This window comes from Oncorhynchus clarkii, chromosome 4 (assembly GCF_045791955.1).
Source record: "Oncorhynchus clarkii lewisi isolate Uvic-CL-2024 chromosome 4, UVic_Ocla_1.0, whole genome shotgun sequence".
In the NCBI taxonomy this organism is placed as follows: domain Eukaryota; kingdom Metazoa; phylum Chordata; class Actinopteri; order Salmoniformes; family Salmonidae; genus Oncorhynchus; species Oncorhynchus clarkii.
The window spans coordinates 43918115-43973799 of record NC_092150.1 but is presented as its reverse complement, the minus strand read 5'-3'; the positions used below and the strand labels follow the sequence as shown (position 1 = coordinate 43973799).

Here is a 55685-nt window from a genome sequence, read left to right as displayed (position 1 = left end):
TGGCAAAATGGCTTAAGGACAACAAAGTCAAGGTATTGGAGTGGCCATCAGAAAGCCCTGACCTCAATCCTATAGAAAAGTTGTGGGCAGAACTGAAAAAGTGCATGTGATCAAGGAGGCCTATACAAACCTGACTCAGTTACACCAGCTCTGTCAGGAGGAATGGGCCAAAATTCACCCAACCTATTGTGGGAAGCTTGTGGAAGTCTACCCAAAACATTTGACCCAAGTTAAACAATTTAAAGGCAATGCAACCAAATACTGAGTGAATGTAAACTTCTGTCCCACTGGGAATGTGATGAAAGAACAAAAAGCTGAAATAATTCTCTCTACTATTATTCTGACACTTAAAATAAAGTGATGATCTTAACTGACCTAAAACAGGGAATTTTTACTAGGGTTAAATGTCATGAATTGCGAAATACTGAGTTTAAATGTATTTTGCCAAGGTGTATGTGAACTGCCGACTTCAACAGTATATACACACACAAAATATCCACTACCATTATATTACCGCGCCACACACCCTAGCCAACTAGGTCTATCCAGAACCATATATTTATAAAGTACAAGTATTTAAATACATGGCTTTGCATCTACCATTCGAACATGTTTAATGCAAATCGGGTCTGGGTTGGAGATACCTGCATTGTTGTGTGTTTGTATAATATAGTGGAATCAACATCCTCATAATGTCATGGATAACCCAACCCAACACGACAAAGACTCCTCAGTAACCCCATGCCGTGACACAGCGGTGGGAAGCTAGCCATGTCCCTCCATTAAGACGTAGCCAGAATAAAGTTATAAGACGACTTTTTAAATGTATCTTATTGAACCTTTTATTGAATTAGGCAAGTCGGTTAAGAACAAATTCTTAACTTAACCCACAGGCCTACTAAAATAAGGCCAATGCAGGTGTGGTCCACTCACTCTGTCAAACTTTTATGACGGCTTTTTTTCTTCGTGTTTTTAAATAGCTAAAATGATTTTCAATGAAATGAGATACATATTTGATAGATTTAATTGATGCCAAGTGTTCTGTTGGACATGTCTTTTACGGTGCATAATATGAAATGATAATATAACTTGTAAAAACTGCTCTCATGTTTTAAACATATTGAATAATACATTTGATTACGTTAAAAGTATTATCTTCATTTAAATAAATCAAATATTTTCTATATAGCAAAAGGCCATCAAGTTAGGTAGGTAGGAAATTGTTGAATTTAAAAATATATGTATTTAACTAAATGAAATACACCTCATAGAAAGCCAGTTATAACAAGTCTTCTGAGAGGCTCAAACATCCTTAGACTGCACCATCAGTACTCTGAAAGACAAACACAGGACAAAACTTTCAAATCAACTCTTACTCAAATACAAACATATTTATACAGTGTATTAGTGTGACAATCATGGATGAGCTAATTGTTGCTAAGCTCACTGGAGTTCATGGTCAGACAACACATGGCCCGAGAGGTCAGTGACACAGGTGGGTGAAAATGTCAATAGGGGGCTAGCCTTATTGAGCGTTAGATGTGGGCAGGTCCAGTCCAGCTCTGGGCTTTATAATACAATTAGTTAAAAGGTATGTTCCACTAGAGCAAAAGTATTTGTGACCCCAATTTGGCATATGGACTAGATGTTTATTTAAGATTGTGGTGTTTCAAGACGAGGGTTGGTCGTCCTACCCCACAGCGGCCACAGCAGTCTCCACAGATGGCACCGATGAGTCCGTTGATGACCTGGATGGCACAGAGTACAGCCTGCAGCAGGCCCATCACCAGCAGCATGGAAAACAAGGTCAGGTGCCAGGTCACAATGCCCTCAGGTGCTGTACAGTCCTTCCACAGGGTGTGGTTATTCAGGTAGTCACTGGTGAAAATGGTGAAGCAAAAAGTAAAATACATTGCAGTGTGCAAATTTTATCTGAGTGACAGAGGTTTTAGCCTGCAATATCAGTTCTGTTATACTCACAGACAAAATGTTGACAGTTTTGGAAACTTTAGAGTGTTTTATATCCTAATCTGTCAATTATATATATATTCTAGCATCTGGCCCTGAGAAATAGGCCGTTTACTTTGGGAACGTTATTTTTCCAAACATAAAAATAGTGCCCCCTAGCTTCAAGAGGTTGTTTGAGTGGTAAAACCGTTCTTACCCGTCAACAAAGGGGTTGGTCCATAACTCTGTTGTACCATTGGTATAGAGGCACATTGGTCCATTATGAATGGCAACAGCAGACACAATGATGGAGTAGCCAGCCCCCAGAACCCCCACCGCAGCAAAGATGATCGAGGTGAACATCTGAGGAAAATAAAGATCGATCGAAAAAGATCGATCGAAAGGTCGAGGTTCAATTCAATCAATCTGGGTATTGAATCCAGGCCATCCAAGTGACTCAAATAGACTTCGCTAGCCCCTCCTACTTTTAACTTGGTGGACTAACACTAGTGTTCAGGGCCCGTGTCCATACAGCGTCTGAGTAAGGATCAGTTTGGCTTTCAGACCATAATTGATAAGATTATATGGGCAGGTCTGGGCTCCTGGTCAGGTCAGGATGGACTTTAGGTCTTACTTATTCTGTGAGCATATCAGCTTGATATATCAGCAACAGTTTGAAATAATTATTTCCTTGAGCCAACCAATGCAACAATGGACAATCAATCAATTGATCCTTTTGCCCCAAAATCTGTTGAAAGCAATGGCACCGTCCTAAACAATGCTGCAGTATGGTACCAGTATGAGATCAATAATACTATTGGTCGGGTGGTAAGAGAGCGCTGTAGCTAACTGCCTGCTCTTTGTTTCCCTTCAGTCGGTGAACTCCGTACATTGGGTGTTCGCGCGGTAACTCCCTCTAATGAAGAACATTAGAATCACGCCTGACAAGGCCAATGAACACCGTGCCTCACCGGAAGCCACGCCTTCCACAAGCGATAAACCACGAAACGCAGATTAATTACTTGGAAGGTGTATATGGCAGCTAATTCAGCGTTTCATGTGAAAATTGATGATGCCACTCCTGGGGGCGCTCTTCCCCTGGCAGTGCGGTTTTAAAAGGTGTGCACTGTCTCAGGCCGGTTTCTAAACCTATTGCGGCTATATGGGATTTGGCTTGGGTTTTGGATGTGCTGTTTGATGCCCCATTTGAATCGGTGGAGTCTGTGGATCTGGCCTCAGCTACGGGTGGTGGAGATCTCCACCCGTTATCTGTTCACCCCTCCTGTATAATGTGCTCCTTTGGCAACTCTAAAGTCACAGTGTGACCTTCGCCTCCAAGGTCATGACTATGTCCTACAGGTCTCTAGCTTTTGAGTTTTTCCCTCTGTTTCTCTTCTAAAGAGCAGAGCGGTACATGCCCTGTGTCCGGTAAGAGCATTAAGCATACTATAAGCATTAAGCATACTTGAGCGGACCAGTTTGTGTGACCAATTTTTTTTATTCTGTTTTTTTAATCCGGCTCGTGGTAGAGCGCTTTCTAAACAGTGTCTCTCCCAGTGGATTGTGGAAGCTGTTTCTCCAGCATATGACAGCGAAAGGCAGGAAATACCTAACGGTGTATGTGCCCAATCCGCCAGGGGTCTGGCGGCATCTAGCCAAAGGTCAACAGATGGCAATATTGAGTCTTACTTTTACCGTCCAAAGTGAATGTATGCAGCCGACTGTACACTCCTATCCACCGTGCACAGGTTCATACATAAAACATTCTCCATTCAGGCTGCAAAGGAGTCAATTTCCTCCTTAAATCAATTTAATAGCCAGAAGGTGGGAAAATATCCATACTTTCTTTGTGAAACACAATTTTCCACCACCATACTTGAGTGCCTAATGCTAGTCCCGGATGTTGCTTATCGCATTCAGCCAATCAGGTTCCAGCAGTCTTTTTTTTTCACCGCTGGTCTGATAGTTTCAAAATAAAAGTTGTGCTTACTGAACAAGCAGTTGTTGGCATGAACTTGTTTAGAAAACCTTTCACAACTTTTAATAAGAAAAATGTAACATTTCTGAAGTGAAATTATGTTGATTTATTAAAGGATATTTTCATAAACGTGTGCAATATGAAGTGTAATTAATAGTCAATTAAAGAATGAATATCAATAAAACATTGGATCTGAATGCCCCCACTAATTAGCCCATTTATCTCACTCTACGCCTGAGGACACCCTTGCCTGATGATTCCTGGCTGTGCCTGTCCCCAATCCACCTGGTTGGGCTGCTGACTACCTGGTGTGACCTGAACTGATCCCGAACTGCCATGTCTCTTACCATCACACCCACATACCCTGACTTCCTAAAGCATGAAAAGCCACCTGACCTTAGTCTTGAAGTGTTTGCACCCTCTATTCATTATAGGTTTTATGCTGGATATCTGTAAAACACAGACAATTGCTGATATAAAAAGAGCTTTACGAAAGAAATGTGATTTATTGATTGAAGTGTGCTTCTATTTCATGATACATAATCAGATAAGATTGACTTACACAATTTGTTAAGAGATCCTTTCAATATGTGAGCATACAGTGGACAATAAGCTGGAGTGTGCACCATTTTGAAGGGGTCTTGGTGAGGATATTGTGATGATGATGACTGGGCGATATGGTATATTATCTGAAAGGATTTCTTTAACACATCTTGTAAGCCAATCTCATGTATCACAAAGGCAGGTTTTCTGTCGGGTTGGAACTCGGTGTGGTCTGCCGTCGCCCTTTTCATTTGGTGTCCGCTGGGGTCTGCTTAGGGTGTGATTTTCTATCCCCATAGCTGTTTAGTACTGAGTTGACCTACTGAAAGGGAATGTACAGTTATGACTATAGCTACTGTTCCATGAAGGAGGGAAATGAGGTACAAGAGCACAATTGAAAGAATGAATCCTCTGATTTATCACCTGTGGAAGACCGGGCTTACGGTGAGGCACGGTGTTGATTGGCCTTGTCAGGCGTGATCTAATGCTCTTCAGTAGAGGGCGGTAGTGTGCAAACTCCCCATTGCCTTCTTCAGGGAACAGTAATTATAGTCATAACTGTACGCTTCTCTTATCTGCTGGCCACCAGTATAATGAGGGCTTTGTCTATAGGAGTCCTGTGAATTGCCAGTGTACTGCTTTGGATGCCCCATGCTTTAACTAAATAAATATGTTAAGATGCATGTTTTTTTTCTCTCCATGTAACGTCACTCACCGCAAATCTGTTTCCACAACTCTCGTTGCCACAGCAACCGCAGCAGTCATTGTTTTTGAGTCCTAGGAAGACCAGTGCTGGGAGGGTCATCTGTTCAGAAAGATATACAGCACACAATCATTAGGATCAGACCGCAACAATATACGCACAACCATTCGGAAACACAACTCTTGATTAAGATCTGGACAGAAAGACATCATACAACCATTTAGATAAGACCAGGAAGACTGCTCTCCATTTTGTAAATGCTCACTATAGCACAGACAATCATATTGGCTTGTACCCGAATAGTAGGGAGGCTACGGTGTCTGTCATCGGCAACAGGAAGGACAACGGCAGGTTGGCTTAAAGAAGCAAAAACAGCATGGCACTGTCTTTTTTGAACACTGGGAACATTTCATCACATTCTAACAATACTGGAATAACACAAGCATGTTGCTCAAGCCCACCTCAGTCTTTTCATTTTAATCGTTTCAAATTGTACCTCATATACTATTATGCAGTTATAATAGATTATAAATGATTTACATCTGACCCACTCCCAGCCTCTCAACCAAAATCCACAGTCTAGTTCGCAGTAGGAAACAAAGCTTTTCAAAAGGACCGTTCATCTCACTAAAGCTGTCTTGTAGGCAGAGACGGGCTCCTAAGCACACCGCATAGGCTATAGCCACAACTGTATATGTCTTCCTGACTGTTCAACTGTTTTCTGAAAGGCTCAAGACAATATTGGTACATTTCTATGTTTCTCCACATGTTGAATAGAGATATTCAAGTAAAACCATTGAAATTAGAAATGTGTACATTAGAGAGTTATTAGAAGTTATTAAAAGCCCCACGTCAAAGCCCTTTTCCATCCCTTCCATAACAGTTGACTTACCAGAACCCCAGATCCCATGATGCCCCCAAAGTACCACACCTCTTTAGTGATATGGTCATTGTCGTCAGCGACCAGCCCCCCAGGGAAGAAGAGCAGGATGTTACTAAGCACACACAAGATGGCCAGGGGGATCAGGGTGATGCCCAGGGACTTGGCAAAGCTACCCGAGCACATGGTTCACCTTATCAGCCAAAACAGTCACACAGGGCCAAAAGGGGTTCTCTAAAGTCCAAAGGGCTCCCACACAAACTCGTACACACCTAAACTGTACGTCCTCCGTAAAAGGTTCCTATCTAGGATTGTACCTGTCCAGACCCACCAAACGTTTTCAATCCCTCAGATTGGGGAGGGGTGTATATATAGACTGCTGGTTGGATGATGTCATGATGTAACTGCCTTAAATTGAATTTACAGTGGTTGTGCTATGGCAACCATCTGGTCCGGTTAATGTTCTACTATAGCATTTGCCTGCCTGGCCCCAGCCCTGACAGAGAGATAGAGGGAGGGTTATTGAACACACTGTCAGCCTATTGGGGTCCATACATGGTTATGAATGGGAGTATGTTTCAGGCTATACTTTTTCCTGATACTTTATGGTATTTTACTCGGCCAATGTTACAGTGAAACACCCATGAAGCCTCATAATTTTACATTACATGATTTAAATAATGCATCACACATTCCAAGCATTCCAATACAATCTGATTATCATTCAAGAATAACCTTTTTCCTTTACATAGTTTTATTCACATTTAGGCTTATGAAGCCTCATAATTTTACATTACATGATTTAAATAATGCATCACACATTCCAAGCATTCCAATACAATCTGATTATCATTCAAGAATAACCTTTTTCCTTTACATAGTTTTATTCACATTTAGGCTTATATGCATAATATTTAGTCTGAAAACAACAATGCCACCAGCATATTGTGCACTATTAGATTTATGACGTATAGGCTACAAGGTAAATGTACACTGAGTGTACAAAACATTAGGAACACCTTGACAAAATTGATTTGCACCCCATTTTGCCCTCAGAACATCCTTAATTCGTCGGGACATTGACTCTACAAGGTGTCGAAAGCGTTCCACAGGGATGCTGGTCCATATTGACATCAAGTTCGCTGGATGTCCTACATACGGGTAACTGTTGAGCATGAAAAAGCCAGCCGCTTTGCAGTTCTTGACGCACTCAAACCGGTGTGCCTGGCACCTACTACCATACCCCATTCAAAGGCACTTAAATATTTTGTCTTGGCCATTCACCCTCTGAATGGCACACACACCATCCATGTCTCAATTGTCTCAAGGATAAAAATCCTTCTTTAAACTGTCTCATCCCCTTCATCAACACTGATTGAAGTGAATTTAACAGGTGACATCAATAAGGGATCCTAGCTTTCACCTGGATTCACTTGGTCAGCCTATGTCATGGAAAGAGCAGTTGTTCCTAATGTTTTGTGCACTCAGTGTAGAATATAACACAACTAGACAATCAATGTAGGGCCAATACCCCAAATACTCCATTAGGCTGACAGTGTGTTCAATAACCCCCCCCCCTCTAGCTCTCTGATTGCCTTCGGAAAGTATTCAGACCCCTAGAGTTTTTCCACATTTTGTTACGTTACAGCCTTATTTTAAAATGGATTAAATTAAAATTAAAACTCAGCAATCTACACACACTACCCCCATAATTGTCACGTTCTGACCTTAGTTCCTTCGTTTTGTCTTTGTTTTAGTATGTTTTAGTATGGTCAGGGCGTGAGTTGGGGTGGGCAGTCTATGTTCTTTTTTTCTATGATTTTGGATTTCTGTGTTTGGCCTGGTATGGTTCTCAATCAGAGGCAGCTGTCAATCGTTGTCCCTGATTGAGAACCGTACTAAGGTAGCTTGTTTTCATCCTTGAGTTGTGGGTGATTATTTTCTGTTGAGTGTTTGTATACTGCACCAGACAGAACTGTTTCGGTTTCATTCGTTCAGTTTGTTGTTTTTAATTTCAGTGTTCAGGTTGATTCATTAAATATTAACACACAATATCTTCCACAAACAACGGCCGTTACAATAATGACAAAGTGAAAACAGGTTTTTAGAAATGTTTACAAATGTATTACAAATAAAAACTGAAATACTTCAATTACATACAGTTGAAGTCAGAAGTTTACATACACTTAGTCCTTAAAACTCGTTTTTCAACCACTCCACAAATTTCTTGTTAGCAAACTATAGTTTTGGCTAGTCAGGACATCTACTTTGCATGACACAAGTCATTTTTCCAACAATTGTTTACAGACTGATTATTTCACTGTATCACAATTCCAGTGGGTCAGAAGTTTACATACACTAAGTTGACTGTGCCTTTAAACAGCTTGGAAAATTCCATAAAATTATGTCATGGCTGAAGAAGCTTCTGATAGGCCAATTGACATCATTTGAGTCACTTGGAGGTGTACCTGTGGATGTACAGTGGGGAGAACAAGTATTTGATACACTGCCGATTTTGCAAGTTTACCCACTTACAAAAAATGTAGAGGTCTGTAATTTTTATCATAGGTGCACTTCAACTGTGAGAGATGGAATCTAAAACAAAAATCCAGAAAATCACATTATATGATTTTTAAGTAATTCATTTGCATTTTATTGCATGACATAAGTATTTGATACCCTACCAACCAGTAAGAATTCCGGCTCTCACAGACCTGTTTTTCTTTAAGAAGCCGTCCTGTTCTCCACTCATTACCTGTATTAACTGCACCTGTTTGAACTCGTTACCTGTATAAAAGACACCTGTCGACACACTCAATCAAACAGACTCCAACCTCTCCACAATGGCCAAGACCAGAGAGCTGTGTAAGGATATCAGGGATAACATTGTAGACCTGCACAAGGTTGGGATGGGCTACAGGACAATAGGCAAGCAGCTTGGTGAGAAGGCAACAACTGTTGGCGCAATTATTAGAAAATGGAAGAAGTTCAAGATGACGGTCAATCACCCTCGGTCTGGGGCTCCATGCAAGATCTCACCTTGTGAGGCATCAATGATCATGAGGAAGGTGAGAGATCAGCCCAGAACTACACGGCAGGACCTGCACCCATGGATTAAAATCCTGCAGCGCATGCAAGGTCCCCCTGCTCAAGCCAGCGCATGTCCAGGCCCGTCTGAAGTTTGCCAATGACCATCTGGATGATCCAGAGGAGGAAAAGGGGAGAAGGTCATGTGGTCTGATGAGACAAAAATAGAGCTTTTTGGTCTAAACTCCACTCGCCGTATTTGGAGGAAGAGGAAGGATGAGTACAACCCCAAGAACACCATCCCAATCGTGAAGCATGGAGGTGGAAACATCATTCTTTGGGGATGCTTTTCTGCAAAGGGGACAGGACGACTGCACCGTATTAAGGGGAGGATGCATGCGGCCATGTATCGCGATATCTTGGCCAACAACCTCCTTCCCTCAGTAAGAGCATTGAAGATGGGTCGTGGCTGGGTCTTCCACCCTGACAACGACCCGAAACACACAGCCAAGGCAACTAAGGAGTGGCTCCGTAAGAAGCATCTCAAGGTCCTGCAGTGGCCTAGCCAGTCTCCAGACCTGAACCCAATAGAAAATCTTTGGAGGGAGCTGAAAGTCCGTATTGCCCAGTGACAGCCCCGGAACCTGAAGGATCTGGAGAAAATCTGTATGGAGGAGTGGGCCAAAATCCCTGCTGCAGTGTGTGCAAACCTGGTCAAGAACTACAGGAAATGTATGATCTCTGTAATTGCAAACAACATTTCTGTACCAAGTATTAAGTTCTGCTTTTCTGATGTATCAAATACTTGTGTCATGCAATAAAATGCAAATGAATTACTTAAAAATCATACAATGTGATTTTCTGGATTTTTGTTTTAGATTCCGTCTCTCACAGTTGAAGTGCACCTATGATAAAAATTACAGACCTCTAAATGCTTTGTATGTAGGAAAACCTGCCAAATCGGCAGTGTATCAAATACTTGTTCTCCCCACTGTATTTCAAGGCCTACCGTCAAACTCAGTGCCTCTATGCTTGACATCATAGGAAAATCAGAAGAAATCAGCCAAGACCTCAGAAAAAAAGTATAGACCTCCACAAGTCTGGTTCATCCGTGGGAGCAATATCCAAACGTCTGAAGGTACCACGTTCATCTGTACAAACAATAGTACGCAAGTATAAACACCATGGGACCATGCAGCCGTCATACCGCTCAGGAAGATTAACATTCTTTGGTGCGAAAAGTGCTAATCAATCTCGGAAAAACAGCAAAGGATCTTGTGAAGATGCTGGAGGAAACAGGTACAAAAGTATCTATATCCACAGTAAAATGAGTCCTATATCGACATAACCTGAAAGGCCGCTCAGCAAGGAAGAAGCCACTGCTCCAAAACCGCCATAAAAAAGCCAGACCCCGGTTTGCAACTGCACATGGGGACAAATATCATACTTTTTGGAGAATTGGTCTGATGAAACAAAAATAGAACCGGTTGGCCATTATGTTTGGAGGAAAAAGGGGGAGGCTTGCAAGCCGTAGAACATCATCCCAACCGTGAAGCACGGGGGTGGCAACATCATGTTGTGTGGGTGCTTTGCTGCAGGAGGGACTGGTGCACTTCACAAAATAGATGGCGTCATGAGGAATGAAAATTATGTGGATATATTGATGCAGCATCTCAAGACATCAGTCAGGAAGTTAAAGCTTGGTCGCAAATGGGTCTTCCAAATGGGCAAAGACCCCAAACAAACTTCCAAAGTTGTGGCAAAATGGCTTAAGGACAACAATTGGATTGGCCAATCACAAAGCCCTGACCTCAACCCTATAGAAAATGTGTGGGCAGAACTGAAAAAGCGTGTGTGAGCAAGGAGGCCTACAAACCTGACTCAGAAACACCAGCTTTGTCAGGAGGAATAAGCCAAAATTCACCCAATTTATTGTGGGAAGCCTGTGGAAGGCTTCCTGAAACATTTGACCCACGTTAAACAATTTAAAGGCAACACTACCAAATACCAATTGAGTGCATGTAAACTTCTGGCCCACTGGGAATGTGATGAAAGAAATAAAAGCTGAAATAAATAATTATCTCTACTATTATTCTGACATGTCACATTCTTAAAATAAAGTGGTGATCCTAACTGACCTAAGACAGGGAATTTGTACTAGGATTAAATGTCAGGACTGTGAAAAACTGAGTTTAAATGTATTTGGCTACGGTGTATGTTCACTTTCGACTTCACTGTCAGTATTCAGATCCTTTGCTATGAGACTCGAAGTTGAGCTCAGGTGCATGCTGTTTCCACTGATCATCCTTGAGATGTTTATACAACTTGATTGGAGTCCAGCTGTGGTATTTTCAATTGATTGTACATTATTTGGAAAGGCTACAGCTGTCTATATAAGGTCCCACAGTTGACAGTGCATGTCAGAGCAAAAACCGTAGAGCTCCGAGACAGGATTGTGTCGAAGCACAGATCTGGGAAAAGGTACCAAAAAATGTCTGCAGCATTGAAGGTCCTCAAAAACACATTGGCCTCCATCATTCTTAAATGGAAGAAGTTTGAAACGACCAAGACTCTTCCTAGAGCTGGAAGCCTGGCCAAACTGAGCAATCGGGGGAGAATTGCCTTGGTTAGGGAGGTGATCAAGAACCCAATGGTCACTCTGGCAGAGCACCAGAGTTCCTCTGTGGAGATGGGAGAAGCTTCCAGAAGGACAACCATCTCTGCAGCACTCCACCAATCAGGCATTTATGGTAGAGTAGGCAGAAGGAAGCCACTCTTCAGTAAAAGGCAGCCCGCTTGGAGTTTGCCAAAGGTAAATAAAGACTCTCAGACCATGATAAACAAGATTCTCTGGTCTGATGAAACCAAGATTGAACTCTTTGGCCTGAATGCCAAGAGTTACGTCTGGAGGAAACCTTGCACCATCCCTACGGTGAAGCATGGTGTAATGTAATTGCTGTCAAAGGTGCTTCAACAAAGTACTGAGGAATCTGAGTGGTCTGAATGACATATTTCAGTTTTTCATTAATAATACATTAGACAATACTTAATTAATTTTAGAATAAAGCTGTAACGTAAGAAAATGTGAGAAAAGTCAAGGGGTCTGAATACTTTCCGAATACACCGTTTTTTTTCATTAGTTCTTTTTTTTTTTACCCCTTTTTCTACCAAGTATCCAACTGGTAGATGCAGTTTTGTCTCATCACTGCAACTCCCGTACGGACTCGGGAGAAGCGAAGGTCAAGAGCCGTGCGTCCTCCAAAACACAACCCGCACTGCTTCTTGATACAATGCACACTTAACCTGGAAGCCAGCTGCACCAATGTGTCAGAGGAAACACTGTACACCTGGTGACAGTGTCAGCATGCACTGCGCCCGGAACGCCACAGGAGTTGCTAGTGCACAATGGGACAAGGACATCCCTGCCGGGCAAACCCTCCCCTAACCCGGACGACGCTGGGCCAATCGTGCGCCGCCCCATGGGTCTCCCGGTAGCGGCCGGCTGTGACAGGGTTTGAACCCAGAATCTCTAGTGGCTGTGCCACTGCGACGCAGTGCTTTAGACCACTGCGTCACTCGGGAGGCCAAATGCACCGTATTTATCAGGGTCATATAAAATGTTCCCTCTTTTTTTAGGCCCAGGGCAAATTTCAGGTCTGCTGAGCGCAAACATGAAAGTTTACTGTGAACACTGAGGATGTACGCGCATTAAGTTAAAGTTTCAGACAGTGGTCAGGCAGGCTACTGTGGCTATTTGATCATAATGTAGGCCAACCAGTGTCCTACTATAAAAAACAATGCATAAAATGTATCCCATAACATTTTAACATGGAAACAGCTGTTCTGTCATTCAGCCTACAGTAGCAGCCAATGTGTGGTGTTCAACATAGGCCTTCATTCCATGATACTTTTTACTGGCTTAAGCAGGAGGACACGTCTGGCACTGCAGGATTTGAGTCCCTGGCGGCGTAGTGTGTTACTGATGGTAGGCTTTGTTACGTTGGTCCCAGCTCTCTGCAGGTCATTCACTAGGCCCCCCGTGTGGTTCTGGGATTTTTGCTCACCGTTCTTGTGATCATTTTGACCCCACAGGGTGAGATCTTGCGTGGAGCCCCAGATCGAGGGAGATTATCAGTGGTCTTGTATGTCTTCCATTTCCTAATAATTGCTCCCACAGTTGATTTCTTCAAACCAAGCTGCTTACCTATTGCAGATTCAGTCTTCCCAGCCTGGTGCAGGTCTACAATTTAGTTTCTGGTGTCCTTTGACAGCTCTTTGGTCTTGGCCATAGTGGAGTTTGGAGTGTGACTGTTTGAGGTTGTGGGCAGGTGTCTTTTATACTGATAACAAGTTCAAACAGGTGCCATTAATACAGGTAATGAGTGGAGGACAGAGGAGACTCTTAAAGAAGAAGTTACAGGTCTGTGAGAGCCAGAAATCTTGCTTGTTTGTAGGTGACCAAATACTTATTTCCCACCATAATTTGCAAATAAATTCATTACAAATCCTACAATGTGATTTTCAGAATTTTTTTCTTCTCATTTTGTCTGTCATAGTTGAAGTGTATCTATGATGAAAATTACAGGCCTCTCTCATCTTTTTAAGTGGAGAACTTGCATAATTGGCGATGCTGTACAGAGCTCAATTTGGCCTCTGCATGCCTCTGGAACTTCCGCAATTGCTTCACACCATCCATATGGCCCCTCCGAACACATATTCAGATCAAGCATACATTGTCTTTAAGTCTTGCATAGTTCCTTTTGTTTCCATATGTTGAAAGTGGCTAATATTGCGTTGATTCGATCAAAATTCCTACAGTAAAGGGAAAGGTTGATCGTGTTAACTAATAAGGGGGAAAACTGTAGAAAGTTGAGTGAAGTTCAATCTAGTGCTTCTCTGCACAGGCTGACATTTTTCTGCACAGCAGTCCTGGGGGAGCTGTGCACCAGCACATGCACACAGTTTGGAACATTTGTCATATGCAGTATGTTGGTGAGTAGACATTCACTTTGGTCTTATTTGTTTTGTTGATAAACTAACATTCATCTTGTGTAGGTTAAGTTTACTACAACCTACTGCCATTTGACATCACATAATGAAAAGAAAAAACGTAATGCATTGCATTGCTCATTGGTGTGGTATGTAATCTCTCCACCATTCCTGGTTCAATCGACCCCCGATTAATCGAGCAGAAAGCAAAGTGACACAAAATTGTGTGTAATCACATCAAATTATTCATTTGACATTTAGATTCGAATAATTGTCGAGTGACGGTATGCCACAGGGAAACGTTATTGAGCAAGTTATTTTTGCCGTCCAAATACAGCGCCTCTCAACAGAAATGCATGAACTTTGCACAGTGCGTTTCATGTGAGGAAACGTAGGCGGAAAAAGTTTTGCGTGATAAAAGAGCGATAGCCTAGGCTACGGACGCACATGCACGCAGTTTAGAGAGAACATTGGTCGTATACAGTATATTGGTGAGTAGACGTTCACGTTGGTCTTCTTTGTTTTGTTGATAAACTAACATGAATATTGTGTTGTGTAGGCCTAGTCTACTACAATGTACTGCCACTTGACACCACACAAAAATAAAAACGTAATTTTAATGCAATGCATTGCTCATGGTTGTTATCTGTAATCCATCCACCATTCCTGGATCAATCGACCACCGATTAATCGATCAGGAAGCAAAGTGACACAATGTAGCAAAATAGTGTGGAACAATATCAGATTATTCATATGACATTTAGATTATAATAATTGTCGAGTGAATGTCACAGTGAAACGTTATTGAGCAAGTTATTTTCGCCGTCCAAATAGAGTGACTCTTAACAGAAATGACTGAACTGTGCACAGTGCGTTTCACGTGAGGAAATATTGAAGGAAATAGTTTTTTCTGTGATAAAGGAGAAGTAGCCTAGGCTATGCAGCCCGAGCTCCCCTTCACCTCGCGCCGGTCAGCTGTTGTTTGTCTACATGGCTGTGTGGCATCAAGTCAACCCTTGGCATCAAACATTGGTCTGGGTGAGTGGCTCTGGTCCAATGCTTTAGTGCGCCTTTGATGAAGGCCTATGTGAAAAATAGTATCTTAATTTGCACGTTGTTTCATGTTTGTAGGCGATATCACTTTTCATCACTTTATGCTTTAAATGACTCTCCAATCCGAGTCCAGACCCTGGCTGGACCTGACATATTCAGATACCATCTTGACTTGCTCCCCTCACAGACATCTTGAAGAGAGGAGGGAATGCTGCTGATGCTGCTGTGGCTGTGGCAGCCGCCCTGGCCGTGACAGAACCCTGCAGCTGTGGGATCGGTGGGGACAGCTTCTGTCTGTTCTATGACGCAAGCACAGGCCAGGTGCGCGGCCTGAACGGCAGGTGAGGGAGTGGCACTGCACTGCCAAGACCCAGTAGCTCATGTTTTGTTATATTTCATTGTCGTTTTTAACCACACACTTTTCATGAAATCGGTATTATGAATACTATGCAGCATAAATGGAGACCCATTCTGACCTTTAAAAGCAGTAGATAAATTCCTTTGCATGTTTTATGTGTTATGACTAACCTTCCCTGATTTACACCCCCCCCCCCCCCCCCCTCGTTGGTTTAGTAAACATACATCAAAAATACTCCAACAATCAGTGAATAATGCCTTTCCCTCTGTTTCTTTATGAGTGTGTTATTACCAAGTAATGTGTCTTTGGTTGTTGTGTGTGTGTGTGTGTGTGTGCAGTTCCAGTTGACTCTAGAATAACCAGTGTTATTCATCTTGGCGTTGTGTTTTTTCTAGCCACTATTGTGTTATACTTTCTATTTAACCCTAGTGTGTTGCACTGACTGAATATACTGGACTGGTTTCTTACTGATTGGGTGGCAGCCTTGAACTTATTTGACCATCCAGTTCTGGATCAGTGACCTTGAGCTAATCACTGGCCCATTTGGGTGTGTTGGTAGCCAGTGTGGCTTGCCTGCCTTAGAAATTTTCGGTCTCAGTCATACTAAATTATTTGTGTGTTACTTACTAGACCAACACATTTAGCTTCTGTTGATCCCCGTTTGACTGTGTGCGTGTGTCTTGTTCCAGTGGCCGGGCTCCCAGGGCACAGACAGTGGATCTCCTGGAGAGGTATGGCTACAGTGAGTCTAACCCGATCCCATCCTTCCACGCCCTGAACGCCACCGTGCCGGGGGCCGCGGCCTGCTGGTGTGACACCGTCCGCCTGTTTGGCAGTCAGAAGGTAAAGTATGATGTATGGTTATTTTATTATAGCTCCAGATGGACAATAATGTTTTATTCTTTAGTATTTTATAGAATTTCCACTCTATTCTATTCTGTTTCTAATGCAGTGAGACCGCTCATGTTGTGAAGCAGTGCATCCATAGTGTACATCCATCTTTAAAAAATATATTAGATCTAAAACATCAACAAACGGCTCCTTTCTGTCCACTTGTTTTTTTGTTTGTAGCTTATCCATGGCAACAACTGAACGACTCTGCACTCTGAGTGCGTCCGTCCTTCAATAAGCATTAAAAACATGCCCCCCAGTCCCACACACTGTCTGTCCTCTTGTTATTTTTAGATCTAATTTGTTCATTCTTGACCTGTATTTGGCCTGGGTCCAGCTGTTCATCCCTAGCAGGCAGTTCTACTCTGTTTCCATGGCTTCCTCAAAGGAGCTGTTGCTTTGTTGATCTGTATAGTACATTGTGTTATATTGAGACGTCATACTCATACTTCATACTTTCTCTCCATGGCAACCTGCTGCTGGCTGTTAGGGCAGCTGTATTTATAGCTGTAGTTACAAACAGAATGATATGTAAACATTGATAAACAATTTGTCTGGGCATGGATTCTACAAGGTGTCAAAAGCTTTCCACTGGGATGCTGGCCCATGTGGACTCCGATGCTTTTCACAGTTGTGTCAAGTTGGCAGGGTGCCCTTTGGGTGGTGGACCCTTCTTGACATAAACCAGTGTGCCAGGCACCTACTACCATATCCGTTCAAAGGCACTTTCATATTTTGTCTTGCACATTCACCCTCTTAATGGCACACATACACAATCCGTGTCTCAATTGTGTCAAAGCTTAAAAATCCTTCTTTAACCCGCCTCCTCCTCTTCGTCGACACTGATTGAAGTGGATTTAATAAGTGACATCCATAAGGGATCATAGCTTTCACCTTCATTCAACCTGGTCAGTCTATGTCATGGAATGAGCAGGTGTCTTTAATGTTTTGTACACTTAGGGTGGGTTGCACCAACATGGATTAACTCTTAAACTGGGTTAAGTAAAGGTTTATCTATTAATCTTGGGGCACCACATTTTAAACCTAGTTTTAAATTAAACCTAGATAAATTAAATCCTTCTAATCCAAGTTTAGTTTTCACTATAAATTTCAAGACTGTTGCTCAATTAATAATTGGAGATTAATGCTAAACTGCCACTTGAGGTGGTTTACCTGAGAAAATGGCATCATATCTACTGTGGAGACCAAAACGAGTTCCTCAGAGAATAGTTAGACAGGCTGAATTCTGTTGCGTTTTATGATAATGAACTCATCATTAGCAGGCTAGTTACGTGCCCATTTTGTACAACAATTGAATTGGGGCTTATGATATGCCCAGCCTTGGTACGAATGATGATGTTATGCAAAATGCTGTAACAGGCCTGATAACAGTAACATTGTAGAACACCATCCCAACCCGTGAAGCATGGGGGTGGCAGCATCATGTCGTGGGGGTGATTTGCCTCAGAAGGGACTGGTGCACTTCACAAAATAGCTGGCATCATGAGGCAGGAAAATTATCTGGATATATTGAAGCAACATCTCAAGACATCAGTCAGGAAGTTAAAGATTGGTCGCAAATGGATCTTCCAAATGGACAATGACTTCCAAAGTTGTGGCAAAATGGCTTAAGGACAACAAAGTCAAGGAATTGGAGTGAACATCAGAAAGCCCTGACCTCAATCCTATAGAAAACTTGTGGGCAGAACTGAAAAAGCATGTGCGAGCAAGGAGCACTACAAACCTACAACTTAGTGTATGTAAACTTCTGACCCACTGGAATTGTGATACAGTGATTTATAAGTGAAATAATCTGTATGCAATTGTTGTAAAAATTACTTTTGTCATGCAAAAAGTAGATGTCCTAACCAATTTGCCAAAACTATAGTTTGTTAACAAGAAATGTGTGGAGTGGTTGAAAAACGAGTTTTAATGACTCCAACCTACGTGTATGTTAACTTCCGACTTCAACTGTACGCTTCCATTAATTTGTTCAACTGGTACCAGTGGACCTTCAGACGAGTCTTGTGAGGCCTGTGGGCGTCCTAGAGGAAAAACAACCTACATGTACGTGTTCTTGAGATTCTCACCTTTCCACAGAGGGGTCATAGTGTGTAGCCCAAACTGTTCAGATGCTACAGAAAGAAGTTGGCAGATCGGCTGTACCGAATTCAGTTGAGTCCCAAGACGCTGGTGGGGATCGTAGAGTAAAACGGAGAACACCACCGTGTTCGTGAAAGTCTCATCTTTCCATAGATGGGTCATAATAGTTTGTAGGCCAAACCGGACCCTACAGACAATTTTGGGATGTCTCATGGTCTGACAAACACCCCTCTAGCTCTGTCACCTTTCACAGCAGATGTGGAAGTGTTACATAGGCGGATGCATTGGATTGAGACTGCAAAAAAGCTGATAAATCTATTTTAGCAACACTGAGGCATGCATGAGAGCATCAGCTGTTCCGGGTGATTGTGTGATCACGCTCTCCGTAGCCGACGTGAGTAAGACCTTTAAACAGGTCAACATACACAAGGCTACGGGGCCAGACGGATTACCAGGACGTGTGCTCCGGGCATGTGCTGACCAACTGGCAGGTGTCTTCACTGACATTTTCAACATGTCCCTGATTGAGTCTAATACCAACATGCTTCAAGCAGACCACCATAGTCCCTGTGCCCAATAACACAAAGGCAACCTGCCTAAATGACTACAGACCCGTATCACTCACGTCCGTAGCCATGAAGTGCTTTGAAAGGCTGGTAATGGCTCACATCAACACCATTATCTCAGAAACCCTAGACCCACTACAATTTGCATACCACCCAAACAGATCCACAGATGATGCAATCTCTATTGCACTCCACACAGCCCTTTCCCACCTGGACAAAAGGAACACCTATGTGAGAATGCTGTTCATTGACTACAGTTCAGCGTTCAACACCATAGTACCCTGAAATCTCATCACCAAGCTAATTATCCTGGGACTAAACACCTCCCTCTGCAACTGGATCCTGGACTTCCTGACAGGCCGCCCCCAGGTGGTGAGGGTAGGTAGCAACACATCTGCCACGATGATCTTCAACACTGGAGCTCCCCAGGGGGTGCGTGCTCAGTTCTCTCCTGTACTCCCTGTTCACCCACGACTGCATGGCCAGGCACGACTCCAACACCATCATTCAGTTTTCTGACGACACACCAGTGGTAGGCCTGATTACCGACAACGACGAGACAACCTATAGGGAGGAGGTCAGAGACCTGGCCGGGTGGTGCCAGAATAACAACCTATCCCTCAATGTAACCAAGACTAAGGAGATGATTGAGGACTATAGGAAAAGGAACACCGAGCACGTCCCTATTCTCATCAATAGGGCTGTAGTGGAGCAGGTTGAAAGCTTCAAATTCCTTGGTGTCCACATCAACAACAAACTAGATTGGTCCAAACACACCAAGACAGTCGTGAAGAGGGCACGACAAAGCCTATTCCCCCTCAGGAAACTAAAAAGATTTGGCATGGGTCCTGAGATCCTCAAAAGGTTCTACAGCTGCAACATCGAGAGCATCCTGACTGGTTGCATCACTGCCTGGTACGGCAATTGCTCGGGCTCCGTCCGCAAGGCACTTCAGAGGGTAGTGCGTACGGCCCAGTCCATCACTCGGGTAAAGCTGCCTGCCATCCATGACCTCTACACCAGGCGGTGTCAGTGGAAGGGCCTAAAAATGGTCAAAGACCCCAGCCACCCCAGTCATAGACTGTTCTCTCTACTACCGCATGGAAAGCGGTACCGGAGTGCCAGGTCGAGGACAAAAAGGCTTCTCAACAGTTATTACCCCCAAGCCATAAGACTCCTAAACAGGTAGCCAAATGGTTACCCGAACTATTTGCATTGTGTGCCCCCCCACAACCCCTCTTTTACGCTGCTGCTACTCTGTTTATTTTATATGCATAGTCACTTTAACTATACATTCATGTACATATTATTTAAATGGCCCGACCAACCAGTGCTCCCGCACAGTGGCTAACCGGGCTATCTGCATTGTGTCCCACCACCTGCCAACCACTCTTTTTACACTTCTGCTACTCTCTGTTCATCATATATGCAGTCACTTTAACGATACCTACATGTACATACAACCTCAATAAGCCTGACTAACAGGTGTCTGTATAGAGCCTTGTTACTCTCTGTTCATCATATATACATAGTCACTTTAACGATACCTACATGTACATACAACCTCAATAAGCCTGACTAACAGGTGTCTGTATAGAGCCTTGTTACTCTCTGTTCATCATATATGCAGTCACTTTAACGATACCTACATGTACATACAACCTCAATAAGCCTGACTAACAGGTGTCTGTATAGAGCCTTGTTACTCTCTGTTCATCATATATGCAGTCACTTTAACGATACCTACATGTACATACAACCTCAATAAGCCTGACTAACAGGTGTCTGTATAGAGCCTTGTTACTCTCTGTTCATCATATATGCAGTCACTTTAACGATACCTACATGTACATACTACCTCAATAAGCCTGACTAACAGGTGTCTGTATAGAGCCTTGTTACTCTCTGTTCATCATATATGCAGTCACTTTAACGATACCTACATGTACATACTACCTCAATAAGCCTGACTAACAGGTGTCTGTATAGAGCCTTGCTACTCTTTTTTCAAATGTCTTTTAACTATTGTTTTATTTCTTTACTTACCCACACATACTTTATTTTTTATTTTTCGCACCATTGGTCAGAGCCTGTAAGTAAGCATTTCACTGTCAGGTTACACCTGTTGTATTCGGCGCACGTGACAAATAAACTTTGATTTGATTTCAAACTGACATTTTTATGGTGATGTTTTTATTATGCTAATTAGATTCCCGTGGGGTGTGAACATCGACCTTAGTTAAAAAAAAAAAAACCTAACCCTAGCCTCAACCACAGTGCTAACCTTATGCCTAACCCTAACCTTAAATTACGACCAAAAAGCTAAAACAATTATCATGAATTTCTACGATATAGACCATTTATACTTTGTGGCTGTGGTAACTAGTGGAAACCCTAACTCCTTAACTGTGTGTTTCCTGTTCCTATGTGTCTACAAGCTCTCTCTCCAGGATGTCCTGAGGCCCGCCTCTGACCTCGCCCTGTGTGGATTCCCCGTTGCCCAGGTGACCGCGCACCACTGGGCCAAGTGGGTCCGTACCATGAGGGCTGCTGGGAGGGAGCTGGGAAGAGACTTCCTGATTAAGAACGATGCGCCCAAACATGGACAGGTGTTCTCCAACCCTCATCTGGCCCAAACTTTCCAGGTAACCCTGTCCTTGACTGAGGGGAGAATCAGTGATGCTCAACATTACCCAGAGAGGAGTGTCTGTGTGTGCATTTCTCACTACCGGGGCAGGCTCAACTCTACTGTGTATAGTATCGATCTCTGATGTCATGCCTGACAGGTTTGTTCCTTTCACCCGTGAGTCCCTGAGTCACTAGTCTGGTTTTACTTGAGTAAGAGGGTAGACTCCGCCCCAAAATCTGTATACGCGAAAATAAGCGTTAAGCAAACCAAGTGAGGATTTTTGTATGGGGGGCAATGAAAGCGTGTCGAGGCTTATTTGATCTAATAGAAGTTTCATAATGCTTAGGACTTAAGTTGTTACGAATGTACTGATATAAGTGTAATGCACGTGACATTCCGGCAACTATTTTACTATTTTATTTATTCTAACTATTTTATTTCGGAGTTGTGCCTGTTGTTCACAGGCGTATCTGCCCTCTCATTGGCTAGAATGTTCCCAACAGATCTCGCCTTCTCCCGACTGCCTATCGCCTTTGAGGACATGCATTTCTATTGTTAGAGCGACCAGTCAACCATCTTTTCTATATAGTACATCTTTGATAAAACCAATAGCTAGTCTACTCATGATGATGTATTGCCTGTTTGTTTTTTGCTTTTGAAGTACTTCAAATGTATTTCTGTTATGAAAAGCGCTATAGAAGTTGAATACATTATTATTAGTATTTATTACTGAGTGATGCCATGGATAACATGGATACCATCAGGCCATCATCCATTCATAATCACATTCAGTTGATTATTCTTTTCAGTTCATATCATCTGACCCACAACTCCTTCCACTGGAATGGCGTGTGTTCAATATCAAACTGTTTGTGGTGACACATTCCCTGTTGGCGTGGCAACACACCACCTATTAGGGATGGCGTCTGATATCAATACTGTACACAAAGGAGCCCCTAGCCCAAGTGGGCTGACATGTCACGTGTACACAGAAACTCCTTTCTGACTCATATTGCGCTCACTGGAATATCAGATGAGTAGTTTTGTTATAGTGTCACTCTCAAATATCCATGTAAATATTTCCCAGTCATTTTGATTTGATTAATTGATTGATTGACTGACTGACTGACTGACATCTCTGATCAGGAGCTGGGCCAGCATGGTAAAGTAGGGTTCTATGAAGGCAGAGTGGCGAAGTTGATTGTTGATGTCATCATTCGGAACGGAGGAGTGATGAGTCTGGATGATCTACGTAACCATGACAGCGAGGAGATCAAACCCATCCACACTGACTACAGGGTAGGTTCAAGGACACACAACACACCACAACCAACTAAACAAGGATTTGCTACTGTAGGGTGGATCACAGTGACACAAAGTTCATGTTACTATCAATCCCTTACTGTGGTCTCTCTCTCTGTGTCTCTCTTTCTTTTCTCTTTCTCTTTCTCTCCCTCTGTCTCTCTCAGGGTGTGAGGCTATGGGAAGTCCCTCCTAATGGTCAAGGCATGGCAGCACTCATGGCCCTCAATATACTGGAGAACTTCCCCATCAAAGGTAGCTACATCTTAACCTCAGTCTCCCCAACGAAGGACAACCCCAGCTATGTATTAATTATGGGGAAGAGCATAGATATATAAACTCCACTGAGACAGTGAGTACATTTACATGAACACTAATAATTTGATGTTAAACTGATTATGGTAGCAGGCAGAGAATGGCATTAGTCATATAAACACCTTACTCTGCTTATCTTAATTGAAGTAAGCATACGCCAATTAAAACCCCTTGTTTTCTGAGCAATCTTTCGAATTATTAGGACATGTAAACACCTTAAATCGTCGTTCCAGCAGTGTATTTGATCTGCGCATGTGTTAGCACCAGCCGTGCGAGCCTCCCTGTTTTTAGCGCGAGTGAAGTGAGTTCAGAACAACTGAGAGTATGCATCTTAGAAGTAGTTTTCACATGCAAACTTTATATGTCCGAATAAAATAGGCTTCCCAAAAATGACATGGTAGAAAGTTTATTTTGATTGGCAATTTTCTGCATTTATCAGAGTCCTATCAGGCCACCTGATTTCAGATGTGTCCAGGTAAACAGGATTATTAGGGAAATCGTTATTCTTGCAAAGCATGCAAACGTTTTAATCTAACTATTAATCTGACTATTATTCTGACTAACAGCTCAATCGGAGTTCCAGCTGTGTATTTGATTTGCGCATGTAACTGTACTTTGTGTGTTTAATTATAACTTACATCAACATTTGTCAATTGTTGTTTTGATATGAATCAAAAGGAAATAATCATATAAGGCTTAGCCACAGTGAGGATATTTTGTTGACTTTCCACAAAGACCCTCCAACCCTGGGTCTGCTCCAGAATCATAGTTGACAAACATTGGCCTGTTCAATGCAACCCACTGACTGATTCACTTTGTGTGTATCTGTGCTCTGCAGAGATGGGTCATAACAGTGCAAGTTACCTCCATGTGTTGGCTGAGGCCCTGAAGCTGAGCCTGGCTGATACAGTCCATCACTGTGCTGACCCAGATCACGTTAAAGTCCCTCTGGAGAGTCTACTGTCTAAAGACTACAGCCTGCAGCTCTCACACACCATACAAATGGACAGGTAAGACCACAAAGGTGTGTGTGTGTGTGTGTGTGTGTGTGTGTGTGTGTGTGTGTGTGTGTGTGTTTATGAGTGAGCAAGTGAGAGAAAAATAATTAGAGGGAGAGAGTTGGTAAGTGCAAGAGAGAGAGAGAGAATGTCTCGACCCATGACAGGATCAGGGCTTTGAGTGAATGCCACCTTTTTTGTTTTCAAGGACCAGAGAGAAATGTTCTCACTTTGCTGGGTCGTTCTTGAATTGCGGTGGCATTTAGGGAAAAAAAAGTACTCTATTTTTATTTATTTAAATATATTTGGGTACATCATCCCATTCTAAATCAACTAATATGGCAGCTTAATGACTTTAAATACTTTTTACCACTAGGATAACATTGTGCACCAGTAGGAGTAGTAACACCAATGATGGTAACACTAATGAGACATTTTAGGTTATTGAAGATTTTCTTAAATGGAGGCCACAGATGCTCAAATCTAAGGTCATTAACCCTTTAAAAATAATTTACTGCAGTGATACGATTATTAATTTTGCTCACAATGTTATTTCCCTTCATTTAAATTGAGTAACATCAAGTGACACTGGACTGACACCAAATGATTAATGGAATCCTCAAAATTATGACATACTAAAAGGGTGTGATTAGCTAATAATTGTATGTAACAACAATGACATAAATCTGAGGGACAGACATTATACTAGTAAAAACAATAGGTATTTTAATAGATTATTGATCTATACAATATATTTTTATAGTGTTTTAGTTACTCAGCTCCATGTTCTTGGAATTCTCTCCAGACCAACTTGAAACTCCAGGATCTTGTTTCCTTGGAGAAGTTTGGTTGACTCACATGTTACTGAGGAATGTGATCGGCAAATCAAATCAAAGTTTATTTGTCACGTGTGCCGAATACAACAGGTAGACCTTACAGTGAAATGCTTACTTACAGGCTCTAACCAATAGTGCAAAAAAGGTATTAGGTGAACAATAGGTAGGAAATAAAAAGACAGGCTCGATACAGTAGTGAGGCTATAAAAGTAGAGAGGCTACATACAGACACCGGTTAGTCAGGTTGATTGAGGTAGTATGTGCATGAATGTATAGTTAAAGTGACTGCATATATGATAAACAGAGAGTAGCAGCAGCGTAAAAAGAAGGGGTTGGGCGGAGGCACGCAATGCAAATAGTCCGGGTAGCCATTTGATTACCAGTTCAGGAGTCTTATGGCTTGGGAGTAAAAACGGGTGAGAAGCCTTTTTGTCCTCGACCTGGCACTCCGGTACCGCTTTCCATGCGGTAGTAGAGAGAACAGTCTATGACTGGGGTGGCTGGGGTCTTTGACAATTTTTAGGGCCTTCCTCTGACACCGCCTGGTGTAGAGGTCCTGGATGGCAGGCAGCTTTGCCCCAGTAAAGTACTGGGCTGTACGCACTACCGTGTAACCACGCCAGCCCAGGATCTCCACATCTGGCTTCTTCACCTGCGGTATCGTCTGAGACCAGTCATCCAGACAGCTGATGAAACTGAGGAGTATTTCTGTCTGTAATAAAGCCATTTCCTGGGGGAAAAACTCATTATGATTTGCTGGGCTTGGCTCCCCGGTGGGTGGGCCTATACCCTCACAGGCAATCCATAGATTGCACCCTCATGTGCAATCCATAGATTAGGGCCTCATTTATTTATTTAAATTGACTGAGTTCCTTATATTAACTGCAATCCTGTAAAATCTTTATACTTTTGTTCAGTATATATAATTTTTTTAGTAAGAAGAATATAATTGAACTTAAAGGATATTTTTCTAATTTTAGAGCAAGTGGCTATGTTGAGTGTAAAAGTGATAATTTGAAACAGGCCCTATAGCCTACGCTAGATTTAAAGTTATTTGGCAACTTTAGTTGTGAATGATACAAACCTTAGAATGTCTTAGAAATCAAAATGTATATGGGCTGCATGATGCAGCTATAGGCTACTGATGATTTGAGAAAGGTCCTAGAAAGGTCCTAGAAAGGTATTCTAAACACAGACTGTCTGAGCTTGGTGTCGACCTGACTAGAGATTTGGGAGAGAACGGAGAGTACGTCTCAAGGCCAAAGTCACTATCTCTGTCGGCTGGGTAGTGAGACAGACAGTGTGTGCGTAGCAGGACGTGTGTGCATATGTTTGTGTGTATGTGTGTGCGTATGTTTGTGTGGGCGTGAGAAGTCAGTATAAAATGAATTGATTTGTATTCTTGACTTCAGAACGTTCCCATGAATAAACATTTACCTTTGCTAGACTGGGCCTCTGTCTGTTTGCTTTTCTATCAGTATCTTACAAATCCTGATATAACAGACTAACAGGTAATTTAATTGAATTGGTAAATGAACAGGAGTATAAAATTCTCCTGACAAAAATGAGTTTCGATTTAGAATGAGAACGGCAGGGGCAGGGGAACATCGGTAGTAATATGTTTCACAACAAAACATATTTCAATTAACTGTTGACAGCCTCTCTCTGTGTGCTTGAGAAAGGGAGAGGAGAGATGGAAATGCACTATGGTGAGATATTCTGTAGTTAAAGTTAGTGTCTGCCTATTAATGAATTAATTATGAAAGTGTCTATAAAATTACCAGGAGATTTCCCATTTTGTAGATTACTGATGGCCTCCAACAATTCACCTTCATATATATTCATATTCATTTTCTGTGGTTCACTTATAATTGGTAAAATGGCCTTAAGGAAATTGTCTATATTCTCTTTAGATTTTTTGTTTTCAGATTCATACAGTTTGTGCTATTTCAGAAGGATCCATTAGGGGTTTGAATGCTATGGGTGGTATGTTCCTTTTCCCCCCCAAGCATTTTCCCAGTACTTTCACCTTGCTCAACACATTGTTGGATTGGATATCATGGCAGCAATCTCTGCAGATTGGGTGTTTATTGTGTTATATTCAAGCTTAAAAGTGTTGAACTTTTGAAGCATTTCTATCTAAACTGCGTTTTCTTTCTAAGCTGTGGATTTTCTGTTGTAATATTTCAAATTCTTAATGGGTCTTGTTTTTCTTATTTGAAGAGTAAGACATGATACAACCTCTCATATATACTTTAAGAGCTTCCCAGACAACAGTTGGGCATACTTCACTATCTACATTTATTTCCAAAGACATGTATATCTGTGTGTTGAGATATGAAGTAAACTGTGTTGAATTTTAAGAACATTTGTTATTGGCATAGGAGGTTTGAGCATTAACGTGAAGGACAATGGGCTATGGTCCGTAATTATTCGATAAAAGTATTTACATTCAGAAACAGTCAATTAAAGAAATGTTCACAGTAAATAAGTCAATTCGTGAATATGGATGTGAGAGTAATAGTAATAGATGTTTTTATCTCTACAGTTCAAATAGACACATCTCTTTCATGTTGTGGTTTAATAGTTTAGTAGTTGTGGGTTAGTTTAGTTGATGACTTGTCTAGAGTTGCATCCCGTCCACAATTACCCCCCCCCCCCCCCCCCAGACAGACGTTGCCGTTATTATTTTTCAAGTAAGAAAATACCTTGTTTTGGTTGGCTGCATAATTCCATTGACATTCCATGTCACACATGTTATTGTATTCATATATTAAGTATTATCCACAACACGTGATGTTGAGATGGGTCTTTACTAGTGATGCACCGATATGACAGTTCATACATTTTTTAATTTTTTTTAATAAACTTTTTAATTTTAATAATTTTGCACGCCCAATTTTTCAGTTTTTGATTTGTTAAAAAAGTTTGAAATATCCAATAAATGTCGTTCCACTTCATGATTGTGTCCCACTTGTTGATTCTTCACAAAAAAATACAGTTTTATATCTTTATGTTTGAAGCCTGAAATGTGGCAAAAGGTCGCAAAGTTCAAGGGGGCCGAATACTTTCACAAGGCACTGTATTCAGCCCCCCAAAGTCAATACTTTGTAGAGCCACCTTTTGCAGCAATTACAGCTGCAAGCCTCTTGGGGTATGTCTCTCACATCTAACCACTGTGATTTTTGCCCATTCCTCAAGCCAAAACTGCTCAAGCTCCTTCAAGATGGATGGGTTCCGCTGGTGTACAGCAATCTTTAAGTCATACCACATATTCTCATTTGGATTGAGGTCTGGGCTTTGGCTATTCCAAGACATTTAAATGTTTCTCCTTGAACCACTCAAGCGTTGCTTTAGCAGTATGCTTAGGGTCATAGTCCTGCTGAAAGGTGAACCTCCGTTCCAGTCTCAAATCTCTGGAAGACTGAAACAAGTGTCCCTCAAGAATATCCCTGTATTTAGCGCCATCAATCATTCCTTAAATTCTGACCATCTTTCCAGTCCCTGCCAATGAAAAACAGCCTCTACAGCATGATGCTGACACCACCATGCTTCACTGTGGGGATGGTATTCTCTGGTGATGAGAGGTGTTGGATTTGCGCCAGACATAGCATTTTCCTTAATGGCCAATTAGCTACATTTTAGTCTCATCTGACCAGAGTACCTTCTTCCATATGTTTGGGGAGTCTCCCACATGCCTTTTGGCGAACACCAAACGTGTTTGCTAATTTTTTTCTTTAATAAGCAATGGCTTTTTTCTGGCCAGTCTCCCGTAAAGCCCAGCTCTGTGGAGTGTACGGCTTAAAGTGTTCCTATGAACAGATACTCCGATCTCAGCTGTGGAGCTTTGCAGCTCCTTCAGGGTTATCTTTGGTCTCTTTGATGCCTCTCTGATTAATGCCCTTCTTGCCTGGTCTGTGAATTTTGGTGGGCGGCCCTCTCTTGGCAGGTTTGTTGTGGTGCCATATTCTTTCCCTTTTTTAATAATGGATTTAATGGTGCCCCATGGGATGTTCAAAGTTTCTGATATTTTTTTAGAACTCAAACCTGATCTGTACTTCTCCACAACTTTCTGCCTGACCTGTTGGGAGTGCTCCTTGGTCTTCATGGTGCTGCTGGCTTGGTGGTGCCCCTTGCTTAGTCGTGTTGCAGACTCTGAGGCCTTTCAGAACAGGTGTATATACTGTTGAAGTCGGAAGTTTACATACACCTTAGCCAAATACATTTAAACTCAGTTTTTCACATTCCTGACATTTAATGCTTGTAAAAATTCCCTGACTTAGGTCAGTTAAAATAAAGTGGTGATCCTAAGAATGTGAAATGTCAGAATAACAGTAGAGAGAATGATTTATTTAATATTTTATTTCTTACATCACATGGGTCTACACATACAGTTTACATACACTCAATTAGTATTTGGTAGCATTGCCCTTAAATTGTTTAACTTGGGTCAAACGTTTCAGGTAGCATTCCACACGCTTCCCACAATAAGTTGGGTGAATTTTGGCCCATTCCTCCTGACAGAGCTAGTGTAACCGAGTCAGGTTTGTAGGCCTCCTTGCTTGCACACACTTTCAGTTCTGCACATAGGATTCAGGTCAGGTATTTGTGATGGTCACTCCAATACCTTGACTTGGTTGTCCTTAGGCCATTTTGGCACAACTTTGGAAGTATGCTTGGGGTCATTGTCCATTTGGAAGACCCATTTGCGACCAAGCTTTAGCTTCCTGACTGATGTCTTGAGATGTTGCTTCAATATATGCACATAATTTTCCTTCCTCATTACACCATCTATTTTGTGAAGTGCACCAGTCCCTCTTGCAGCAAAACACCCCCACAACATGATGCTGCCACCCCCGTGCTTCACGGTTGGGATGATGTTCTTCGGCTTGCAAGCCTCCCCCTTTTTCCAAAGTACGTTCATCTCTAGGAGACAGAACGCGTCTCCTTCCTGAGCGGTATGATGGCTGCGTGGTCCCATGGTGTTTATACTTGCGTACTATTGTGTGTACAGATGAACGTGGTACATTCAGGCGTTTGGAATTGGCTCCCAAGGATGAGACTTGTGGAGGTCTACAATTTATTTTCTGAGGTCTTGACGGACTTCTTTTGATTTCCCATGATGTCAAGCAAGGAGTCACTGAGTTTGAAGGTAGGCCTTGAAATACATCCACAGGTACACCTCCAATTGACTCAAATGATGTCAGGGTGGCAGGGTAGCCTAGTGGTTAGAGCGTTGGAATAGTAACCGAAAGGTTGCAAGTTCAAATCCCCGAGCTGACAAGGCTGTTCTACCCCTGAACAGGCAGTTAACCCACTGTTCCTAGGCCGTCAATTTTTCCTCTAACTTACTCTAAGCCTCTATGGATGTATGATGATGATCTATACAGTTTTTGTTGCTATTTATCTGTACTGTTAGTCCTTCAATTTCCTCTTTTGACCTAAATTGATTTTGTTTTATAGATTAGTACTGAATTGCACTGCCTCTAAAGGCACATTTAAGAGTGTCCCATACAATAAGGGGATCTGCTGTACCTATGTTATGTCGGAAAAAGTCAGTTATAAATGATCCTGTCCTAGTTAAAAATAAATTATCATCCAGTAGGCTTTGATTCAATTTCCAATATCCTCGCCCAAATTCTGGAAATTCTGTAAGAGTAATATATATGCCAATTATGTGATGGTCCGACCGCATTCTGTCCCCTATCAACACTTAAACTTGTGGTGCCAGAGAGAATGACATAAGAAAGTAATCAAGACGACTGGCTTGATTAAGCCTCCGCCATGTATATCTCACTAGGTCAGGGTGTTTAAGCCTCCAAATATATAATACTAATTCCAATATATTCATGACATTCATGATTTCCTTAAGTGCCTGAGGGTGATAGTTTGTAGTTTGTAGTGTGATTTCCTTTCCAGTCCATAGAGGTATTTAAGACCGTATTAAAATCTCCCACCATAATAATAGAGTTTTGTGTTGCTTGCTACATTTTTATATTTTCAAAGAAGCATGGATCATAATTATTTGGACTGTATAGGTTAATAATAATTTTAAAAAATGACTGTTGATTAATATCACCACCCCTTTTGAATTTCTTTGCCCGTGGTAGAAATATATTTCTCCCCCCAGTCCTTTTTCCACAAAACTTCATCTAAAACTGTTGAATGGGTTTCCTGTGAACAATAGATATTATATTCCTTCTCTTTTAGCCAGGTAAATACTGATTGTATTTTCTTATTATCTGCTAAGCCATTACAATTATAACTGGCTATACTTATTTCACCAGTTACCATAATGAGACACAAATTTAAATTATATTTATCATAATATATGTTTGTAAACGTACCATTAAAAAGTAACATGATGATTGAGTGTCTATATAGCTTTACCATGATATCTCCAATTTGTCCCCACTATTCCACCCGCTAAAACCCCTCCTCATCTCGAGTTGGGTTGTCATCCCAATGACCAGCAGACCGCACCCGACTCCCCGGATCCCATAGCCCAGGAGAGACCGGGACCCATCCTTTGAAAAGAGCACACAGTGCCACCCACAGAACAGAAGCAGATCAACCGCCAAAAGCATTTCCATCCCCCTCACTTCGATTTGTATTATATGTGTATGAGAAAGTCTAATTCCTGTTTATTCCTCTCTCTCTCTCTCTCTCTCGCTCTCTCGCTCTCTCGCTCTCTCTCTTTCTCCCCCCTCACTTTCTCTCTCTCCCATTCCTCAGGGCCAGCGTCATGGCGGAGCGTGATGTGCCCACAGGAAGTGACACGGTGTATTTCACGGTGGTGGACAGCCAGGGCAACGCCTGCTCATTCATCAACAGTAACTTCATGGGCTTCGGAACTGGTCTGGTGCCTCAGAGCTGTGGCTTCTCCCTGCAAGTGAGTGGCAGTCTGTCTCGGTCATTGAGGAACCAAGGGCTAAATTCAATCCGTACCTCGATTGAAATGTAAAGGTTATTTCCAATTGAACCGAAATATGCAGCTTTTCCCGTGAATGCAGTTTTCGCTTACTCAGGAACATTGCCTTTGAATTTCTCTCACGCTATAGGGTGGATCTTCTGCGATACAGATTGAGTCTTGGCCCAAGTTTTAAAACTATGGGAATAGAAAGGAAACTGTTTATTGTCAATATTTAGGCTTCAAGTTTATTCTAGTCCTGCCACAAACCGTTACATTTGCACTATGCAGAAATCGCTCCGCCATTTCCTTTTTTCTAAAACTGAAAAGTTAGCCTAATTTCAGTTTATGTGACAAAATAAGTTAGTATAGTGTGGAGAATCATTGTACCATCTAAACCGCTGTGAAGTATATTTTACATAACCAAAAATATTGTTGTTTTAGCTGTTTGAAGCTGGTGTACAAAGCTGAAAGTAAAAGACGCAAAACCAAAACTTAAGAGTGGGAAGCATAGAAATAGCACACATAGAACATATCCACCGCTTCTTAGACTTGCTTTCAAGTAGAATGATAGATCGATCTATAAATCACATTTCTGTGAATTTGATCAGGTCGCCCAAAATATTTATCGTAGGAATACAGTTTGGAACTGAAATATATCTGTTGAATTGCTTTCATTGTTTCCTCCTGGTTCCATCTGAACTCTGTGGCCCATCAGAACCGAGGTGCTCACTTCTCTCTGGAGCGTAGCCATAGTAACTGTGTAGGGCCGGGGAAGAGACCATACCACACCATCATCCCGGCCCTGCTGACCGACCCCGCCTCTGGACGCCTACTCTGCTCCCTCGGGGTCATGGGAGCCTTTATGCAGCCGCAGGGCCACATACAGGTACACACACACACACTCACTCACTCACTCACTCACTCACACACACACACACACACACACACACACACACTTACTTTCCTGGTGCTTTAGTTTAGTGGCCTGTGTTCTCTCTCTCCTCTCCATCCAGGTGTTGCTGAACATGCTGGAGTTTGGGATGAACCCCCAAGAGGCGCTAGATGCCCCTCGCATGTATGTGCAGCATGACAAGGCTGGTAAGCTCTCTGTGAACCAGGCTAGAGGCCAGGCCACATGACCCTCCTCTCGCTCTCTCGCTCTCTCGCTCTCTCGCTCTCTCTCTCTCTCTCTGATGTTAATCAGCCTACCCACAGTTTGAAATCTGCTTACTGTACTGTAGATCAGGTAGACTAACCCACCTCCTCGATGCCCAGACCTTCTGCCTGACGGGCTATGTTTACATGTTTAGTAAACTACACTATAATATTTTGCCTGCATCAGGAAAAAAATACTATCATAATTTAGTCTAAGAAACGTGCACACACATGTTGTTAGTAATGCATAGAGATAGGAAAGTGTGTGAAAATGCTATATTTATTTGTCATAATAAAAACTCCACATGTCCTACCGGAAATCCTGCTTTATCTGTATCCTCTCCTCTCACAGCCCAGCAGTGGCGTGTCAATTTGGAGGTGGGTGTTGACGAGGGTGTTGCTGAAGACCTGGAAAAGCGTAGCCATGTGGTTTGCTGGCCTATCACTGGCCATGACCGGAGTCAGTTTGGGCGAGGCCAGGTCATCTCAGTAGGGGATTGGTGGAACCTGTCTACCCAGGATGCAGAGCCCAATGTTAGGGTGTTGTGGGCAGGATCAGACCCCAGAGCTGATGGTTGTGCCCAGGGGTACTAGTGACTAGGGCTGCACAATATCGACAAAAAAATATCATTGCGATTTTTTTTAACCAAATATTGCAATTGCGATTTTGGCTTGCGATATAGATCAAAACATTTGGGTGAACTTTTGGAATCAGTGAAATAGAATGATTTATATTAAGAAACAGATAATAATAATAATAAAAACAGATGTTACACGCAGCTTAGTGGCGGTTCAAAATATTGCACCCAATATGAATCTCTTGCAATATGGATATTGCACATGTCAATATTGCGATTTTGATATGAATTTGAATAATCGTACAGCTCTACATTCTTCGAAAAAAACGATTCCAAAAGGGTTCTTCGACTGTCCCCATAGGAGAACCCTTTTTGGTTCCAGGTAAAACCATTTTTGGTTCCAGGTAGAACCATTTTGTGTTCCATGTAGAACCATCTGTGGAAAGGGTTCTACTTGGATCCAAAAGGGTTCTACTTTGAACCATCATTCAACGTGTTCTCCTATGGGGACAGCAGGAGACCCTTTTAGGTTCTAGATAGAACCTTTTTTTCTGAGAGTACTAGTGACCCTCTCCCCTCCCTAGGGGGAGCTAGAGAGCTTACATAATCTTTACAGTATGACAGTGCACTACACTTGTCCACTCACTGACCATGTTTACATGCACATCAATATCCCATTATTATTCAGGATACTCAAGTATTCTGTTTTTGAGTTGATGCATGTAAACATCATATAAACATTATGAGAAACCCGGATAAGATGCCTGTTTTTGCTTATAATTTCTGACATTTGGTAGGCCTTATTATCATTTCCAACATTTGGTAGGCTATTTGTTTATCACCTATAGTTTGATACATGCAGCTTCTCTTCTGTCATTATTTGTTGCCCCAGAAGACTAAATACAGTAGTGCTCACCAGAATAATGTTTTAAATCGATAGAATGCATTAGTAGTCTAGTTAGCACCAGTAAAGTTGTCTGCTTCGCGTAGGGACCGTGGAGAAAACACAATAACTCCAAAACAGTGGTCTGTGCAAAATGTCCAAATGTCATCAGTTTGACCGGTTTTAAGAAAATTAAAAGCTGAGAAAATGACAAAATATGTTTCTGATAAGACTTCAGTTCATCTTAGGTGTGATTGAAATACGGTCTGCTTGCATAACAGTGTCAAAGATAACACATTACACGCGCATTCACATTTCTAAAGAGATGCTGAAAGAAAGAAATCATGTTTCTCAACTCCTGTTCCTGAGACAAAATTAACATTTGTTGTGTAATTTCACTTCAAGAAATGCATAATTCTGCAGGAGTTAATGTCATATTATACCACAGCGTTGTTGAATACTCATTTCTGATTGGCTAGAAGGGCATTCTAGGATGGACATTAAAACCAGATAAAGGCACAGTTGAAAAAGATATCGAGACAGTTGGAAAAGATATTGGGACACCTTGCAATCATGACACAATAAGCGCCTACATTTTTTTATTTCACCTTTATTTAACCAGGTAGGCCAGTTGAGAACAAGTTCTCATTTACAACTGCAGACCTCATTTCTAATTTACATATGCAGACCGTACTTGCTACAAAGTTACAGAAAGCTAAACCAACAACCACACAAAACGAAATTGGATACATTGTAAACACAGGTCCAACGAGGAAAAACGTAGCTTGCAAGCTAGCATTGATTTGTTTTTGCAGAGACTTCTTTTTTTGGGAGCGTCTTGATGACCTAACGTGAGTGGTGAACATGAATTTCTCTGGTCCCTACAGTTGCAGTCATGACACAAGTGACGCTATGCTGTCAAATCCTCCCACGTTTCTAGTTTGACTAGCTATTTTCAGCAACTAATATTTTTTTATATTCATATTGGCAGGTTTGCTGGGAGACAAAACATTTAGTTAGCTTCTAGCCTAGTTTTTGATATGCAGTGCGGTCTCCTCGTAATGAACAGTGTCGAGTGACCTGATGAGATGGCTAACTTTTCTAGCTATGCCAGGCAAATTCAGGCATCATCAGCTCATAGTTATGGATGTATCTGAATTAATGTCAATAGAAAACAGCTACGTTGCTGTTATTCTGGCCCAGATGTCGTGACTGTTTTAGCCGTAGCTAGCTGGCTAGTTAGAAAGCAAGGGAAATTAATTTTGCCAGCGAGCATACCAACAGAACATAAAGAACGAACGACAAGGTGGTGTCCATAAATATCGAACTGATTGAACGAATGACTGGGGTTGCATCTTTAGCAACCAAAATATGAGAAAGTATGAATTTGCTTATGTAAATGAAAAGACAAATAAAAAAAATGTTATTTCTACCGGTAAATGTGTGCTTATAGTATTGTTTTATTTGGCAACTGTGTTTTCAGCGGGATAATCAGCTTAGACCAGATATTCCCAAACTGGGTACGTGCAATGCCGTCGGGTGTACGTCAAAAAAAAATGTGATTCACATTTTAAAAAATATATATAGAAAAACTCAGCGAAAAAAGAAACGTCCCTTTTTCAGGACCCTGTCTTTCAAAGATAATTTGTAAAAACAGATCTTCATTGTATAGGGTTTAAACACTGTTTCCCATGCTTGTTCTATGAAACATAAACAATTAATGAACTTGCACGTGTGGAACGGTTGTTAAGACACTAACAGCTTACAGAGGGTAGGCAATTAAGGTCAAAAACTTAGGACACTAAAGAGGCCTTTCTACTGACTCTGTAAAACACCAAAAGAAAGATGCCCACGGTCCTTGCTCATCTGCGTGAATGTGCCTTAGGCATGCTGCAAGGAGGCATGAGGACTGCAGATGTGGCCAGGGCAATAAATTGCAATGTACGTACTGTGAGACGCCTAAGACAGTGCTACAGGGAGACAGGACGGACAGCTGATCGTCCTCGTATTGGCAGACCATGTGTAACAACACCTGCACAGGATCGGTACATCCGAACATCACACCGGTAGATACAGGATGGCAGCAAAAACTGCCCGAGTTACGCCAGGAACGCACAATCCCTCCATCAGTGCTCAGACTGTCCGCAATAGGCTGAGAGAGGCTGAACTGAGGGCTTGTAGCCCTGTTGTAAGGCAGGTCCTCACCAGACATCACTGGGCACAAACCCACCGTCGCTGGACCCGACAGGACTGGCAAAAAGTGCTCTTCACTGAAGAGTTGCGGTTTTGTCTCACCAGGGGTGATGGTAGGATTCACGTTTATCGTCGAAGGAATGAGTGTTACACTGAGGCCTATACTCTGGAGCGGGATCGATTTGGAGGTGGAGGGTCCGTCATGGTCTGGGGCGGTGTGTCACAGCATCATCAGACTGAGCTTGTTGTTATTGCAGGCAATCTCAATGATGTGCATTACAGGGAAGACATCCTCCTCCCTTATGTGATACCCTTCCCTGCAGGCTCATCCTGACATTCAGCATGACAATGCCACCAGCCATACTGCTCGTTCTGTATGTGATTTCCTGCAAGACAGGAATGTCAGTATTCTGCCATGGCCAGCAAAGAGCCCGGATCTCAATCCCATTGAGCACATCTGGGAACTTGCAGGTGCCTTGGTGGAGGAGTGGGGTAACATCTCACAGCAAGAACAGGAAAATCTGTTGCAGTCCATGAGGAGGAGATGCACTGCAGTACTTAATGCAGCTGGTGGCCACACTAGATACTGACTGTTACTTTTGATTTTGACCCCCCCCCCCCCCCCCCCCCCTTTGTTCAGGGACACATTATTGCATTTATGTTAGTCACATGTGTGTGGAACTTGTTCAGTTTATGTCTCAGTTGTTGAATCTTATGTTCATACAAATATGTTCATATGTTAAGTTTGCTGAAAATAAACGCAGTTGACAGTGAGAGGACGTTTCTGTTTTTTGCTAAGTTCATATACACTACCGTTCTAACTAACTTCTGAGTGAAGTTTCCTTGTTTTTGAAAGAAAAGCAATTTTTTTGTCCATTAAAATATCATCAAATTGATCAGAAATACAGTGCAGACATTGTTAATGGGTGCGTTCTCAGCACTATCCTGTACTCCCTGTTCACCCATAACAGCATGGCCATGCACGCCTCCAACTCAATCATCAAGTTTGCAGACGACACTACAGTAGTAGACGAGACGGCCTACAGGGAGGAGGTGAGGGCCCTCGGAGTGTTGTGTCAGGAAAATAACCTGACACTCAATGTCAACAAAACAAAGGAAATGATCGTGGACTTCAGGAAACAGCAGAGGGAGCACCCCCCTATCCACATCGATGGGACAGTAGTGGAGAAGGTGGAAAGTTTTAAGTTCCTCGGCGTACACATCACGGACAAACTGAAATGGTCCACCCACACAGACAGCGTGGTGAAGAAGGCACAATAGCGCCTCTTCAACCTCAGGAGGCTGAAGAAATTTGGCTTGTCACCGAAAACACTCACAAACATTTAGAGATGCACAATCGAGAGCATCCTGTCGGGCTGTATCACCGCCTGGTACGGTAACTGCTCCGCCCACAACCGTAAGGCTCTCCAGAGGGTAGTGAGGTCTGCACAACGCATCACCGGGGGCAAACTACCTGCTCTCCAGGACAACTACATCACCCAATGTCACTCTAGCCATTTTAATAAGTAAAAATTGGATGTAATAAATGTATCACTAGTCACTTTAAACTATGCCACTTTATATAATGTTTACATACCCTACATTACTCATCTCATATGTATATACTGTACTCTATACCATCTTGCCTATGCCATTCCGCCATCGCTCATCCATATATATTTTTATGTACATATTCTTATTCATTCCTTTACACTTGTGTGTATAAGGTAGTTGTGAAATTGTTAGATTACTTGTTAGATATTACTGCACGGTCGGAACTAGAAGCACAAGCATTTCTCTACACTCGCATTAACATCTGCTAACCATGTGTATGTGACAAATACAATTAGATTTGATTTGAAATTACTATTGTAGCTGGAAACAGCAGATTTTTTATGGAATGTCTACATAGGCTTACAGAAGCCCATTATCAGAAACCATCACTCCTGTGTTCCAATGGCATGTTGTGTTAGCTAATCCAAGTTTAGTATTTTACAAGGCTAATTGATCATTAGAAAACCCTTTTGCATTTATGTTAGCACAGCTGAAAACTGCTGTTCTGATTAAAGAAGCAATAAAACTGGCCTTCTTTATACTAGTTGAGTATCTGGAGCATCAGCATTTGTGGGTTCAATTACAGGCCCAAAATGTCCAGAAACAAAGTCCTTTCTTCTGAAACTTGTCAGTCTCTTCTTGTTCTGGGAAATGATGGCTATTCCATGCGAGATATTCAAAAGAAACTGAAGATCTCTTACAACGCTGTACACTACTCCCTTCACAGAACAGCGCAAACTGGCGCTAACCAGAATAAAAAGAGGAGTTGGAGGCCCCGGTGCACAACTGAGCAAGAGGACAAGTACATTAGAGTGTCTAGCCTGAGAAACAGATGCCTCCAAGTCCTCAACTGGCAGCTTCATTAAATAGTACCCGCAAAACAGTTCCTCTGTCCAGTTTCCATGTTCTTTTGCCCATCTTAATCTTTTATTTTTATTGGCCAGTCTGAGATATTGCTTTATCTTTGCAACTCTGCCTAGAAGACCAGCATCCCGGAGTCGCCTCTTCACTGTTGACATTGAGACTGGTGTTTTGCGGGTACTATTTAATGAAGCTGCCACTCAAACTAGACACTAGACACATTTTTTTTCTTCACATTTTCAAATAGTCCACTTATATTTTACATTTTTCCAAAACTACATTTGGGTGAGTTTTTTTTTCGCTGCCAAAAATTACATTTAACCATCTAGTGTTCAGCAAAATAACAACACAATGTCAAATACAGGTAGCCGTGTCAAATAATTAACATCCATTCACATGAACCGTTACTCTCTCGCTGGAATTCCACTAGCGGTCCATATGTAGCCAAACGTAGCTGCTGCTCATGTTGGTATCTTTACTGATAGCGCAAAAGCCATGACAGGGAGACTGGCCTATCTTGGGGATGTTTTTTCTTGCCTGAATGATCTGAATCTAGGATTACAGGGACTCTCTGCAACTATATTCAATGTGCGGGACAAAGTTGAGGCTTTGATTAAGAAGTTGGAGCTCTTCTCTGTCTGCATTAACAAGGACAACACCACAGGTATTTCTATTATTGTATGATTGTTTGATTGGGATTATTGTACGATTCCCCACAGTCAAAACCATAAGGGGCTCCATACTCCTTGCACTCGCTACTGAAGGCTCAGGCTTGGGCTGTTATTATAGCCTAGGGTTGGGGGCCAATTCCATTTCAATTTCAAATCAAAATGAGGATTCTTTTCTCATACTTGAGTTAGAATTTCTTTTCCTTTCCTGAATTGATTTAATAGAAATGTCAGTGACCAAATAATTCTGTGAGGAAAGTATCATAACAAGATAGAGTAACAAACTCATTCAGCAGGCAGACTATACAGAAGTACAGTAGGGTGGGCTCGGAACAACCCTGTGTGTTTTATCTCTGTCTATTTTTAGAGACGGGTACACGCCTCAATATTACCCCGAACCACAGAAAAAAGGAACAAATGCCAAGTTTATGTGTGAAATGCTACCTCTGTTTAACTCTCTGTGGTTTATTAAACACACACACGCAAACACACACACACACACACTGTCATTATTGTGTAGAGACAGTACAAGACTAGTTTAATTGATTATCATTTGGTTTTTACCACATCAACAACAACCCAAAATCTCAAGCCTGTGGCCCTCAGTCAGTGGATTGGATTTTGTCCTCTGTTTTATCGTCTTACAACAGACTTCCCCTGGTACAAATCCCCTATAATATGTTAGTCAGCTAATTAAAGAATGAAACACTGTATTCCCGTGGGAGAAAAGCATGCAAACCAAACACTGTTTTCACTAATTACATTTGTGGCTCGTTAGCGAGTCCAGCTAATATTTGTTATGTCAGATTAGGGCTGGTTGGGGTTAATCCAGGATCACTAGACTACATAACACTTTTTCATGTTCTTTCCATTCTAACGCATTCCTGCCTCGCTCATTACAACATGCGTGTAGAAGGCCTATTGTACAGTCCCTAGCTAGTAAACACAAACATGGTTACTCTTAAAACCCAGTGAACTTTAAATTGGGTTTGGGTTATTATTAAATAAAATTTCACACAAAGTGTAGACCTAAAAATAAAACACAATTAAAGAGCAGCAGTAACATAACAGTAGCGAGGCTATATACAGGGGGTACTATGTAATATGTATGTATGTATATATATATGTATGTGTAGGCAGAGTTAAATTGACCATGCATAGATAGTAAACAGAGCGTAGCAGCAGTGTAAAAGAGGGGGTGGGGGTGGGGGGGGGGACAATGCAAGTAGTCTGGGCAGCCTTTTAATTAGCTGTTCAGGAGTCTTATGGCTTAGGGGTAGAAGCTGTTAAGAAGCCTTTTGGACCTAGACTTGGTGCTCCGGTACCGCTTGACGTGCGGTAGCAGAGAGAACAGTCTATGAATAGGGTGGCTGGAGTCTTTGACAATTTTTAGGGCTTTCCTCTGACACCGCCTGGTATAGGGGTCCTGGATGGCAGGAAGCTTGAACCCAGTGGTGTACTGGGCCGTACGGACTAATCTCTGTACTGCCTTGCGGTTGGAGGTCAAGCAGTTGCCATACCAGGCAATGATGCAACCTTCTGGATGCTCTCGATGGTGCAGCTGTAGAACTTTTTACGGATCTGGGGACCCATGCCAAATCTTTTCAGTCTCCTGAGGGGGAAAAGGCTTTGTCGAGCCCTCTTCACGACTCTCTTGGTGTGTTTGGACCATGATAGTTTGTTGGTGATGTGGACTCAAAGGAACTTGAAGCTCTCAACCTGCTCCACTACAGCCCTGTCGATGAGAATGGGGGCGTGCTCGGTCGTCCTTTTCCTGTAGTCCACAATCATCCCCTTTGTCTTGATCACGTTGAGGGATAGGTTGTTGTTCTGGCACCACCCGGCTAGGTCTCTGACTTTCTCCCTATAGGCTGTCTCTTCGTTGTCTGTGATCAGGCCTTCCACTGTTGTGTTGTCTGCAAACTTAATGATGGTGTTGGAGTCGTGCCTGGCCATGCAGTCATTGGTGAACAGGGAGTACAGGAGGGGACTGAGCACGCACCCCTGAGGGGCCACTGTGTTGAGGATCAGCGTGGCCAATATGTTGTTACCTACCCTTACCACCTGGGGACGGCCTGTCAGGAAGTCCAGGGTCCAGTTGCGGAGGGAGGTGTTTAGTTCCAGGGTCCTTAGCTTAGTGGTGAGCTTTGAGGGCACTATGGTGTTGAACGCTGAGCTGTAGTCAATTAGTAGCATCCTCACGTACAGTTGAAGTCGGAAGTTTACATACACTTAGGTTGGAGTCATTAAAACTTGTTTTTCAACCACTCCATCAATTTCTTGTTAAACAAACTATAGTTTTGGCAAGTCAGTTAGGACCTCTACTTTGGCAATGACACAAGTAATTTTTCCAACAATTGTTTACAGACTGATTATTTCACTTATAATTCACTGTATCACAATTCCAGTGATTTTTATTTTATTTTAGCCATTTTAGAATAAGGGTGTAACGTAACAAAATGTGGTAAAGGGGTCTGAATACTTTCCAAATGCACTGTACATTCTTTGTGATGGTCAGTTGACTTGTTGGTTAACGTTTCCAGGTTGTTTGCTGCCCCTGCCATAGGAGAGTAGGCTCATAAGGAAGGGTGGAGGTTGAGTGCAGCGCAATCCAGAACATTTTTGTGCGGATTTTTCACAAAACATGGAGAGACTCTTTTGTCTCTGAAGTAGCAGGTTTTGAATGCAGTCTGGGGCCCAGCTACCCAGCCCAACTACCTCTCAGATTGGGGTGGGTGTGGAAAATAGACACACATACTCTCTATCACTGTGTGTATGTGTCTGTCTTTCTTACTCGCCCCCTCTCTTTCTGTCCCTCCCCCACTCCCTCTCATCACCCCTCCCCTCCCAGTTCCTGAGGGATTTGTCACCGTTTTTCTGGCTGAATCACTTGCATGCCCTGAGGGATTGGTTAGGGCTCAAGACACTCACCTCTCACTCTTCCTGTGGTAACCCCTCCACTGAGCCCCTCGCCGTAAAACGGAACTGGTTGCGTGATCAGCCTCAGTGTGACTGGTAGGAGGTGGAGAGTTCAGCTAAAACCCTACACACTAGGTAAACCATTCAGTTTCCTTCCTTGATTACAGCTGTGAACAGACCCCAGACCTTCATATCTCTCTATCTCTCCATTGTCACTCTCCATTCCTCTCTCCCTGGTGATACCGCTCCACTCCTCTCTGGTGCTCCACACCTCTGCTTCTCTCTCTCCATTCCTCCTCATCCTGGGTGGTAGGGCAGATGTGCTCCGTGGGATTTGCGCGGTCCCTGGGCTTTGCCCTTCTGCCCCTGGCTGTGTGCTGTATCATGGCCAACATCCTGCTGTTCTTCCCTGGAGGAGAGATCCAATATGTCCAACAGGAGCGACTGTCCAGGCTGATCTGGTTCATGATGGGAATCGGAGGGGGAGGTGTGTTGGTGAGTGTTAGTCTATTGTTACTACACAGGCTACAGTAGTATTATTGAGTTGATGGTTTATGGGTCAGATTTACAGGCTGTTCAGGGAATGAATGGTAGATTCAAATATAAATATAAAATATAAAAAATATATAAAAAATATAAATATTTCACGGTCAAAACAGTTGGTCTTGTGTATATACAGTGGGGCAAAAAAGTATTTAGTCAGCCACCAATTGTGCAAGTTCTCCCACTTAAAAAGATGAGAGAGGCCTGTAATTTTCATCATAGGCACACTTCAGCTATGACAGACAAAATGAGAAAAAAAATCCAGAAAATCACATTGTAGGATTTTTAATGAATTTATTTGCAAATTATGGTGGAAAATAAGTATTTGGTCAATAACAAAAGTTTATCTCAATACTTTGTTATATACCCTTTGTTGGCAATGACAGAGGTCAAACGTTTTCAGTAAGTCTTCACAAGGTTTTCACACACTGTTGCTGGTATTTTGGCCCATTCCTCCATGCATATCTCCTCTAGAGCAGTGATGTTTTGGGGCTGTTGCTGGGCTTGGACATGTACTGGCTTAAGCAGGGGGACACGTCTGGCACTGCAGGATTTGAGTCCCTGGCGGCGTAGTGTGTTACTGATGGTAGGCTTTGTTACTTTGGTCCCAGCTCTCTGCAGGTCATTCACTAGGTCCCCCCATGTGGTTCTGGGATTTTTGCTCACCGTTCTTGTGATCATTTTGACCCCATGGGGTGAGATCTTGCGTGGTGCCCCAGATCGAGGGAGATTATCAGTGGTCTTGTATGTCTTCCATTTCCTAATAATTGCTCCCACAGTTGATTTCTTCAAACCAAGCTGCTTACCTATTGCAGATTCAGTCTTCCCAGCCTGGTGCAGGTCTACAATTTTGTTTCTGGTGTCCTTTGACAGCTCTTTGGTCTTGGCCATAGTGGAGTTTGGAGTGTGACTGTTTGAGGTTGTGGACAGGTGTCTTTTATACTGATAACAAGTTCAAACAGGTGTCATTATAGAGGTAACGAGTGGAGGACAGAGGAGCCTCTTAAAGAAGAAGTTACAGGTCTGTGAGAGCCAGAAATCTTGCTTGTTTGTAGGTGACCAAATACTTATTTTCCACCATAATTTGCAAATAAATTCATTAAAAATCCTACAATGTGATTTTCTGGATTTTTTTTCTCATTTTGTCTGTCATAGTTGAAGTGTACCTATGTACATATTACAGGCCTCTCTCATCTTTTTAAGTGGGAGAACTTGCACAATTGGTGGCTGACTAAATACTTTTTTGCCCCACTGTATATTATTTTGGTCTTGTATTTCCTTTCTGATAATATCAGGTGGTAATCTGACACAATGAATTTATCTTGTGCTGTTGTTGTAAGAGGGCAGTTTGAGTGTGTGGCTAATCTGTATCCTGTATGTGTGTGTTTACCTTTCTGACAATGGGGACTTGCCTCATGGCTGTTTTCCTTACTGTGGAGATACTACAGGAGACAAAGGAAAACGGTTGTCAGCTCTTCCTCCGACAAGCTACCCCAGGAGTTGTATTTTCTTATTTGGAGGATTTGTCCAGAAACCCAGTCTAGGAATTAGCCACCATTTTATAAAACTGCTCTATAGACCATATGTTTGTGATTAGGGATGGTTGTACAATACAGTGCTACAACCACAGAGCTCTTGATTGATTGAATTTATTAGATAATTAGATGTTGCAGGCTGCTCCAGCCGGAGACAACATCGCATACACAAAAAATGATGGAAGATAAAAACACGATAAAGCCTGTAGGCTTATTTACATTGTGGTCCACATTTCGCAGTGAGATACTGGGCAAGACCGACTCTTTAGATGCACTCAATGTAATTCAAATCAACAAATCACAGCCGTCTTGAGGATATTGTTTTATATAGAGGGTATACACTGAAATATCATACTGTGACAGACCCTGAGGTCTCCCGAATTGTGTGTCTCTGTAGATGTTTTTGCCTGCTGGAGTGTTCATCAGCCTGGGGAAGTGTACAGGCTGCTGTTGGAATGAAAGCTTCATGGTGAGGACTGATGCTTTGGTTACTTATTGTGATTTCAGACAGTGATTCTATTACTGTGCAAAAAGCAAAGGTGACAAGTCAGCCTTGATGTGTTCTTCAGCTCAGGCTTTTGTTGTTTTTTTTGTAAACCGTCAAAGTAGGTTCGTGGATGTTATTTGGTTTGTTACACAAGCCTTTGATCCTATTAATAAAAGTACAGATGGTACAAAGGACTATTCTAACACTGTGAGGGACTATGCTAAGCTAATGCTATTAGACTTATGAAAGGTAAGCTATGCCTAGCTAATCATACAAAGGGGCCATTCTAACACTATTAGGGGGTACACTATGTGAAGGATATGTGAAGGATATGTGAAGGAGGCTTCACCATCAGGGAGTACAAAGCATCTGGGCCAGGGAGAAGAGCTGAACCTTATCTGTGTATACACTGGTTTGTAACAGTGATAAGCCAACATTTCTCCTCACACAACCACACACTACTCCCAAGGGGATTGTTATGTAGTTGATCTGGGATTAACAGGTAGGCTTGAACCGTGTGTGTGTGTATATATATTTATATACTAATGTACAGTTTGTGTATTATATAGATGTGTGGGTCAGTAATGGCAGCTCTAGTGGGTCTGGCCGGCTCGGGATACTGTTTCATAATCTCAGCCATGGCCATGTTGGAGGGACCTCAGTGCTTCACTGCTCTGGGATGGTCTTATCCCTTCGCCAATGAGGGAGGAAGGTTAGTTTTACCCTCTTCACACACGAAATGTGAATTATTCTGGAAATATTCTACCTATGTAGGTTTCTTTTAGGTGCCAAAATGCATTGGAAACAAATCCTCTGTGAGTGTGTGTGTCTGCGTTGTTCTGTTTTTGATTTGGAGTTAATTTTCTGTTGTGCGTCCACTTCCTATTGTGTGTGTGTGTGTTATGAAATGACATCCTGTCGAGTGAGTCACAGCTTCTTAACTCTAATTAATATCAAACTGCAATACAGACTGTAATATACACAACTTTAATTTCTGTGTCTGTCCACAGGTACCTAATGGAGAAGGACACGTGGTCTAATTGCCTGCAGCCTGTCAGCATTGTAGAGTGGAACGTGACCCTGATGTCCATCCTGCTGGGCCTCAGTGGGCTGGAGTTCATCATATGTGTCCTGCAGGTCATCAATGGGCTGGTGACAGCTGTCTGCAGACCCTGCTGCTACAAGCAGGACTACACCCTCAATGCCTAAACACACACATAGATGAGACACACACACACACACACACACAGACACCTGCACACACACAAAATTTGACACACACACATGTAAATTATACATACACACGCATGCATATAACATAAGATTGATGTGCATACACATGATATGACACATGCACACACATACGATACACGCCAGGAGCGTGTACAATGTCATCTGTTTAACATTGCTTTCCAAACACTCCTGGGGGTGCATCTCAATAGTCCAACTTCCTCTCCTCGTATCCTACATAGTCCCTGGGCCAGTTTCTAATCAGAAAGTGTGATTAATAAGCGAATGCTGTCTCATCCCTGTATGAGGGAGAGATACCTGTCTGAATGTTCAGTTAATTTATAGTATTAATTTCAAAGCACTGTATTAGAAATACACTGAATGAATGTGTGTATAATACAGACCGGAACTGTAGTATTTTTTATGTTTGATGTCTTAAGTCTACATTTTACTAAAGCACAAAAGTATATATTTTTTTGTATGAAAGTTTTGTCTTTTGTATTACTGTTTTCATTTTCTGAAAATTGTTGTCTCGCAGATGCTAAATTGTTAAGGCCATTTTATATATTTAGTGCATTTGTCATATATTTTAGTGTTTGTGCTGCCTTAAATAAATCCGTATTTTCCATTTGAATTGTTCGGATTATAATTTTTTGTAAACATGATACATTTGTCAACGCTGTATACTTTGATACTTATTTGAGTAAGGATAGACGGGTTGGTTGGTGAGCAACAAAACTGACACGTGCGCAACTACAGGGCAAAACAAACAGGGTTGGCTTAGATTGTTGAAAACATGTAAATTATATTATGTCTCTAATGTTTATTGAAAATCTAAATATACTGAACAAAAATAAAAACGCAACATGTAAAGTGTTGGTCCCATGTTTCATGAGCTGAAATAAAAGATCCCAGAAATGTTCCATATATTCCATATTGTTCCATATTCCAAAAAGCTTATTTATCTCAGATTTTGTGCACAAATTTGTTGTCATCCATGTTAATCAGCATTTCTCTTTTGCCAAGACAATCCATCCACCTGACACGTGTGGCACATAAGAAGATAATTAAACAGCCCGATCATTACACAGGTGCACCTTGTGCTTGGGAAAATAAAATGCCACTCTAAATTGTGGAGTTTTGTTACACAACACAATGCCAGAGATGTCTCAATGTTTTAAGGGAGAGTGCAATTGGCATGCTGACTGCAGAAATGTCAACCAGAACTGAATGTTAATTTCTCTACAACATTGTTTTGGAGAATTTGACACTAAGTCCAACTGGCCTCACAATCTCAGTCCAGGTGTAACGAGGCCAGCCCAGGACCTCCACATCCGGCTTCTTCACCTGCTGGATTGGCTGAGACCAGCCACCCAGACAGCTGATGAAACTGTGGGTTTGCACAACCAAAAAAATGTCTGCACACACTATCAGAAACGTCTCAGGGAAGCTCTTCTGCTTGCTCGTCGTCCTCTCCAGGGTCTTGACCTGACTGCAGTTCGGTGTTGTATCCAACTTCAGTGGGCAAATGCTCACCTTCGATGGCCACTGGCACGTTTGAGAATTGCTCTTCACAGATGAATCCTGGTTTCAACTGTACCGGGCAGATGGCAAACTGCGTGTTTGGCGTTGAGTGGTTTGCTGATAACGTTTTGAACAGTGTGCCTCATGGTGACGGTGGGGTTATGGTATGGGCAGTCATAACATTGACAACGAACACAATTGTATTTTATCAATGGAAATTTGAATGCACCGAGATACCGTGACGAGATCCTGAGGCCCATTATCATGCCATTCATCCACTGCCATCGCCTCATGTTTCAGCATGATAACCGTATTTCGCAAGGATCTGTACACAATTCTTGGAAGATGAAAATGTCCCAGTTCTTCCATGGCCTGCATACTCACCAGACATGTTACCCATTGAGCATGTTTAGCATGCTCTGGATCGATGTGTACGACACATGTTCCAGTTCCTGCCAATATCCAGCAACTTCGCACAGCCATTGAAGAGGAGTGGGATAACATTGGCCATTGGTGTCAGAAATAAAGCTTCCTTTATGGATATGGTTAGACAAAGTAACAAAGGGTAGAATGATGTACACGGTGGCGTGTGTGTGTGTGTATGTGCGTGCGTGACTTTATCCCCATGTCAGAGGTCTGTGTGTGGGGGTCTCACTTTGTGTTTGCATGAAAGGCAATGAGGTCACACTTCCCGTCTGTGATTGGTTGTGTGGACCCATCACCCCAGTCTCTATAGGCTGTGTGTCTGTCCAAAAGTTTCCTGACTGACTGTGCCAAAATGGGAGCTCTCCAGCGATCCTGTTCCTTCTACTCTGGTGTGCCACTACTGTGTCCTGTATCACACAGGAATATTTCATTGGAATTAAGGAGATCCAGTGGGATTATGGTCCAGCTGGGGAAAACAATCCTCATCAAAACGCTGAAGGAAGATGAGTGAGTAATTAAGTACAGCTCTAATTTACCTGTCATGTTTTGGGAATTTATAACATGAATGTATAAGGAATTAGCTGAACACAGTATTGCCTGTGTAGTCCAGCAGATAAATAAATAATTGTGCATTTTATGATAAAATTATCAAACTTAGAACGCTAACACTAGCTACTAGGAACATTTTAACTAAGGGAGGCTGGGAAGCATGTCAGTCAACCAGATTTGGATTTCATGTTAGAAGAAAATAGGGTAAAATAATTACAAACAATATCAAAATGATTTGTTTTGTTATCTACCCATTAACTAAACCCCACAGATAATATTAACAACAACTGAGTGCAACAATATGAGTCATAATACCCATCAAATCTAACGGTAAAACACAGAAATGGTTTCAATAGTTTTTTCACTATTCATTTTTGCGTCAGGGATTTTAGAACTATATCAGTGTAGGCTTACCCTGGCGTGACGTTTTGATAGCCACATTCGCCTGCAATCACCCTCCAAAAATGACATTTTAATTAGTCGTTAATGTGGCTATTATACAGAACTACACATCTTGTCACAAGCGTTGACGTCATCCCTCAAGGCACATTTCTACATGCAAACTCATCGACAAGTAGCAAGTAACATAGCAAGTAGATGTTAGCCTTTTTAGTGTGCCTTTTTAGTGTGTGTAAATAATTGATATTGTGTATTTCTCGTGTGTATTCTTGTTTAGCATTTTTCAAATGACCTAGCATTTTTTTTATTACCCCTTGACCATTGTAGCGAATTAGCTAACCTCAGGTCTCTCCGTGGATCAGAAGCAAGGAAGGTTCTGTGCTATGCATTTTATTGTTTTCCGAGAGGCTTACAGAGGCCATTTTGATTAGGTCAAAGGTCTGTGGTTAGCTAGGTGCTTATGAAAATTTGTTAGATAACCACCAACTGTAGTTAAGTATACAACACACGTTACCTTCCATACAAGTAAAAATAAAACCAGCATAGGCTAGCATAATGACTGTTGTGACCTTTTTATTGACAAGTCCAGTGAGCTAGTCAGCTACTTTTTCACGTGGTGACATGCTAGTTAGCGTTAGCCCACCAAATCAAATCAAAGTTTATTTATCACGTGCACCGAATACACCGTGCACCTTACAGTGAAATGCTTACTTACAGGCTCAAACCAATAGTGCAAAAAAGGTATTAGGTGAACAATAAGTAAAGAAATAAAAACAACAGTAAAAAGACAGTGAAAAATAACAGTAGTGAGGCTATAAAAGTAGCGAGGCTACATGCAGACACCGGTTAGTCGGTCTGATTGAGGTAGTATGTACATGTAGATATGGTTAAAGTGACTATGCAAATATGATGAACAGAGAGTAGCGGTAGCGTAAAAGAGGGGTTGGCGGGTGGTGGGGGACGGGACCCTGTGGATGGACAAGTCAGTAACTTTTGAAACGTGATACAACAATGCATTTGTAGATTTATCTGCGCATTATGTTTGTGCGTACGGTTCTCATGACTTAAGATTGGGTGTTGAGGGACCACCTGTTACATTGTCCAAGGTGTGTTTGTGTTCTGATAAACAATACCTTTTCTGTTCAGGTAAAATGGTATTACAGCGTTGAAAAATAACTACCACTGACTAAATGCCTCTTTGTTTTCCAGTCCATCAGAAGTGCATCCCTCAGACCATTTGGGGCATTGACATCCTGTGCCAGTGTGAACAGAGCGCGAGCGTTCAGTTGTGGAGGCTACAGCACATCGAGCTTGTGGATGGACAGGTCAGTGACTCATCAAATGTGATACAATATGGTGTAAAACATAGGATTTGTAGATACATCGAAATTTAGACTTTATGTCCCCTTTTACCCATGTTTTAGACATGAGGCGTGACATGCGGAACATCAGGCACACCCCACGAGAAGCAGTGCATGATCAACACCACCCTCAGCAAGGAGATCTGCTCTCTCACCCTCTCACTCTGGGGGTAAGACATCATTTAAACATTACAGATATAAATTCCCACTGTGCCCATGATAAAATGCAATGTGAATTGTGTTAATGAAACTGAGGAGTGTTAATGTGTTAATGAAACTGAGGAGATGCACTCAGACCAGCTTTTGTGATTGAACTTACGTTTAACTACATTACTTTAGTTGGCTGCTTTGAGCAAAACTTGAATGGAATACAATCTATTCTAGGAGCCTATTGTTTGTGTGTGAGGATGGTCTTCGCGGAGGCTGTAAGACCCTCCCTCCTTGATATAGAAATCCTTCGACTTCACTGCCTCTTCAATGGTAAGATCCCTTGCACCATAGGGACACTTGACCCCCACCACTGCTGTAGTGCACCCCAGACCCTCCAGTATGTCACTCAGGATCCCTGACCCAAAGCCTTGACTCCTGCACATCTATCCCTGTAGCCGTTTGAATGCCTTGATGCCCTCTGCTTAGTTATGTGCCCCACTTTACAGACAACACCCGATCCAACGACTGTGATTTGAGGACCATTTTTAGCAACGACGGAGTAACTGGCCGTCAACCTCCCTCTCCTCATCAAATCAAAATCAAATCAAACTTTATTTGACCCATGCGCCGAATACAACAAGTGTAGACTTCACCATGAAATGCTTAATTACAAGCCCTTAACCAACAGTGGAGTTCAAGAAGAAGAAAATACTTACCAAGTAGGCTACAATAAAAAGCAATAATAAAAAGTAACACAATAAGAATAACGAGGCTAAATACAGGGGGCACCGGTACCAAGTCAGTGTGCGAGGATACAGGCTAGTTGAGGTAATCTGTACATGTAGGTGGGGGCGAAGTGACTATGCATATGTAAAAAACAAAACAGTGAGTAGCAGCAGTGTACAAACGAGTGGGGGGGTGTCAATGTAAATTGTCCGGTGGCGATTTTTATGAATTGGCTTGTGGGTAGAAGCTGTTGAGGAGCCTTTTGGTCCTAGACTTGGCGCTCCGGTACCGCTTGCCGTGCGGTCTTGGGTGACTGGACTGGAGTCTCTGACAATTTTATGGGCTTTCCTCTGACACCGCCTATTATATAGGTCCTGGATGGCAGGAAGCTTGGCCCCAGTGATGTATTGGGCCGTTCGCACTACCCTCTGTATGGTCAGATGTCAAGCAGTTGTCATACCAGGCGGTGATGCAACCGGTCAGGATGCTCTCGATGGTGCAGCTGTAGAACCTTTTGAGGTTCTGGGGACCCATGCCAAATATTTTCAGTCTCCTGATGGGGAAAAGGTTTTGTCGTGCCCTCTTCACAACTGTCTTGGCATGTTTGGACCATGATAGTTTGTTGGTGATGTGGAAACTCTCGACCCGCTCCACTACAGCCCCGTCAATATTAATGGGGGCCTGTTCGGCCCGCCTTTTCCTGTAGTCCACAAACAGCTCCTTTGTTTTGCTCACATTGAGGGAGAGGTTGTTGTCCTGGCACCACGTTGCCAGTTCTCTGACCTTCTCCCTATAGGCCCTTGTGTCGTCAGCAAACTTAATGATGGTGTTCGAGTCGTGTTTGGCCACGCAGTCGTGGGTGAACAGAGAATACAGGAGGGGGCTTCCTCAATGCCATTGCATGAATCCTGGAACACATTCCAGTCTGCGCTAGCAAAACAGTTATGTAGTGTAGCATCCATTTCATCTGACCACTTCTGTATTGAGCGAGTCACTGGTACTTCCTGCTTTAATCTTTGCTTGTAAGCAGGAATCAGGAGGATAGAAATATGGTCATATTTGCCAAATAAAGGGCGGTGGAGAGCTTTGTATGCATCTCTGTGTGTGGAGTAAAGGTGGTCTAGGAATTTTTTTCCCTGGTTAGACATGTGACATGCTGGTAAAAATTTGGTAAAACTGATTTAAGTTTGCCTGCATTAAAGTCCCCGGCCACTAGGAACGCCGCTTCTAGGTGAGAATTTTATTCTTTGCCTATGGCACGTCTCGGCGACATGGTGTGCCATTTGGGGTTTGTGCACTGTCCAACTGTTGCCTGCAGTATAGCCTCCTGCTGATCCACCAACAGCGCCATGCCAGTGAGGATGTCTGCATGTCTCAGGTGCCCTTGTTTTTTAACAGTGTCCGGTGCAGACAGGGATGACAGGGAGTGTAGTAGCTGTTCTGGCTCAGGTTCAAGGAAACATGCCATTCCACTGAACCTGCCCCGGTTCCTTAAAACCTTTTAGGGATAGGGGGCAGCATTTTCACTTTGGATGAATTGCGTGCCCATAGTGAACTGCCTCCTACTCTGTCCCAGATGCTAATATATGCATATTATTATTACTATTGGATAGAAAACACTCTGAAGTTTCTAGAACTGTTTGAATTATGTATGTGAGTATAACAGAACTCATATGGCAGGCAAACCTCCAAACAGGAAGTGGAAATTCTGGGGCTGGTTGATTTTCAACTCATCGCCTATTCACATCCCAATAAGATATGGATCTGTTCGCACTTCCTACGCCTTCCACTAGATGTCAACAGTCAGTAGAACATGGAATGAAGCCTCTAGTGTGATGTGGGGCCGGATGGCAACTATTTGAGTCAGTGGTCTTGCAGAATGCCAGTTCATGGTCAGGCGCATTCCTCATGATATCGCCATGCATTCCATTACTCTGTAGACAAAAACGAATGCTCCGGTTGGAACGTTATTGGATATATATGATAACAACATCCTGAAAATTGATTCTCTACTTAATTTGACCAGTTTATTCGACCTGAATATAACTTTTTAAAGTTTTTGTCCGAGTTCGCCTGGACTGGCGCCAGCGTTTGGACATGTGAACTAAATGTGCTAGCAAAAGTAGCTAATTGGACACTAGTAATGGACATTATCGAACAAAACAACGATTTATTGCGGAACTAGGATTCCTGGCACTGCATTCTGATGAAAGATCATCAAAAGTAGGGGAATATTATGATGTAATTTCGTATTTCTATTGATTCAACATGGCGGAGAAATGTTGTGTACTTCTGAGCGCTTCTGAGCGCCGTCTCAGATTATTGCATGGTAGCTGGTTGAGAGAATGTCAAGAGTGTGCAAAGCTGTCGTCAAGGCAATGTGTGGCTGCAAAGTGTGGAATCTCAAATTTAAAATATATTTTTTTAACACTTTTTTGGTTACTACATGACTCCATATGTGTTATTTCATAGTGCTGATGTCTTCACTATTATTCTACAATGTAGCAGTTAGTAAAAATAAAGAAAAAACATTGAATGAGTGGTGCATCCAAACTTTTGACTGGTACTGTACGTTTAAGCATCTAAACTAAAAAAATAAACGTTCTCTCACTGTCAACTGCATTTATTTAACATGTGTAAATATTTGTATGAACATAACAAGATTCTACAACTGAGACAGAAACTGAACAAGTTCCATAGACATGTTACTAACAGAAATTGAATAATGTGTCCCTGAACAAGGGAAGGGGGGGCAAAATCAAAAGTAACAGTCAGTTTCTGGTGTGGCCACCATCTGCATTAAGTACTGCAGTGCATCTCCTCCTCATGGACTGCACCAGATTGGCCACTCTTCCACCTAGGCACCTGCAAGTTCCCAGACATTTCTGGGGGGGAATGTCCCTAGCCCTCACCCTCCGATCCAACAGGTCCCAGACGTGCTCAATGGGATTGAGATCCGGGCTCTTCGCTGGCCATGGCAGAACACTGACATTCCTGTCTTGCAGGAAATCATGCACAGAACGAGCAGTATGGCTGGTGGCATTGTCATGCTGGAGGGTCATGTCCGGATGAACCTGCAGGAAGTGTACCGCATGAGGGAGGAGGATGTCTTCCCTGTAACGCATAGCATTGAGATTGCCTGCAATGACAACAAGCTCAGTCCGATGATGCTGTGACACACCGCCCCAGACCATGACGGAACCTTCACCTCCAAATCGATCCGCTCCAGAGTACAGGCCTCAGTGTAACGCTCATTCCTTCGACGATAAATGCAAATCCAACCATCACCCCTGGTGAGACAAAAACGCAACTCGTCAGTGAAGAGCACTTTGTGCCAGTCCTGTCTGGTCCAGCAACGGTGGGTTTGTGCCCATAGGCAACGTTGTTGCTGGTGATGTCTGGTGAGGACCTGCCTTCCAACAGGCCTACAAGCCCTCAGTCCAGCCTCTCTCAGCCTATAGCGGACAGTCTGAGCACTGATGGAGGGATTGTGCGTTCCTGGTGTAACTTGGGAAGTTGTTGTTGCCATCCTGTACCTGTCCCGCAGGTGTGATGTTCAGATGTACCGATCCTGTGCAGGTGTTGTTACATGTGGTCTGCCACTACGAGGACGATCAGCTGTCTGGCCTGTCTCCCTGTAGCGCTGTCTTAGGCGTCTCACAGTAACGGACATTGCAATTCATTGCCCTGGCCACATCTGCAGTCCTCATGCCTCCTTGCAGTATGCCTAAGGCACGTTCACGAAGATGAGCAGGGACATTGGGCATCTTTTCTTGTGTTTTTCAGAGTCAGTAGAAAGGCCTCTTTAGTGTCCTAAGTTTCCATAACTGTGACCTTAATTGCCTACCGTCTGAGAGCTGTTAGTATCTTAACGACCGTTCCACAGGTGCATGTTCATTAATTGTTTATGGTT

At 42.5% G+C, this 55685-nt stretch overlaps 3 protein-coding genes across 4 annotated transcripts; 2 read left to right on the top strand and 1 right to left on the bottom strand.

The window, feature by feature from the left end:
- Positions 1-929: 929 nt before the first annotated feature.
- Positions 930-6365, bottom strand: LOC139407705 (transmembrane 4 L6 family member 4-like). The gene is made up of 5 exons (XM_071151555.1): positions 6064-6365; positions 5184-5273; positions 2165-2310; positions 1695-1878; positions 930-1333 (listed from the first exon to the last, which is right to left on the bottom strand). The coding sequence occupies exons 1-5, from the start codon at positions 6235-6237 to the stop codon at positions 1313-1315; spliced, it is 615 nt and encodes a 204-aa protein (XP_071007656.1). The 5' UTR covers positions 6238-6365; the 3' UTR covers positions 930-1312.
- Positions 6366-14270: 7905 nt separating this feature from the next.
- Positions 14271-36204, top strand: LOC139406837 (glutathione hydrolase-like YwrD proenzyme). Its single transcript, XM_071149913.1, has 12 exons — positions 14271-14558; positions 14989-15105; positions 15308-15461; positions 16168-16321; positions 21477-21683; positions 22814-22966; positions 23137-23224; positions 24123-24294; positions 31854-32010; positions 32747-32917; positions 33045-33129; positions 33539-36204. Exons 2-12 carry the CDS (start codon positions 15006-15008, stop codon positions 33778-33780), a joined length of 1683 nt encoding a protein of 560 aa, XP_071006014.1. The 5' UTR covers positions 14271-14558; positions 14989-15005; the 3' UTR covers positions 33781-36204.
- Positions 36205-42774: 6570 nt separating this feature from the next.
- Positions 42775-47510, top strand: LOC139406836 (transmembrane 4 L6 family member 1-like). Of its 2 annotated transcripts, none has more exons than XM_071149910.1 (5): positions 42775-42977; positions 43156-43337; positions 45318-45389; positions 45977-46119; positions 46418-47271. In XM_071149910.1, the coding sequence occupies exons 2-5, from the start codon at positions 43161-43163 to the stop codon at positions 46614-46616; spliced, it is 591 nt and encodes a 196-aa protein (XP_071006011.1). In that variant the 5' UTR covers positions 42775-42977; positions 43156-43160; the 3' UTR covers positions 46617-47271. The 2 variants fall into 2 exon arrangements, with proteins under 2 accessions (XP_071006011.1, XP_071006013.1); XM_071149912.1 differs by having other exon boundaries at positions 42888-42977; positions 43161-43337; positions 46418-47510.
- Positions 47511-55685: the final 8175 nt, after the last annotated feature.

What these genes read in the sequence shown, in the direction of transcription:
- LOC139406837 (XM_071149913.1), top strand. Translation starts at nt 15,006, where the DNA reads ATGCAGCCCGAGCTCCCCTTCACCTCGCGCCGGTCAGCTGTTGTTTGT. An exon ending in GCCTGTTTGGCAGTCAGAAG is followed by an intron (nt 16,322 to 21,476) that starts GTAAAGTATGAT and finishes TGTGTCTACAAG; the next exon opens with CTCTCTCTCCAGGATGTCCT. An exon ending in GCTGTGGCTTCTCCCTGCAA is followed by an intron (nt 32,011 to 32,746) that starts GTGAGTGGCAGT and finishes GTGGCCCATCAG; the next exon opens with AACCGAGGTGCTCACTTCTC.
- LOC139407705 (XM_071151555.1), bottom strand. Translation starts at nt 6,237, where the DNA reads ATGTGCTCGGGTAGCTTTGCCAAGTCCCTGGGCATCACCCTGATCCCC. An exon ending in GTTGTGGAAACAGATTTGCG is followed by an intron (nt 2,311 to 5,183) that starts GTGAGTGACGTT and finishes TATTTTCCTCAG; the next exon opens with ATGTTCACCTCGATCATCTT. An exon ending in ACCAACCCCTTTGTTGACGG is followed by an intron (nt 1,879 to 2,164) that starts GTAAGAACGGTT and finishes CATTTTCACCAG; the next exon opens with TGACTACCTGAATAACCACA.
- LOC139406836 (XM_071149912.1), top strand. Translation starts at nt 43,161, where the DNA reads ATGTGCTCCGTGGGATTTGCGCGGTCCCTGGGCTTTGCCCTTCTGCCC. An exon ending in TCGGAGGGGGAGGTGTGTTG is followed by an intron (nt 43,338 to 45,317) that starts GTGAGTGTTAGT and finishes GTGTCTCTGTAG; the next exon opens with ATGTTTTTGCCTGCTGGAGT. An exon ending in GTTGGAATGAAAGCTTCATG is followed by an intron (nt 45,390 to 45,976) that starts GTGAGGACTGAT and finishes TGTATTATATAG; the next exon opens with ATGTGTGGGTCAGTAATGGC.